The sequence below is a fragment of the Adiantum capillus-veneris genome, chromosome 28, assembly GCF_014529385.1.
Source record: "Adiantum capillus-veneris isolate H3 chromosome 28, ASM1452938v2, whole genome shotgun sequence".
Lineage (NCBI taxonomy): Eukaryota > Viridiplantae > Streptophyta > Polypodiopsida > Polypodiales > Pteridaceae > Adiantum > Adiantum capillus-veneris.
In genome coordinates this window covers 36,997,333-37,069,421 of record NC_140958.1, presented here as the reverse complement: position 1 = coordinate 37,069,421, position 72,089 = coordinate 36,997,333, and the positions used below count along the sequence as shown (strand labels likewise).

At 41.0% G+C, this 72,089-nt stretch overlaps 3 protein-coding genes across 3 annotated transcripts; 1 reads left to right on the top strand and 2 right to left on the bottom strand.

Moving 5' to 3' along the window:
- Positions 1-33,821: 33,821 nt before the first annotated feature.
- On the bottom strand, positions 33,822-35,263 carry LOC147420292 (tubulin beta-6 chain-like). Its single transcript, XM_086505063.1, has 3 exons — positions 35,054-35,263; positions 34,659-34,755; positions 33,822-33,949 (listed from the first exon to the last, which is right to left on the bottom strand). The coding sequence occupies exons 1-3, from the start codon at positions 35,261-35,263 to the stop codon at positions 33,822-33,824; spliced, it is 435 nt and encodes a 144-aa protein (XP_086361189.1).
- Positions 35,264-35,478: 215 nt separating this feature from the next.
- LOC147420291 (uncharacterized) lies at positions 35,479-37,496 on the bottom strand. Its single transcript, XM_086505064.1, has 4 exons — positions 37,467-37,496; positions 36,745-36,762; positions 35,899-36,166; positions 35,479-35,576 (listed from the first exon to the last, which is right to left on the bottom strand). The coding sequence occupies exons 1-4, from the start codon at positions 37,494-37,496 to the stop codon at positions 35,479-35,481; spliced, it is 414 nt and encodes a 137-aa protein (XP_086361190.1).
- A 3,710-nt stretch (positions 37,497-41,206) lies between these two features.
- LOC147420290 (uncharacterized) lies at positions 41,207-43,276 on the top strand. Its single transcript, XM_086504365.1, has one exon. The coding sequence runs from the start codon at positions 41,279-41,281 to the stop codon at positions 42,776-42,778; it is 1,500 nt and encodes a 499-aa protein (XP_086360491.1). The 5' UTR covers positions 41,207-41,278; the 3' UTR covers positions 42,779-43,276.
- Positions 43,277-72,089: the final 28,813 nt, after the last annotated feature.

Genomic DNA, 72,089 nt, shown 5'->3' with positions numbered 1-72,089 from the left:
TAGCATGCGTTCCCACTATGTGCGTGTCACAGCACGACAACGGCTTAAAAACAACCAAACCTAAGAAGGTGGACAAAATATCCATATGCGGAACTAGAAAAGCACATGCTTGGAATGTGCCAAAAAAATGATTCAAAAGGCCCAAGCTTTGTTAGAACCACTAGTTGGACAACCTAAGGGTGTGATCCTTGTCCCACCTACACCAATAATCCCACCAAACCATGAATGAAAAGAGCTAGATTCCACTCACGAGCACGGACCAAAGCTCAAGGACCCAACATCACGACCAAGGATAGCGTTAAATACCATGAATAACTCTTTCGAGGGATTTCACCTAGCTATACCTCAAGGTTGTAAAGAAATATATGGTCTTGAAGAATTGTGGAAACAAATCAAAGAGGCCAATAAAGCGAGTGAGCTAAGCAAACGAGTAAACCAGACGGGTGATGGGATAGGAATGTCTCTTCCACCAATAGAGGAAATTGAAACTGGATCTCAAATGAATATAAAAGTGCAATCATATTGGGGAGACAAAGGATTTGTACAGTCTATGGACAGTCAATCCCATTCACTAAGAACATTACCATCCTATACAGGAGTGTACGAGGACTAGTCAGATGTTATTGCAGTCCCATCACAGAGGCTGTCTTCTAACAAGGTCATCAATTCAAAAGGGCCAATAGACATTTTGTCAACACCAGTCACATATACGATAAAATTAGCCGAGTTGCTCAGAATAAGACCAAACATGTGGACTATTGTGGGTAAATGTCTAGAGAAATTTGGCATTAAAAACCCAATGACTCAAATCGAGCAAGGGATCAAAGATCTTGAAATGCCTCAAATAAACACTAGGCCAGTGCCATTAAACAAGGTCAAAGAGTATTATGAGGAAGAATATGGGAACATCACTCTTCCTATGGTATTTCAAGGTTTAAAAACCATGGCAATTCTTGATAGTGGAGCCGGTGTTGCCATCGCAACAAAAGAGACCTAGAAAAAAGGGAAAAACCAACAGTGAGGGCTACCAGGATGAAATTGCAGCTTGTAGATGGCCACATGAAAAGGACCAAAGGACTGCTAGAAAAAGAAGTTGTTACTTCTAGTGGCATTGAATATAAGAAAACCTTTGCTATTGTTAACTTTGTCAAGAAGAACAACTATGCCATCATTCTAGGAAGACCATTCATGCGACAATTGAAAATGGTCCAAGATTGGGGTTATGACCATATTTACCTGAGACACATGGAAACAACAACGAGAATAACTCTTTAGGACCATAGTTACAAGGATGTGATGTGAACCCATGTAGAAGAGTTTGATTCCTTTACGTAGAAGGAGCAAAAATTCTAGCATGGTTGTGTAAGCCTAAAGAACTGTGGATGTGTGGAGCTTCACAATGCAGAAGCCTGAAACGAGTGGAGTGTATTTTAGAAAGGGCAATTGAAAATAAGGTCTATATCTTAGAACCATTTCTTGAAGAAGCATTAGAGCCACTACATCTTGGCTACTGTGGACGCGTGCACTATTCAAGACGGTCCAACAACAAAGTTTTGTGATAAAGATGGATATGATGTTGTTCCTTAATTTGTAGTGAGTGTGATTCAAAAATTCAAAGACAAAGAAGAAGACGAGTTCTATGACTCCGTAGAACATTTGGAGCTTCAAGACAACCCCTTATTTTAAGATTTTTTTCCAAAATTGAATATAGCAATCCCTTATTTTAATGTATCTCTGCTAAATTGCCTAAATCTTTTGCATTTTGAAACCCCTCCTTTTGAATTCACGTTATACATTAACATGATTACATATTGTAATTTTTTTTCCCAAAAATGAATATAGAAACCCCTTATTTTGATGTATCTCTGCTAAATTGCCTAAATTTTTTGCATTTTAAAACCCCTCCTTTCGAATTCACGTTATACATTAACATGATTACATAGTGCACCCCTCGAGGTTCTACATGTGTTTGGTAGCCAAAGGTGCTAGAGATGCCCATCAGCCGTTCTCGAAACTGAAATCCAAAAAGTTATCTTGTAAAGCCAAATGCAAATCCAAATCAAGCTAAACTTTGTCAGGAGGCTACGCATAGAGAATACAAGCTAAGGGTTAAGAAAAAAGAAAAAAAAACTAACTAGCCAAAGATACAATAATTTCAAAGCTGAAGCGATGATAGCCACCTACATACCCTGTACATCATGTATATGATCTTTGGGGACAAATGGACAATGATAGCTAATAGATGATCATCTATCGAGAATGATGTCAGATAAGGCCCTTTTGAAGCAAGTTACTAAATTGGAGAATAATTAATTGGGGTTTGTCAGGCTTTAATTAATTAAGTCATGTATCAAGTAGAAGCAGTATAGTGATTTACACAGCACACAAATGCTAGCAATGGCAAATGCGACTTTGATCATCTTGATGCCGGAACAAAGGAGTCACCAACAAAGAAGAGTAGACACAAATGGAGACAAACCAACCTTCACAGGGCTACATATCTTGTCCTTGATGAGGTGGATCAAATGTTGGACATGGGTTTTGAACCTCAAGTCAGAAAAAATATCTCCCAAATTTGTCCTGACAGATAGACTTTGTATTGGAGTGCAACATGGCTTAAAGAAGTTGAAGGTTCAGCCATACAATTTCTACAGAATCCTTACAAAGTTGTCATTGGATCACAAGATCTGAAAGCCAATCATTCAATTCTACAAATTGTAGAAGTTGTGCATGAGAACCAGAAATACTCAACATTGACAGATTTACTGGAGCGAGTGATGGATGGAGCTTTATCTATCCATGATGATAAGAGTCAAGTTGAACAAGATTGGGTTCTTTTTGAATTTAGATCTAGCAATAATGACAACAGTGGATGTTGCAACTCGGGGCTTGACAGTGAAGGACATAAAGTTCGTCATCAATTATGATCTTCATGGATCATAGTTCTTGTTATGGTTTGACAAAAGAGCGCAAAAGGAAAAATGACAATAGAGACCGCACTGACATTGCCAACCAGGTCATGTCAGGGATTACATGAATTTGCGAGGGGGCATTGTTGACCCGTAGGTCAACAACACGGCATAACTCAACAAAGCCTTATCTTCTGAGAATTATGAAGTACTATGGATTATGGTAAAAACATCATTTGTAATGAGTAATTAGTCTAGTTGTAGAAACTGCGGTGCAATGGCACTTCCAGATTGTACATACAAAGCCATTTTACCCCTTGAACTCTATTTTAGGTTTAACCTACGGTAGCCTTAGTATATAAGGTACCTAGGTCATTTTGTAAAGAAAACCTTTATCATAATCAAAGTTTTAAGCTATTGAATGTGTGTGAAGGAGCAAGAGAGAGAGCATGAGCTTCTTCCTGACAAAAATCCTTGCTCGCTCTTTGCATTGGAGAACCGACTATGCCATCACGATAATCTCAGTGAGAGCTATGCGACAACGCTAAGCATTCCACGCGGAACGAAGCACACACGCTCACACATCTAGAGCTATTTTCGGCTGTAAGTATATCAAATGATGTCCATTTTCTGCATGCATGTAGTCATTAGAATCATGGCAACGTAAGCTACACGTAGGTACTCATAGACTTCCATTTCATGCACTTTCAAAATTTTGCTCTGTCCTCATACGCGTTTCTGCAAATGGGTATAGAGTGAGGGTTTTGAGTCTAGAGGCTTTGGGACAGGTGTACCCTAGTGAAGGGATGGTGTTCCTTAAGTTTCATATGCTTTTGGCATGGTTTGGTGAGTTTTCTTTAGTTTGTGTCTATGTGGGTTGGGTGGTGTAGTTAAGAGAGCAGTGAGACTCTTGATTGTGGTTTAGTTGGCCTTCCAAAGTGCTGTATGTGTGGGATGGTCTCACCCTGACAAGCTAAAGAGATTTCCTCCGTGAATTCATCGTGTCATGTGTGTCCTTGATTGACATTATGTTGATCTAGATAGTATTTCATGCACTTTACAGGTGTTGTGATTCGCTCCCGCAACAAATGCTTCGTTAAAAACTATACTCATACTGTTTTTGTGATAATGGACCAACTAAAAGCCAAGGGAAAAACCTTTCAATGGGGCAAAGCTCAACAACAAAGTTTTGATGCTCTCAAGGATGCATTAACTACAGCTCCTATTTTGGTTATTGTGGATCCTTTGAAACGATTCGTTTTAGAAATGGATGCTAGTATTAGTGCTATTGGAGTAGTCCTTCTGTAGAGAAGGGAAGGCTAATTGCATTTGAAAGCAATAATCTTGATTCAGAACGACATAATTATTCTGCTTTACGAAAGAGAACTTTATGCAATAGTGTTTTCTTTGAAGACATGGTGGCATTATTTGTGTGGAGTTCAATTTAAGATTGTGTTTGACCATGAAAGCATAAAATGGTTTGCACAAAAAAAAATATTTGAAGAATTGAAAGTCCAAGTGGACTGAGATTCTTGAGGAGAATGATGCAAGCTTCGGTATCGTAAAACTTCAAGGTGTGGACCCATGTGAAAATGAGGGATCCTTCTCACTCCAATACTGGTAGTGTGTCTTTAACCTCCACACCCAGTTCTCCTCTTTCGAGTGATGAGCTGCAAAGATGGAAGAATTTTTCTATAGATGATGGGTATCTACTTCACAAGGGGACAGTTTATGCATCAATAATGTGGACATTCGGAGCCAAATTCTTTATGAATGTCACAAAAATCCAAGTGCAGGGCACCCATGCATAAGAAAACTTATGCTCTCGTAAGACGATAATTTTATTGGCTAGGTTTACATGGCTATGCTCAAGACTATACCTTGCATTTCCAACAATGTCAAGTAAATAAAGCAGAGTGCCTCAAGGCAGGAGGCCTCTTGCATCCATTGGAGATTCCCAATGGTAAATGGAAAAGCATCTCTATGGACTTTATTTCTGGGTTTACCAACTGCTGTACAAGGTCATGGCTTGGTATGGGTGGTCATAGACCGGTTGACTAAACTTTGCAACTTTATTCCAACCAAATCCCTCATTAAGACTCCAAAGTCAGCTAAGTTATTTGTAAACAATTTGTACAGGTTGTATGGATTTCCAAGTAACATTGTGAGTGATCATGATCCCAAGTTTTAACAATCATTTTTGGAGGGTTGTGTTTAAAAATTGGGTACACAACTCAACATCAGTACTACAGATCATCCTAAAACAGATGGTTAATTTGAACGATTCAACCAAGTGCTAGAGGATATTCTACGGGCATACTTGAGAAAAACGCAATTGGATTGGGAAGATTATCTCCCTATTCTCAAGTTTGCTTGCAATAGTTCTAAGCATCTGATGATTGGTTGTAGTCCTTTCATGCCTATGTATGGTTTTCAACCTAGGCCACCAATTTTGGTAAGGTTGGAAATTGAAAGGGTAGAAGCATGTTAATCTGTCACTGAATATGTTGTCCCGGACATTGCTAGTTACTTGTGCTTGTTGGCATATACTGAAAACGGATGGGCAAGTCCTTTGAATTTCAAATGTTCCATAAAAAATTTATTTTCCCTCCTCATGTGCTTATGTTTTCAGTTATTGAAGACAACATGGACTCTCTCTCTCTCTCTCTCTCTCTCTCTCTCTCTCTCTCTCTCTCTCTCTCTCTCTCTCTCTCTCTCTCTCTCTCTCTCTTTCGTTCTTTCGTTCCTTACGTTGGGAATCTGGCCTGTGAGATTATTTGTCAAAGCTAAGCTCTTTCTCTCGTTCTGACACAGACCTACAGAAATGGAGAACCAGCAGCCAACATTATTGCCACTAGCTCTAATGCTAGAAATGGAGTCGTACCGTAATCTGATGGTAAGAAAATCTTATGTGTAGCCCACCCACTCCAAATGAAGTCATTGGTTTTGTTGGTCACATCTATAGTTTTGTGAGGGCATTTGTTCATAGTATGTGTGTATTACAACATCAAGTGTTGACAGCTATACATTCAAGTGATTTTAAGTAAGTAACATATTATGCACGTCTACAGTTCTCAAGAAAAAGCAGAAGAGAGCCACTACAGGCAATGCATTACAACTCCCAAGATCTAGCTCTTTTTGTAATCAGAGAATATGAGATAGTAAGAAAGAGGAAACAACGGGAGCAAAAACAAATGAAATTTGAGCGACAACATCATGCCCTCAACGATGAGGAGAAAAAGAAAATCTCCTCCGAGATTGTGAGAGCTTTCAAGAGTAAGAGTGAAGGTTTTAGTACAGAAGGAAAGTGGGAAATCTGGAATCTTGTTGCTCAACATCCGCATGTTTAGGTGATCCATGATGAGTCTTTCAAGGAGGAGGCTACTGTACATACTGCAATTGTCTCCAATGTCCGCAGCACACTGGCTACCGTCAAGCATCCAGGTTCCAATGACGAGTTGTTTTTGAAGAATGCAGCATTGCAGATGATGTTGAATTCAAAGGAAAACATGCCTATTGCAAAAATTTCCAAGGTCCTAAATTTCAATCAGATCATGACAGGCGAAGCCCGACATTGATGGTCGATTGTTTTCATTGGTTGCATGTCACAAGCAACACCGTCATAGCCCTATCACATATGAAATTAAGGAATTGGTCTACACATTTTTGGAGGATGTTTGTCGAAAGAGGATGGGGAGGAAAAGGTACATAGAACACCCAGTGCACCTCCTAGACGAGCCTCATGTGATCAATAAAATACTTGTGCCATAACTTATGCATTGCATCTCTAGTGCTTAGTAACTTGTATAGCTGATCAATACATACTGATCTGTAGACTTTTGCTAGTTAGCATATGGACTGTGTTGGTTAGAATATTGACTATGCTAGTTAGCATATAGAGTATGCTAGTTAGCATGTCTTGGGTTCCAAATAGCATACAGAGCTAGTTGTTTAACACAATATGTATGCTAATTAACATACCTGGTATCATGCTAGTTAACAAACCTAGTATGCTAGTTACACACCTAGTATGCTCAATTGCATGATAAGTACATTGTCTAATAGAAAGTTATTATGCTAGTTAGCATATGGAGTTTGCTAGGTAGCATACGGCGTATGCTAGTTAACAGGCCTTCAGTTCTAAATAGCATACAAAGTTAGTTCGTTAACACAAAAGGTATGCAAGTTAACACCACTTATGCTAGTTAACACCTAGTATCCTCACTAGCATGATGGGTATGCTATTTAAGACAAGGGTTATGCTAGTTAGAACTAGCAGTTGGGCTGGGTATGATAATAAGCATATGGAGTATGTTGGTTGGCATAAGGAGTATGCTAGTTAGCATGCCTTGTGTTCTACCTAGCATATAAAGTTAGCTAGTCAGCACAAGATGTATGCTAATTAACATCATTTATGCTAGTTAGCACCTAGTATGCTCAATAGCATGATGGGTGCCCTAATGTGTATACTAGTTACCATCGTGAGTATGATAGTTAGCATATAGACTGTGCTAGTTAGCATATGGATTCTACTAGTTACCATATGGATTGTGCTAGTTAGCATATGGAGTATGCTAGTTAGCATGCCTTGGGTCCTAAATAGCATACAGAGCTAGTTGGTTAACACAATATGTATGCTAATTAACATACCTGGTATGCTAGTTAACATACCTAGTATGCTAGTTACACACCTAGTATGCTCAACTGCATGATAAGTACACTATCTAACAGAAAGTGAATATTCTAGTTAGCACATGGAGTTTGCTAGGTAGCATATGGAGTATGCTAGTTACTAGGCCTTGAGTTGTAAATAGCATACATAGTTAGTAGGTCAACACAAAAAGTATGCAAGTTAACACCACTTATGCTAGTTAACAACTAGTATGCTCACTAGCATGATAGGTATGATATTTAAGACAAGGGTTATGCTAGTTAGCATGCCTTGTGCTCTACCTAGCATACAGAGTTAGTTGTTCAATGCAAAAAGTATGCAAGTTAACACCACTTATGCTAGTTAACAACTAGTATGCTCACTAGCATGATGGGTATTCTATTTAAGACAAGGGTTATGCTAGTTAGAACTAGCAGCTCAGTTGGGTATGCTAGTTAGCATATGGAGTATGCTAGTTAGCATGCCTTGTGTTCTACCTAGCATATAGAGCTAGCTAGTCAGCACAAGATGTATGCTAATGAACATAATTTCTGCTAGTTAACACCTAGTATGCTCAACAGCATGATGAGTGTCCTAATGAGTATGCTAGTTAGCATATGGTCTGTGCTAGTTAGCATGCCTTGTGCTCTACCTAGCATACAAAGTTACCTGGTAAACACAAGATATATGCTAGCTAACACTCTTTATGCTAGTTAACATACGTTGTTGCATGCACATTAGGATGTTGATTGTCACTATGATTTGTTTTCATGAAATTGCTGGATGTCCTAGTTAGCAACCTGAATATTGATCATCATTTGGATGTTGCAGGTTAAGTTCTTTCGTAGATTCAAGGAAAAATATCCAGATTTCAAGATTGGCATGAGAATGTTTGAGATGTTGAAGCCATTCTTTTATAGGCAGCTGAAGGATAGATACACATGCTGTTGCAAATACCATGTGCAAACATCTTGGACACACTGAACCACATGCGCTCTCATGCTTTTGGGCTGCATAGAGCTTGTTGTGACCGTATATGCAGTATCTGTGCCCCAGGTGAGAACATTAGCAAGTGTTGCTTGGCTTCACATCACACGTTGAAAGGTGTCACACATATGTGGGAGTCGGTTCTCTGTCCAAAGCCCGTAGATGCAACTTTCCATAGAAGGGAATGCTTGAATGGAGAGTGTTTGGCATGTGGAGTGAATACGTTGGAATTTTGTGGCTTGGAGATAGCAAAGCTAGGTAATAGTATTAATGTGAAAGTATTTACAGATGTACAAGCTCAAGACAAGCATGGAAATAGTAACAAAAGAAAAGATTTTTTGCACAAAGAAATGTAGTGCTGAGAGTTTCTTCAACTCTTGAAGACCAAGTTGGAGGTCTTTATCACTCATAATCATGTGGCTCGATGGCAAGGACAACAATTCAAGGATTTCCTTCTTCGGTTTTTGGATGATGTCGTCGTGTCAGTTGTTGATTTTGCAGAGAATTATGCCTTCAAGGAACAAAATGAGATTCAGTCAATGCATTGGCACTCTAGTCAAGTAACCATTTTTGTACACATAACATACTACTGTAGGGTAGGGGAGGTAGTCAAAACCATCCACTTCTTCATATCAGATGATAAGGTGCATGACACGTTGTTCGTGCAACACTGCTTCATGCTACACCGTGACTAGTTACAACAAGAGGGTGTCACTCCTAAGCAACATTGGGTGTGGTTTGATGGTGCGGCCTCACAGTTCAAGGGAGCCAAGCCTTTTTACTTCGTTGCAAGATATGATGGACTCACAGAGATGGGGATGAGCTGGTTCTTCTTTGGATCAGGGCACGGCAAGGGAGAGCATGATGGTGCAGGAGCAGTTGTGAAAAGAACCTTGACCCATGAACAACTAAAACCTAATGGATCTATTTTGCGGTGTGCAACTGATGTGGTTGCTTATTGCCAAGCCAACCTGTCACTCGCAGGGAGCACCTTCACACTATCCTTCAAAAGAAATGGAATGTGTCCGTGTGTTCTGGGAGGTTAAAGAGGGGGAAGTGAAGTGGAATTCTGCCACTATGGCCAAAACTCACTCTCTGCATGCTTTTCGTGGCCACAACCCTGGGGATCCAACTGCCCTTGCAACAAGAGCCTTGGCATGCTTCTGTGATGCATGCATGCACAGAAGATGTAATCGCTCTGTCAATAAATCTCACGTGCAGCCTTGGGATTATCATACTCTACTGCCATTACCTGATGAGGCTGTGTCAGATTTGGAAGATGAAGCAGCCGCCTACAATGACTTCACATACGAAGGTCATCATCATGTGTTGAGTAGCACTCTATGTGCTGGCGACACATTTGTTGTAAATCCAGATGCTTCGACCAACGTCAAGGATGTGGATTTGTACCTGGTCAAGTGTGTTGCAGCAAAGGAGAGGTGGAGAAGGGGTACCTCGATGAGTGGGGCAATGCAATTGATAGAGGCTCATATGTTGTGCAAGTTCTGTATTACGAGCAATTGGATGCATACACCTTCAAGCTAGACCACAAGCAGCCGATGCATCATCCACGTACTTTCACATTTGGTACAATGTATCAAAATACCCATGGAGCACATCCCAAGGAGACGGCAGGTGTACACAATCAACCCAAAAAGCTATGAAGCAATCTATAATAGCATTCCCTTCAGCTTTTAAGTTGTAATCACTGCATCTTCAATATACTTCTTGCTCGAAGATTATGTAGTTTTATCAAAAACTTGGGTATCTTTTGTCTCTTGTGTCTCTTGTGTGCTTTGTGTATACATGGCTTTGGTGTCTATCACAGAGGGGTCTCAGTTTAAGAGAGATCATTTGTACAACCTTTCTCATTGTGTTCTAATTGTGTTCTATGGGAATGCTAATTAGCATAAATGGTATGCTAATTAGCATATTGTTAATGCTAGTTAGCATACAAAATGTTCTAATTAGCATACCTTTTGCTGGTTTTTAAGGAGAAGAGATGGCAACTTCTTGTATAATGTGTATGCTAATGCTAATTAGCATACTGTTTATGCTGATTAGCATAAAATTATATATGCTAGTTAGCATGAACAGTATGCTAATTAGCATAACTTTGTTGGTTTTCAAGGAGAAGAGATGGAAGCTTTCTATATACTGTATATGCTAATTAGTATACTATGTTGTGAGTGGAATGCTAATTAGCATACTATTTATGCCAGTTGGCATACCCTTGCTGGTTTAGGGAAGAAGAGATGGCAACTTTCTGTGTATTGTGTATGCATATTAGCATACCTTTGCTGCTTTCAAGGAGAAGAGATGGCAACTTTCAGTTCTCTATGTATTCTAATTAGCATATGTTTATGCCAGTTGGCATAAACAATATGCTAATTGGCATACCTTTGATGGTTTTAAGGAGACGAGATGACAGCTTTCTATATACTGTGTGGTCTAATTAGCATACTATGCTGTGAGCGAAAGTTAGCACAAACAAAAATGCACAGTATGCTAATTGAAGGTATGCTAATTACCATACTATGTATGCTAATAAGCATACTATTTTTGCGAGTTGGCATAAACAATATGCTAATAAGCATATCTTTGTTGGTTTTAAGGAAAAGAGATGACAGGTCTCTACATCCTGTGTATGCTAATTAGCATACTGTTTATGCAAATTCGCATTCTATGGGTATGCTAATTAGCATAGTTAAGTGGCATAAACCGTATGCTAATTAGCATATGTTTGCTGGTTTCAAGGAGAAGAGATAACAACCTCTGTATACTGTGTATGCCAATAAGCATATCATGTATGCTAATTAGCATATTGTATACTGGTTTCAAGAAGGGATGGAAGCTTTCTATATAGTGTATATGCTAATTAGCATACTATGCTGTGAGTGGAAGTTAGCAAAAACAAAAATCCACAATATGCTAATTGAAGGAATGCTAATTAGCATATTGTTTATGCCAGTTGGCATAGACAAGATGTTGATTAGCATACCATTGCTGGTTTCAAGGAGAAAACATGGCAGCTTCCTGTATACTGTATATACTAATTAGCATACTATGGTATGCTGTGAGTGGAAGTTAGCATAAACAAAAATGCTCAGTATGCTAATTAGAATGTATTCTAATTAGCTACTATGAGTATGCTAATTAGCATACTGTTTTGGCTATGTTAGCATAAATAGTATGCTAACTAGCATAAACATTATACTAATTAGCATACCTTTGCTGATTTCCAACAAGAATGTATACAAATTCAATGTTTACAAGACGCCAATAGTACACATAGTATTTTCTTTAAAACAAGAATAGTACAGGATCTGATCATTACTATCTGAAAAGAATGTCGGAATAGTTACAAACATTGGAAAGGCAATTTACAATTTCCCTCATAATGTTACAAAACTGCAGAGAGCCTCCTACTCTGGATAAGATCGTGGTTTAGCGCGCTTGTACACTCACTTTTGCCCAGTGTCCGTTTGCTTCTCTGTTTGCTAAGCTTTTGGGTCTTTCTCTCTTTCTTCTTCTTGCTGAGCTTTTGGTTCTTGAAACTCTCTTTCTTCTTCTTCTTGCTGCTACTTCTCTAATTTGTCCCTCTGTAGCCTCTCTCTCTCTCTCTCTCTTATCCCTTTCAGCTTCTTCATCAGCCTCCCTTTGTCTCCTACCCATGGCCTCATTACGTTGGGCCACATTGCACCGGTGCATTTTTTATTCCAGCTTCCTGATCACTTGATGTGAAAAAAAATCCGGGACAGTATCAAACGCATTTTCAGTTGTATACGTTGCACGATCCTCTGATTGCATCCATAGGAACAACCAGCTACTCAAAGTATCTTTCAAGAAGTTTTGCAGTTGTTCTTTGGTTTGGTCCTCTATCTTAGGAATAACAAGCCAACTTCCTTCACGATTCTGGCACACTTTGTACATACTATCCTCAATAATTAGACTGTTTTGGGGCCCAAAGTTGCAGTTCTTCCAAAACAATCTCAAATCCTTCAAGAATACAGGCTTATTATTTATCTGCCAAGGCTGGCCACTACAATGACTGTGTAAAAAAACCTCTCAGCTTATCCCGCTGCTCTTTGAATACTATTTCTAATATTGCATTCACTTTAGGTGCCATGCTGGCGCTCCATATATATACACATGGAAAAAACGGAGGCACCAATCCAAAAATTTCTGGCTGTCTTTGCGACAAAATACCAACCAACCTTTTATCTTGTACATTGTACTTTATCATTTCCTCTGCATGTTTAGGGAGAATGTCACCGTGCATTGGCTCTACAACTTGAACAAGCAGGCCAGTTAAATCAAGAACCAAAGTGCGCTCCTGATCTGGCAATGGCTCTGGCATGCATATTGGGTATGGTAGTGCATACCACTTAGAAAAAATAACTTCCCCCGAGGGATGAACATAACTGAAGTATTCATTTATTTTTGTTAAGCGTTTAAGATAGCTATCCAGATGCTTCTCAATCTCGGCTTTTTCTTTTTGTAGCTATCTAGCCTTGGCAATACGCCGCTTTTGTATGGTTTTGCATGCAATGGCATAATTCAAATCATGCAGGGCAACTAGCTGCAAATTCTCTTGCCCTGTGACACAAAAATGGTATCAAATAAAGACATCATAAAGGACAAGAAAAAACTACTGAATTGTTGTACAGTAAAATAATATTGAAAAGAGTATTTCCATTATAAATATCTAGAGAGATACATGCCACAAGGTGTGGAGCTTGCTAACACTACATAACTTGGACACAATAGGGAACACATTCATCATAATTTCTTGCAAGCACGTGAGTGAATGGCTTTCTTTTCACCTTTGCTGCGTTTGTTTATGTCATCTAGGGTGATCGGAGGGGCAGCACATTTCTCGTCCCCCTAGGTTCTTCCAGAATCTGTTCCAGGTCACTTTTCTCTTTAATTTCACTTTGTTTACAAAACCCTATAGGGGGCTGTCATCACCGGCGTCTTGTGCAGTCAGCCCACTATCAGTCCTGAAACCTTCCTCTTGAGCACTCCTACCTTCCTCTTGCACACTCCTAATTGTTTCCTCTAAGCCGCTTGTTTGATCATTTGTAGGGGGCTTGGGTTTGTGATGAGTAATCATGATAAAATCATCATCATCATCATCATCATCTATTTCTTTACCATCTACAACAGCCTCGTGTGCTGTCGCATGCTGTGGCATTACATCTGCCCTTTCATGTTGTCTATCGAGCTCATCAGATTCATCATAACAGAGCTTCTCTTCTTTCCTTTCATTGACAAGTGTCTTGTCAGGTTCACATCCTGCATCATTGATACCTGTGTATTCCATTCACCCATTAATTTTCATCGATACCATTATGATTGCTTGTATGTATAGTGTGACAAGTAGCATTCCATGTATGGTAGGCATCCATATCCTGTAGACATTCATATTTGTCTATGCTAACTAGCATACAAAGTGTGCTAACCACCATGATCAATATGCTAACTAGCATGCAAAATATGATAACAAGGAAGCGTGAATATAGTGTGTATGCTAACTAGCAGAGAATGTATGCGAATTAGCATATATAAAATGTTAATAGGCAAAATTGTGTGTATGTTAATGGTATGCTTATTATTGATGGTGTGCTAATTAGCATACATGCTATGCTAATTAGCATAAATGGTATGCTAATTAGCATACACAATTGTATGCTAATTAGCATACAATTTATGCTAGCATAGATGGTATTCTAACTAAAGGATACGTTATAACATAACTTCTCTGGTAATTAGCATACCATTTTTTCTAGTTAGCATATTGTGCATGCTAACTAAAATACACATTACAATAACTAGCAAAGAGGTATGCTAACTAGCATACAAATTATGCTAGCTAGCTCAAAATGTATGCTAACTAGCATAGAGGTATGCTAACAAGCACACACATTATGATAGCTAGAAAAGAAGGTATGCTAACTAAACTTTGAATGCCTGTTAGCATGCACCAAATGCTAGCTAGCATACTGAGTATGCTAATTATCATACCTTTTTTTATAGTTATCATACTTGCATGCTAGCCATCATACACAATGTTCTAATTAGCATAGAAAGTATGCTAATTAGCATACGTTGTTAGCTAGTTCGCACACATGACTAAGTCATGTGTGCTAACTAGCTAACAAGGTATGCTAATTAGCATATTATATAGCTAGTTAGCACACATGACTAAGTCATGTGTGCTAACTAGCTATATAATATGCTAATTAGCATACCTTGTTAGCTAGTTAGCACACATGACTTAGTCATGTGTGCGAACTAGCTAACAAGGTATGCTAATTAGCATACTTTTTATGCTAATTAGAACATTGTGTATGATGGCTAGCATGCAAGTATGATAACTATAAGAAAAGGTATGCTTATGCATGCTAATTAGCATACCTTTTTCCTAATTATCATACTTGCATGCTAACCATCACACAGTGTTATAATTAGCACAAAAAGTATGCTAGTTAACATATTAAATATGCTAATTAGCATACCCTGTATGTTACTTAGCACACTGTATGTGCTAACTAACATAAAGGGTATGATAATTAGCATACCTGGTTTGCTAGTTAGCACATTGTGCACTAATTGGCTTATTTAACATGCTGATTAGTATACTTTGTGTCTAGCTGGGAAACTCCTATGCTAGTTAGTGAGGCGGTCCGGGGCGGGCAACAAGAAGAGCGGCCTCTAAACACCCTTCGAGGCTCCCGTGCTGCTCAATTCGAGCTGGGGCAAGCACAATCAGAGACAACAACAACCCACAGCCAGAAACCAAACAAGAAAAGGGGCACCACCTAGTTGTAGATGTGAACTAGGACGCACGTGATATCTCCTTGTACTCAAACGCACAAAGAGAGGGGAATGCAAGATAGCCACACACACCAAACACAAACATTCACTACGCCAGAGAGAGGTAAAGAGCACAAATCAACTTGAGCAACTCAGTCTTAGCCTTAAAGACTAGATGCACACAAAGCTTGTGAGAAATAGAGAGACAACACAAAACTTGACCTTGTTACCAATACACAAATTGTCTTAGGGTCACGGGAGCCCTCTCATCGAGCACCCTCTTACAATTGACTTTTTAGGAAAACAATTCAACAAGCCCTCAAACCAACAAGCATGAAATAGCACAACACACTTCAAGGACAATATACCTTCAACCACCTGATAAGCCAACTTATCCTGTCAAGTTGGAGAGAAGAGTCGTAGTTGCAGCATACAATTGCACCCAAAACTATAAATCTTATTTATGGACAAGAGTAGGCTACAAGTGTGATGTAGAGTATGGTATCACTCCACTCCTCTAGATAGCATAACTAACTTCAAGCTTCTCCATGCACCTATGTGTAGTAATGGAATAGAGCATTCACAATGCACACACTCTACACAACTAAGCTTGAAGAGTGGTGTGTTATATGTTGAGAATGGTGTGGTGTGGTGTGATCATGTGATAATTTACAAGGGAGAGAAGGGCTTTATTTATAGGTTTTAGAAGCCCCGATTAGGATTAGACCTAATCAAGTTTATTTGAAGAAATCAAAGATTTATGCCTTGCAGCACCTAATAAAGCTTGAAGTGGGCCACTATTTGATTCTTTTTCTTTTGTAGTCTGAGCCCCCCATACATCAACCATGACCTAATATTGCCAAGGAGCTTTCACACATGTATGGTATAGGATAAGTATCAAATATAATATATACTTGTGGGGTAAGAAGATAGGCTAGCTAGTCATGAAAAATGGACACATGGGATGCATGGTGGCAAAAAATATATAAAATAAAAGGAGGAAAATCATGAGGGAAGGGACCCTCAGTTATTCTCTCTTTTGAGTAATTCATGGAATTTATTTGAAGATAAAATCTATGTACTTGTGAATATTTAACTGGGAGGGATGGAAAAAATATGACGGAGCCGATAAGGTTATTGGTGAATTTTTACAATGAAGTCACATAAAGGTTTTTCAAGGCTTGTGTGAGTTTAGCTTAAGGGATAGAATGATAGTAAAAATATGTATAAGAAATGACACGCGATGGAAGCTAGCATACTTAGGCCTGATAACGCACACCTAGGAATATATATTTATATAAATACAAAAAATTTAAAAAAAAACCCTTTATACTTAGGTCCTTTATTTGATAGAAAATATTTACATATAAAGAGGACCGTAATATTATAAATTTATTTTTTTGTCTCCTAGCCCAATGACTCGCTTAACGATTTAATTAAAAAATGTGATAAAAACCCTAAACACACGCACACTATTTACAATGAAAAAGCGAGCCTAGTCATTGTACTAGGGTGTTTTTGTGGGGTGAAGTGGCTTCTTAAAATTATTTTATGAGAGCCGAAAAACGGCTCTCATTAGCATGCATAGTTTGTTAACTAGCATAGAAGGTATGCTTATTAGCATACACAATATGCTAACTAGCATACAAAAAATGCCAAGTAGTATTCACAATATGTTAGCTAGGATAACTATCTATGCTAACTAGCATACACAGTATTCTTATCACCATGACAATGTATGCTAGCTATATCTCATAGTATACTAACTAGCATAACTAGGTTTGACAACTACCATACACAATATGCTGGACACCATACCCACTAAGCTAACTAGCATACCTTCTATGCTAACTAGCATAACTAGGTTTGACGACTACCATACACAATATGCTAGACACCATACCCACTAAGCTAACTAGCATACACAGGGCTAATGTAGGAATCAGGGCTGGATAACTGTTCCTTAACATTATCTTACCAGAACTCTATGTGATTGGAGGTCCTTGCCTTGTGACCTTGCCACACCATTCAACTGATATCATGTGCTGGTAGGTGGAAGCTCTACATTTGGTCCCCAGGGAGCATCCCGGGAGCACGCAACAACAAAACTCATTAGGTGATAGGTATGCTCACATAGCATTTTAACCATTGCACTGATTTCATGTACTTCTAGTGGTAGACCGCAACCAGTACACATGTTGCTTGTTGTCCCATCGTGTACCCCTCCTATACACTTTGTAAAAGTGTCCATAGTTATCTTGCATAGGGTAGTGGGGATGAAGGAGCCTTGTATCATCCTACTTATCTGCATGAGCAGATGCAATTGGCTATCGCAGGCATGCACTTTCGCTTCCTGCACCTCCATATAATCTACAAACCAATCAACATAGAGGCATGGCAAGTACAAAGGATAGTTGTGCACATATTCAAAACATAAGGTTCAATCACAAAAACCATCAGCACTTACATGAAGACAGGTTATGTCAATATCAATAGCAGTGGGGGTGTCCTCACTAAGAGGAAACCCCAAACCATCTAGTGTCTCCTTCAGTGTCTCGATCTTTACCTTGAGATCTATTTCTCTCTTCGCATCTACACTGTCAATGAGGCCTAAACAGTGCAATTCATTCTCAGCATCATGAAGCTTTTGTCTCATAACAAGTACTACAGGGCTGACCATATCATGGCTTGATTTCAGAACCCTCGCAGCTTCAAGCTCCTGACCTGCATTCTTGAGCTGCTGTTTAGCATCCTGCAGTCGATTTCTGAGATGGTCATTTGTACTCATAATGTGCTGCAAATCAAAGAGCCCGAAATATGACAGGCTTGCTGTTGAGGCGGTCCAGGGCGGGCAACAAGAAGAGCGGCCTCTAAACACCCTTCGAGGCTCCCGTGCTGCTCAATTGGGGCTCGGGCAAGCACAATCAGAGACAACAACAACCCACAGCCAGAAACCAAACAAGAAAAGGGGCACCACCTAGTTGTAGATGCGAACTAGGACGCACGTGATATCTCCTTGTACTCAAACGCACAAAGAGAGGGGAATGCAAGATAGCCACACACACCAAACACAAACATTCACCATGCCAGAGAGAGGTAAAGCGCACAAATCAACTTGAGCAACTCATTCTTAGCCTTAAAGACTAGATGCACACAAAGCTTGATGAGAAATAGAGAGACAACACAAAACTTGACCTTGTTGCCAATACACAAATTGTCTTAGGGTCACGGGAGCCCTCTCACCGAGCACCCTCTTACAATTGAAAGTTTTGGCAAACAATTCAACAAACCCTCAAACCACCAAGCATGAAATGGCACAACAAACTTCAAGGAAAATATACCTTCAACCACCTGATGAGCCAACTTATCAAGTCGATTTGGAGAGAAGAGTCGTAGTTGCAGCATACAATTGCACCCAAAACTATGAATCTTATTTATGGACAAGAGTAGGCTACAAGTGTGATTGCAGAGTATAGTATCACTCCACTCCTCTAGATGGCATAACTAACTTCAAGCTTCTCCATGCACCTATGTGTAGTGATGGAATAGAGCACTCACAATGCACACACTCTACACAACTAGGCTTGAAGAGTGGTGTGTTATGTGTTGAGAATGGCGTGGTGTAGTGTGATCATGGGATAATTTACAAGGGAGAGAAGGGCTCTATTTATAGGTTTTAGAAGCCCCGATTAGGATTAGGCCTAATCAAGTTTATTTGAAGGAATAAAAGATTATGCATATTTTTAAATTTTTTTTATGAGGGTGGGTCTCTCTTGTCCTTTGAGTCACATTGATGTGGGCTCAAGGGAAGAGAATTATTGAGGATGATAGGAGAGAGGATTGAGTGAATAATTTGGGAGTGCCTACTCTAGTAGAGGGTGCATTTTACAATAAGGTTAGTGGTTAGTAGTTAGTAATTATCACTAAAAAATATTTACAAAATCATTCACCAAATGGTGAGATATATGATGAGAAAAGTTAGAGAAGGGATGAGTTTGTAAAGAGAGGTTGAAGCTTTGGAGAAGTTGACATTCACCTCTTTATATCACCGGAGGAAGAAGCAGTTAGCATGGCGAAGCAATGCGTGTCGATGAAGCTATGTTATTTCAAACCTTAGAAAATTCATGATAAAAGCCTTCATTTGCAGAGGTTATCCTGGGAGTTTTGCTGATTTTTTGAAGTTCTTTACAAAGGTGAAGAGTGTATGGTAATATGGACATATATGTAGAGAGAAAGGCGGACACATAGGGTGTAGAAATGGAGGATGAAGTCTATGGAGGTGTGAGAGATGTGGCAATGGTGAAGAGGGTGAATTAGGACATGGGAGTTGCAGGTTTGGGAGTGGGAAGGAGAGGGAGGAGTGTGTGTGAAAGAGGAAAATGATAAAGTGGAAGAGGGAGTGTGGCTGCATAGCATGGGCAAATTGGGGTCCACCAATAAAATCATATCTCACAGCTCGTAGCTCAAAAAAATATGAAAAAATTTGAGGTGAAAGTTAAGCTCACGAGCTACAACTTTTGTTTGTATCACCTTTTCAAATTCGAGGAGCATGTGATCTTTAAAAATTCAGCAAAACCGACTGTTTTTTCCACTGCACAAGGTCCTTGTGAGGTCCTTCTTTGGATGATTCTTTTGAATACCTCCAAGAGTAAGCTCCCCATGGTGCATGCATGCATGCTACATACCCTTGACCTTATTTGGTAGGTCTATAATTGAAGATATTGTTGAGATCATGATATAAGTGAATAATACAACTAAGAAAATCAAATATTGAGGGGTCTAAAAATATATATACATGTCAAATATAAATAATATAGGTGGAAAAAATATAAAGGGGTCAAAATAAATCTCTCTCTTTATAAGTCTACCATAAAAAGATGAATATTTTTGGTGTTCTAATTTATGAGAGTAAAAGAGAATAGATGTAGGAAGGAAAAATCACAATAGTGAAAAAATATACACATAAATAAAACTAGTTTTTTTGGATTTTTGTTGGGATGGAGTTACACGAAAAATAAGAGAAGCTTGCATGAAATTATTTTTATATGGAATAAAGAGTATGCAAAATGGTAAGAAAAAATATGGTAATGGTGAGTCAATGTACATAGCATAAATAACACACCATAGGTAGAAATATTTAAATAAATACCAAAATAATTATGAAAAATCCTTTTATTTAGGCCCTATATACAATGAAATATTTACACACAAATGGGCCTTAATATACTTATATTTTTTTGGCTCAACTAGCCCAATGACTAGCTAATTAAGGGTTTTTAAGAAGATATGGGAAAAGTCCCCTAACTCACACACGCTTATGTATAGTGCAATGGTAGGGATAACCAAAATGTTTGAGTGATTTGATAGGGTGAGGTAGCTTACTATGGCAATTATGGAAAGCCAAAAAACGGTTATCATTAGCCCTCCCCCAAGATTATGGTATATTCATGTACCATCATAGAGCATCTTTTCCAAAGAGAGTGCTTCAGAGTCTTTGACGAGGTCTTCATTGTTTGGCCCCTCAGAATTTTGGTTTGAGTTACACTCATGCTTCACGGAACAATACCTACATGAGATAGCTGCCTTTTGACAGATCTTTGGTAGATCCTTTGGTAGAAGGTGACTCAAATAAGGCTTCAAGCGATACCCGTTTACCTTCCTGGAGTGATGTTTCCCATTCAAGTCCATAAGTTGATAGTAACTTGAATTGAAAGCCTTCTTAACTATGTATGGCCCTTGCCATCTAGTTTCAAATTTGGCATCAAAACGATTGTCGAGTCGATTGTCATACCTTAGCACAAGATCTCCTTCATTGATGCCTTTGTCCTTTAGTTTCTTGTCAAGCTTCTCCTTCGCCTGCGTAGCTTTCCTTTTGTAGCACTCGTATGCTACTTCTCTTTTCCACTCAAGCTCAGCTAAGGTAAGAAGTCGATCCATCCATGCTTCTTGATCATCTTGTGCTGCTTTGCCATGAAGACATATTGTTGGGATGTTGAGCTCAATTGGTTGTAAAGCCTCTTGACCATAGACCAAGTGAAATGGTGTAAACTCCGTGGCTTCGCTATATGTGGTTCGATACGCCCACAAGGCACCATCAAAGAAGTCATCTCACAACTTTGTCTTGTTTCTCACCATCTTTCTAATGATGCCTGCAATGACACCATTAGCTTTTTCTACCAGACCATTGGATTGGGGATAGTAGGGTGTACTATGACGATGTAGAATGTGAAGTTCTTCACAGACCTCTGTGAGCAAGCCCTTTCTAAACCCTGGACCATTATCAAAAACAATCTCCAAAGGTGTGCCAAATCTACAGCAAATGTGAGTGTAGAAAAATTTGCTCACTGTCCTCTCATTTACCTTTGCCACACTTTGTGCTTCTACCCATCTCGTCATGTAGTCTATGGCCACCAAGATATACGATTTCCCATTTTTAGTCCTAGGCAATGGACCCATAGCATCAATGCCCCATTTTTCAAATGGACCATTTGCAAGGACTAACTGACGTGGACCATGTAACAGACGCTTGTTTTCATTAATCTGACAATTGTGACAGCTTTTACACCAATGTTGAACATCAATGTGCAAGCTTGGCCAAACATATCCGGCAAGCAAAATCTTTTTTGCAGTGAGTTCTTGTGCAAAATGACCACCACACGCTTCCTCATGCAAACCTTTTAGAATGGCTAGAATTTCCTCAATAGTTGGTACTCTTCTGCACACTTGATCCTTACCTCTTTGGTAGAGGGATCCTTCTAGGAAGAGATATGTGCTTGCCTTCTTCATGAGTCTCCTCTTCTGAGCCTTCGTGAAGTCTTGTGGAAACTCACCCTCCAAAATGTAGCTAATAATGGGAGTCAATGACTCCAATCCCTGGTATCTCGGTTGCTTGACAGTTGCTGCCACCATGATGACCTGCACTTTTTTCTCAACACATGTAACTGCTTGTTGTGCAAGTAAATCGGCATCTTCATTCTGTTTCCTAGGAATATGATATAGTTGTACTTCTTCAAATTGATTAAAAAATCTACGAATGGCATGAACTTTTGTCCTTAGGCTTTCATTCTTCCATGCCCAAATGCCTAAAATTTGCTTCACAATGAGAAGTGCATCCCCTTTTACCATGAGACGTTGTATATCTTGGCCAATGCATATCTTTAAACCATGAAGTAGTGTGTCATATTCTGCTTCATTGTTGCTAGTTGAACCTGGTAGATTGACCTTCTCTTGCATGACCACCTCCCCACTTGGGTTGAGCAATACTAGCCCTCCCCCTGCTTTTCTTGTGGCTCGTCGAAAAGCTCCATCAAAGAACAAGGTAAAAGCATTAGGAATACTTTTAGGTGGTGGCAATGATAGGGTCTTTACTTCAGGCACCTTAATCTCCTTCTCATGTACCCTATAAGTAAGGATCCCTGCCAATTGTGCACGCACACTATCTTCTACCTTGAAAGAGTATTGGAACTCTTGCAATTCCATAATCCACTTTGAGATCCTAGTGCTACGATTCATTTGAGATGACACCCAAGGAAACAAATTTTATGCAGTGAGAATTACAAAAGGTTTTGGTAGCAAGTAGGATCTAAACTTTCTCACCGCAAACATGAGAGAAAGCATCATGAGTTCTGCCTCCGTGTAGCCTCTCTCCAAAGCATTCATGACCCTACTAGCAAAGTAGATGGGTCGCATCCGGGTACTATGGGGATCTTGTTGTAGCAAAACCGCTCCAATTGTTTCTTTCCCAACACTAGAGCTAACAAAGAATGCGTACTCCCAACAAGGACGCATGAGTGTTGGTAGCTCTGACAAAATGACTTTAATGTTACAAAAGTGCTCTTCAAGCTCATCAGACCATGTAAATTCTACTTGTTGTGTCAACTTTTGCAAAGGATGAAGCAACTCCGAAGCTAAGTGAATAAAGCGTGACATATACTTTACCTTTTGAATGAATGAGATTACCTCTTTGAGATTCTTGGGTGATGGGAGCTCAATAAGAGCCTTTGCCTTTGAAGGATCCACCTCAATGCCTTTATAGGAAACCTTGTGACCAAGCAAGATCACTTCATCCTCACCTATGTGACATTTGTAAGGGTTGAGTTGACCTCCCATGTCATAGAGCTTCTTTAAACCTTCTTCTACCCTTTGTAGATGCAATGATTTTGAGCTATAAATGCAGAAATCATCAATGAACACCCTAATTGACTTTCCAAAGAATGCTTGAAACACCATGTTCATGAAGCGTTGGAAAGTTGCAGGAGCATTTGTCAGTCCAAGTGGCATGACTCTAAAAGCATAACAACCCCAAGGAGTGATGAAGGTTGTTTTCAACTGATCTTCCAATGCGATACCTATTTGAAAGTGACCCGAGTAGCCATCACACACAGTGTACTTCTCATGACCAGCTTGAAATGGGAGGGGAAAGTGATCTCTTTTTGTTGCCTCATTGAGTGGACGGTAATCCACACACACCCTCCACTTGCCATTTTTCTTAGGAGTGACAACAACGGGAGAGACCCACTCTGAATTCTCCAATGGATAAATGAAACTTGCTGCTAGAATCTTTCTTACCTCCTTGAGTAAAGCTTGCTCCTTGATAACTCCTATCCTTCGTAGCTTCTGAGCCTTAGGTGTGGCCTCTGGCTTCAATTCAATTTTGTGTTGAACAGCATCTACTCCACGCACATCGGTGTAGTCTTTAGCAAAAAGCCTAGGAAATTTCCTTAACGCACCTTTGAGCTCCTCTCTTTCATCCTTTGTAAGTGTTGTAGATAACATACCTTCTAGCATTCTTCCATCTTCCACTTTTTGGTTTTCTTGGGAACCTACCTCTTCCAAACCTGGGCAAGAGGTCTCTTGGTTGTTTGGCTTAAACCTTACCCCCATGACTTCGATGGAAGACTCCTCTTCAGTAATGCTGCCGCTACTTTCTCCTTCTGAAGTGCTATCGGTCCAGCCTTCCTCCCTCTCACTTTGAGATGATTCTTCATGGAGCTCCTCTCGGCATTGCTCCTTCATGTCAAAGAAAACCTTTTTATGATTGTCATTCTTTCAAATTAGCTTTCCACTCTCCCAATCCTGCAAAGCTCGCATTTTCATTAGCCATGGTCTCCCTAGGATAAATGGATAACCATTTCCTTTGGTAGACATGACATAGAAATCCACTGCCTTCTTAATGCCAAAGGCCTCCATAGAGACATTTTTACAAATGCCTACACACCTAGCTTTGCTATTGTTTGCCATCTTGACTTTAATTTCAGGTGTCTCATGGATGTGCATGCCTAGTTTTTGCATGAGTCCCTCTGTCATGATGCAAATTTGTGCACCCCCATCCACTAGACCTTACCTAACCAATCTTCCTTTGATGTAACAATCTAGCACAGGTGTAATATCCTCATTCATTTCAGCATGTGCAATTTTTACAACAAGCACACTCTCTTTTACCTTTCTCCTAGTGCTAACTGCCTTTGTTAAATCCCTCCTAACTTGTGGGCATAATGCAAGAAACTGAGGCCATGAGATATCAGGACCCTTACCTCTCATGTCTTCCAATAGGTTGTATGGAGCCATACCATGTCAAAGAGGGAAGTCTTGGAGATTGATACGACGTCGAGTCCTCTTAGCTTCCTTGGTATCCTTTGCTTTCTTTTCTCGTCCATGGTCACTTTCTGATGTGACACCTTCTTTCTCTTTACCTTTTCCTCGGCCACACTTAATGCCATTTGCTTCCATGTCAACCTCATTTGAGTTTGTCACCTCTACTACATGCACATTTGGGTCTGGCAAAGGTGGAACTCCTTCCACTCCTTGTGGAGGTGGTCTTGCTCCATTTGGCCTTTGTAGAAGCCGTGGTTGCTGACTAGTTCCTTCTCCTGCATTCATCACTGGGTAATTCAAGTTAGGTCTCCCTGGCTCCCCACGGGGCCAAGGACAATTATACATCCCATGTCCAGACTCTCCGCAATTCCAACATTGCAAGACTCTCCTAGGTCGTGGATCTCGCTCTTCAGACTTCTTTGCTTGTCCCTTTGGACCTACAGCTTGTGCAAGGTGAATTGACAAGCTGCTTAAAGATTCATTTAACTTCTCAATCACTTTCGCCGTTACCTCAGGAAGCTCCCTAGATGTTGATGCTTGTGACTTACCTTTGGTTCTAAGACCTTCTATTAGAACCTCTCCCCTTAGGAACTTGAGTTTTCTATATTTCTCAGCAGTCCTAGTTTCAGTTGCATCAAAGGTAGCAGGTGCACCCGCCTCAACTTTTATATTAAGGTCAGGAAAGAGTCCGGCTATGAACCTCTCCTTCTTTAGAAATTCTGCACCATCACCAGGGTTAGCAACATTTCGTATCCATAGAGCCCAAAGACGTAGAAACTCTTGCTTGTACAAGTAGTAGTCATCTAAGTCTTTTTGCTTATGAGAAACAATGTCTTGCCATAGTTTTTGAGTGTTTTGGGGATCAAAGAAGTATCTCTTGAAATGATTCACAACTTTCGTGTAATTCCCTTTAACTTCCTCAGGCAACGAGTCAAACCAAGTGCTAGCATCTTTCCTAAGGACCACTTCAAACATCTCTACGTGTTCTTGATCAGTTACTATCCTCTTGATACGACAAGACATCTTGAAATTTGCTAAAAATAATTCTGCATCCTCTCCAGGCTCTCCAAAGAAAAGAGGATATCCGGACATTTGGCGTTGGGCCTCCATTGAATCGGTTTCAAAGTGACAACACGTTTTTGTTTTTATTTCTTAAAAAATTTTACACAATAATGTTTTCTAAATTGCAATCTATTCTACAACAAAATAAAAATATTCACATCAAATGACCTATGATAATCAATAAGAGGCAGGATGACAGGGTTAGGTGATGCGACAATTTCTCCTACTCTGTGGGCACCAAACATGAACACCATACGTTGTTGAAAATGGATTTTTCTACTAATTGCAATGTTTATTCTAATGTGTGGAGTGAAATGAAAGGGGAAAACCTCTATTCTTGGGTCATTATCCATTGTCTATGCATGACCTTATGCTTAAAACAAAACAAAAATATAGAGGTCCAAACTAAGGTCGTACCTAATGAGAGGCAAAATAAAATGATTTACTGATGCGTTTATCTATGCCAACCTAAGAGGAACTAAAATTCTATGAATTACACATTGAAATTGCAACTTAGTACTAACAATTATGTGTACCTTTTGCCTTGCAATGGGAATGAAGGGATCATACAAATTCTCGTGATTCATGCAAGCTACTTGATTATGCTAAAGGTTAGGCCTACACAAAACATACAGAAGCCGTCCTCAATGGGGCCACCAATTTGAGGCGGTCCGGGGCGGGCAACAAGAAGAGCGGCCTCTAAACACCCTTCGAGGCTCCCGTGCTGCTCAATTGGGGCTCGGGCAAGCACAATCAGAGACAACAACAACCCACAGCCAGAAACCAAACAAGAAAAGGAGCACCACCTAGTTGTAGAAGCGAACTAGGACGCACGTGATATCTCCTTGTACTCAAACGCACAAAGAGAGGGGAATGCAAGATAGCCACACACACCAAACACAAACATTCACCATGCCAGAGAGAGGTAAAGCGCACAAATCAACTTGAGCAACTCATTCTTAGCCTTAAAGACTAGATGCACACAAAGCTTGATGAGAAATAGAGAGACAACACAAAACTTGACCTTGTTGCCAATACACAAATTGTCTTAGGGTCACGGGAGCCCTCTCACCGAGCACCCTCTTACAATTGAAAGTTTTGGCAAACAATTCAACAAGCCCTCAAACCACCAAGCATGAAATGGCACAACAAACTTCAAGGACAATATACCTTCAACCACCTGAGGAGCCAACTTATCAAGTCGATTTGGAGAGAAGAGTCGTAGTTGCAGCATACAATTGCACCCAAAACTATGAATCTTATTTATGGACAAGAGTAGGCTACAAGTGTGATTGCAGAGTATAGTATCACTCCACTCCTCTAGATGGCATAACTAACTTCAAGCTTCTCCATGCACCTATGTGTAGTGATGGAATAGAGCACTCACAATGCACACACTCTACACAACTAGGCTTGAAGAGTGGTGTGTTATGTGTTGAGAATGGTGTGGTGTAGTGTGATCATGGGATAATTTACAAGGGAGAGAAGGGCTCTATTTATAGGTTTTAGAAGCCCCGATTAAGATTAGGCCTAATCAAGTTTATTTGAAGGAATAAAAGATTATGCATATTTTTAAATTTTTTTTATGAGGGTGGGTCTCTCTTGTCCTTTGAGTCACATTGATGTGGGCTCAAGGGAAGAGAATTATTGAGGATGATAGGAGAGAGGATTGAGTGAATAATTTGGGAGTGCCTACTCTAGTAGAGGGTGCATTTTACAATAAGGTTAGTGGTTAGTAGTTAGTAATTATCACTAAAAAATATTTACAAAATCATTCACCAAATGGTGAGATATATGATGAGAAAAGTTAGAGAAGGGATGAGCTTGTAAAGAGAGGTTGAAGCTTTGGAGAAGTTGACATTCACCTCTTTATATCACCGGAGGAAGAAGCAGTTAGCATGGCGAAGCAATGCGTGTCGATGAAGCTATGTTATTTCAAACCTTAGAAAATTCATGATAAAAGCCTTCATTTGCAGAGGTTATCCTGGGAGTTTTGCTGATTTTTTGAAGTTCTTTACAAAGGTGAAGAGTGTATGGTAATATGGACATATATGTAGAGAGAAAGGCGGACACATAGGGTGTAGAAATGGAGGATGAAGTCTATGGAGGTGTGAGAGATGTGGCAATGGTGAAGAGGGTGAATTAGGACATGAGAGTTGCAGGTTTGGGAGTGGGAAGGAGAGGGAGGAGTGTGTGTGAAAGAGGAAAATGATAAAGTGGAAGAGGGAGTGTGGCTGCATAGCATGGGCAAATTGGGGTCCACCAATAAAATCATATCTCACAGCTCGTAGCTCAAAAAAATATGAAAAAATTTGAGGTGAAAGTTAAGCTCACGAGCTACAACTTTTGTTTGTATCACCTTTTCAAATTCGAGGAGCATGTGATCTTTAAAAATTCAGCAAAACCGACTGTTTTTTCCACTGCACAAGGTCCTTGTGAGGTCCTTCTTTGGATGATTCTTTTGAATACCTCCAAAAGTAAGCTCCCCATGGTGCATGCATGCATGCATGCCACATACCCTTGACCTTATTTGGTAGGTCTATAATTGAAGATATTGTTGAGATCATGATATAAGTGAATAATACAACTAAGAAAATCAAATATTGAGGGGTCTAAAAATATATATACATGTCAAATATAAATAATATAGGTGGAAAAAATATAAAGGGGTCAAAATAAATCTCTCTCTTTATAAGTCTACCATAAAAAGATGAATATTTTTGGTGTTCTAATTTATGAGAGTAAAAGAGAATAGATGTAGGAAGGAAAAATCACAATAGTGAAAAAATATACACATAAATAAAACTAGTTTTTTTGGATTTTTGTTGGGATGGAGTTACACGAAAAATAAGAGAAGCTTGCATGAAATTATTTTTATATGGAATAAAGAGTATGCAAAATGGTAAGAAAAAATATGGTAATGGTGAGTCAATGTACATAGCATAAATAACACACCATAGGTAGAAATATTTAAATAAATACCAAAATAATTATGAAAAATCCTTTTATTTAGGCCCTATATACAATGAAATATTTACACACAAATGGGCCTTAATATACTTATATTTTTTTGGCTCAACTAGCCCAATGACTAGCTAATTAAGGGTTTTTAAGAAGATATGGGAAAAGTCCCCTAACTCACACACTCCTATGTATAGTGAAATGGTAGGGATAACCAAAATGTTTGAGTGATTTGATAGGGTGAGGTAGCTTACTATGGCAATTATGGAAAGCCGAAAAACGGCTAGCACTATCACTTTGTGAGAGCTGTTAATAGAGAGGGGTGTTGCCCTGGCAGTAGAAACAACGTTCGGAGCTACTTGGCCAACGCAATCGTGCTTTGTTTTCGTGGAGCCCTCCTCTGTTTTTTGACTTGAGGGGTGGGTATTACGCACCCTCCACTTTTCAACATGGACATTGTAGTATCCTTTTTCTTGAAGGTCCTGTAAATGCTGGACAACAAACTCAGCCCAATTGAACTGCATGATTGAGCCACTTGCAATTGCCACTAGACTGAATTGTTTTACAAAACCCTTCGCAAAAGCCAAATTAATTTCCATGTTGGTGGGGGGCTTCTGGTACACCCTGTAGTGCAGCTGAAGTACTTGGCCGTACATGTCGCTACGAATGCTACTGCATTTGAAGCAATATTTGTTGCGATCCTTCGCCTCTCTGAATACACTGAACCACTCCAAATCTGTAATCTGCTCCCACTTCACCAATTTGGGCTCGTCACCGTCCATGGAGAGACCATGGACAACACTAAACTCTTCTGCTGTTACACAAAACTTTTCCCGCAGTGGGATGTTCAGCTTGGGAGCTTTGCATCGGCCTGCACACCACACGGGATTATAAGATTAAACCTTACAAAACCCCACTAGAATAGGGCTGTCAAGTAATTTCTACACAGGCAATTGCACGGGCTCTCCTTAGATGCAATCATCTAAGAATGCACCTTGAATGCCTAAGGCAATGCACAAGCACCTGATCAGTGTGAGAGAATCCACAACTAGATTACAGCTAAGGGCTACTGCAAAAACAAACATATAAGTTGAATGCATATTCCTCTGTGTTGATTGCAGCATATGCTTAGCAGCACAATTTTCTCATGGGTGAGAGGATTCACTAACATATTAGTAGTCGGGGCATGCTGGAGAAATGCCGGGGGGATTCACTATTAGTAATGGGGGGATGTCACCTGCGTGCATCAATACTAGAGAAACCCCCCTATGTACGGTATCTTACTTGCTAACCTACCCCCCTACATACAAACAAGATATGTACGTTCTCGCAATTAGTCATCCCCCCTCATATAGAATTCGTACAGAATGTAATGACACACTATTTTATGTATACTAGTAACATAACAATTTTAGAAGCACATGCTTTCACAAAAATACATGTTGAACTGCAAATGAACAAAAGTACATTGTAGTATGTTTTCATTTACAATAGATGTTAAGAGGACAAACCATGAAAAACAACAAATATAATGAATACTAAATTAAAATAAACCAATCATTTCAATGTAATTTGTCAAAAAACAAATTACATTTACTTTGTAATCTGATACAAATCTCAATCTCAAAACATATGATACTAGCCACCTACTTAGTAGGCTGCCCACATGAGATTTAAGACACATATAAAATGGATTGTTCTCTAAATAACAAATAATGCACTCTTAAACAACCATGAAAAACTTCACTCATCAAATCAAAACACATTATAAAACAACCCATTAAAAAATTAATCTTTTTGAACAAAAACAAGTATATGTGATATGAATGCACATCTATGCTTAAGCAAAATGTAACTTTTAAAAAAGCACCATCTGTATTTAATTTTAAGTTTGTACATAAAATATAAATCTAAAAAAATTCGCCAGAGTCTCCTTTGTACAGAGACCTCTTTCTAAAAAATATATATATACCCTCTTCTTGGGCTCCCACATGGGATTTTCATCACATAATTTCTTTTTCCAAAAAAAAAGTCCACCTCATCTTGGGCTTCCACATGGGATTTAAGGATTATCTTACACATTAAAATCAAACACATTTTCAATAGAGTCAAAGTAATCTAAATTCAAAGTGGTGGTATGACCTGCATATCATTGGACATAGAAAACCTCCAATCACATAGTCTAGTCACACGATTACCAAAAGGCCATGTCCACATCGATAGGCGATCATGTACAAAACAAACACTTAGCTTGATAGAGTTGGATTTCTATTTAGCTGACTCACAAACGTACTCTCACACATTTTCTTGCCATCTATCACTACAAAAGAACAGAACTGGCTCTGAACTTTCTCTTCATCAACTATCTCATCAAACACATGAACACATCAACCATTTTCTTGCCATCTATCTCTACAAAATAACAAAACTGGCTCTGAACTTTCTCTTCATCAACTATCTCATCTGCACTTTCTCTTCATCAACTATGAGTAGGCACCGATGAGGTTCTTGGGTTCTTGAGGTTCTTGAGCAGGCACCGATGAAAGAGATTCCGGGAAAGGAGACCCTCTCAGTCTCTTCTTCTCCAAAGCATGATACACAGGATTTGCATGATTGTGTGAAGCATGATGATGATTTGGATGATAACGATAAGCATGATGATTTTCATGATCAAGATGTGATTTCTCACAAGCATGATGATTGGCATGATCAAGATGTGATTTCTCACAAGCATGATGATTGGCATGATCAAGATGTGATTTCTCACAAGCATGATGAGTTGCTGAAGATGATGTGATTGTTCACAAGGATGATGTGTTAGTGGATGCTTTTTCTAGCGAAGCTAACCTCGTTGTAGATTCGATAAATCACAAAGAGCCGATCTTGGCTTTGGAATCGAGGTCCAAAGAACCCCCACAGGACGATTCGATCATTCAGGAAGAAGCGATCTTGGCTCTCGAGCCTAGGTCCAAAGAACCCTCAAAGGAAGTACTATGTGTTCGCATGATTGATACGCACACATTGTTCGAGTGTTTCGTTCGTGATCGTTTCCTGTATTTTAATCGACATATTTATGTGATCCCTTTTCCTAGGCATGAAATATTGTATCTTGAGCACGTTTCACTCATGGATCAGCACGAATGTATGCGGATTTTTCATGAAAAGCTGAAAAGTATGCATTCAAGGAAGTCACATTCCATGTCTCTTCCTTGGCATGACACAGTTGTAGACAGAGCACATGAACTGAATATCCTCCGGTTGCACACAGCATGATCATCAGAATTCCCATCAGAATCCATTAGAATCAGTTAGGGGAATTTTCCAGTGCATTTAGCCTATTTTCCTATTTTTGGTTATTTTCACTTATTATTTTTAAGTGACTTTCCAACAAAAGTAGGTAGGGCAATTTTGCTAAGTTAATATATAAGCAAACCCAAGTTAGCACTTTCTTGCAAAAGAGGCAGCAAGAGCTTCCCGCTCAACAGGCAACTTCTCAGCAGTACCCCTCCCTCAGCACTTAGCCTCGCCATACCTCCCACCTTCCATTGGCGTTTTTCCCAGATCCAGCCCATCGCCATCCCAGCACATTGGCCTGGCATTTTCCCCTTCAAGCAACCCATAGCCCAGCGTTTTCTGGAGCGCTAACCATCAGTAGATCACAGTGTTTTGCCTCAGCTTTTCAGGCCATTAAAACACATCTTTTGATGGCGTTTTACAGCCTGGAACCCTCAGCCTTGGCAGCGTTTTTTAGCAAGCACAATAGCAGCGTTTTTCACCATTGAGGAAGCTATAGATCTCAACGTTTTCAGCAGGTATAAACAACCTAAAAATGCAGCTTTATGGTGCAAGCACATCAGTGTTTTCACCTTCAACAGGAACCCCGACAAAGCCATTATTTTCAGCCCTTAAGACAACAGTAAAGCAATCCATTTCAGTCCCGAATCAGTCCACGAAAATCAGCAGTTAGAAGACCACAGATTTCAGCCTTCGTCATCATCGACGTCGTCATCGGCATAGTCCCATTGCATCAATTCTTTGCATACGCATTGTACACCTTGTGCAATCAAAGTAGACCACTCTCGCCGACGAGAGTGGGGCCTTCGGAGGAGGGTTTTACAAACCCTCGGGTGTCATATCTCTTCTCTCTCCTTCTCTCAGTCTCATTCACTTGCACGCACAATATCCGCTCACTCTAATCGTGATCATAGCACTCTCCATAAGACGGAAAGCTCTCTCTTTCCCTAAAAACTAAAAGGAACCTTGAGTAATAAAGATCACTAATCTTGAGAAAATACAACATTCATTTCGCTGCACCTTACAAAAAGGTACTTTTCGGTCTCACATTTCGTTGTGCTCTAATTTTGGATTGAAATGTTTCGTAGTGAAACAACGCGTTTCAGGGTGAAATGTTTCAGCCTTCAAACTTTTTGCGGTTATGCTGTTCAAGCTATGATCTAAAAGCCGATTTAGTGCATTGGACAGGCAACGAGAGGCTTAGGGAGTCAACGTTGGCGGCTGTAGTGGAAGAAGTCGGGACTCGGACGCCAGCTCCAGCAGGTCGGTACGTCAGGACTAAGGGTCACTGATCAGCAGGTCATGACTCGGATGCCATAGCTAAAGCCTAAGAGCATTGAGCAGGCAAAAATGAGTCACGACTAAAAGAAGGTCGGGACGTCAGGACTAAGCGTCACTGATCAGCAGGTCAAGACTCGGATGTCATAGCTAAAGCCTAAGAGCATTGAGCAGGCGAAAATGAGTCACGACTAAAGTGAACTAAGAACTCACCCTACATCTGGCAATCGCTTTGCTTGCAAGGTGCTGGCCTCCCATCATGAGTGTCAGCACAAACTCCTCCTCGCATCGTCATCATCCTTGCCGAAGAAGTCTGAAAAGAGGAAGCTTAATAAGATGAGGCCCAAGGAAGCCATTGAGATCGCGAACTTGCTGCGAGATGCAGAGCTCAAAACTACAAAACAAAGGTCTCAAAGCAAACAGTCACAAATTTAACTGATCAGTAGAGAAAAGTAGCTTTTTTATGAGATGTAGCTATAGCAGAAAGAAAAAACCGCCATTCTAGGTATACAAGACACCATCAACCAGCTCGGTAGGATAAATGACACAATGCTGAAGACATTGAAGCTTCTACAACTACAGAAACTTGCATCATAGTGCATAGAAAAACACCTCAAGCATAGAAACAGTATACAGTTTACAAATCAACATTAATTTGAAGAAAGATTTTGTGGCAAAGCCTTGATAACTTGAAACAGATTTGGAATCCAGCACTGGCTGGGAGTGGTGAGCGTAGATCTAAAGCCAATGTCTACCAAGTGAGGGGGGATACTAAGAAGCTAGAGAAGTTAGAACAACAGCGGTGAAAATTTCACTTAAAGAAATCTGACAACCTTCACTGATGACAAATCTGAACATTGTTTTCAAACCTTCACTGAGGACAGATCTAAACATTGTTTTCAAACAAGATAATTGCACAGGCTAGCTACATTGTCAAATATAAACAAAACTGACAATAGAATCATTATACCAGACATAAATGAAACTATACCATACATAAATGGAACTGTAACATCGGAGAAATGGCAAAGAAGGCATCATGCATGACGAAACAGCATTTCACAGGGTAAAAAACGATAGAATGAGATCTTAAAGGCACTCACCTTGAAGGCAGTTGCAGTTTTCAGCCTCTTTGCGAACAACGTCAAGGCCAAAATCAATGAGCTTCGCGCCTTTGGTGTACTTGGATTGAAGCCACCCCTGCGGGATGGGGTGTGTTTACAGAAGATGCCTTAGTCTCTGATTATTTCTTCATGTTACGCACCTCTGTTAAAGCCAGCCAAGTAGAAGCTGCATTTAACTTTTTAGTCTCCGATAATTTCTTCATGTTACGGGCCTTTGTTAAAGCCGGCCAAGTAGTAGCTCCCATGACTAGTTGAGTCTTAACGTTAGTGACCCTTGGCCCAGTTGTTGTCAGCTCCGGACTGCTGGCCAAAGACGAAGTTATCAAGGCAGAAGATCTGCCCATAGGGGCCTGTTCGAACATTGTCCATAGTACCTGGCTCCAGATCCATGAGCATGGATGAGGCACACAACACACGTAGCTTGCCTTGTTGTAGTACACATTCACTCTCTCGAGTTGCACGTCAGCGTTGCCGTTGTATGACCCCGTGGGATCAATGCCGTGCTCTGTGCATACCACCTCCCAGAACTTGGCGCCGATTTGGTTGCCACATTGGCCCCCCCGCACGTGAAATATCTCACGCATCTTGGCGAGGCAGTAAATAAGAATCTTCACGATACCAAGTTCACCTCTAAAACACACACGAATTTGCATCAAATCTTGGCAAGACCAAACATTCATTTTTTGTACCTAACACCTCCTCCTGAGGCGTGGACAAACTTTTAAAAGACAAATCCTTTTCTCGCTCTTCATCCTCTTTGCTAATATGAGTAGCTGCTACATGCTCCTTTTGCAAACAATCATGCACCTGCTGCTCCCCAGCTATGGTGACCTAGAGCTCTCCTGCTGTAGAGGTTAGCCTGGACCTGAAAACTGACCGATTCCCCGTTGAGCCGCTCTATTAAGGATGTGTGCAAGTAGGGGGTCTGTCACATGTAGGGCAGGTCGGCTGTCACCCTTTTGGCACATGAAAGGCTGGTTGGTGCCTTTCTTCAATCGATGTAAAGCACACTTTTGAGCAAGGTAGAGGTCTCCAAAGATGAAGAAAAATTAGAGAGAGAGAGAGAGAGAGAGAGAGAGAGAGAGAGAGAGAGAGAGAGAGAGAGAGAGAGAGAGAGAGAGAGAGAGAGAGACCACCAACAACTGATGAAAAAGACTTCCTGATTTTCCACTTGCCTGCTTTTCTTTCCCATCCATGTGTGTCTGATCCTCCGACTCACCAGAATAGCTGCCATTATTAGACATGCATTCAAGCTCTCCGGCCCCACCGTTGGAGCTTGCATTATCTTCCTCATCATAAATAGATTTGAACCTCCCATTCAAATAACCTGCTTCAGTATCTGCCGCAATGGACTCAAGAGCATGGAAAGTGCGGGAAATTGGATTGTAAGCATTGGCACTGGTACCCTCGCTGGAAACTTCCCAAGCTGAAGGCTTTTGATCCATTGCAGCTTGCCTCTCATTGGACTTTTGCTTTGAAGAAGATATCTGTAAATGCCATAGACAGATGTCAACGCATGCCTCTAACACAATCATTGTTAAAATAAAAAGAGTTTTCACTAGCAGAACACCAGACATGTTGAATCATGTCTTGGCACCCTTCAACTAAAATCCACACAGGCCGAATGGTGAGGGTTTGAATGATATTGTACGCTTTTCCCTAACAGTGAACAAAACCACACACTCTGCCTCACCTCTTCATATGTGCAGAACCACACACACAAAATCTTGAGTGCATAAGGGAAATTATTTCACAAAGAGCACAATGAAGGTCTGATGATGCAACAGAAGAATGTTTTCTCTCTTGATGCCATACATGAGAGTCCTCTTAGCGAGTTGAGACCAGATCAATGGCCGTCAATGCTGTCATGCAAGATCTACTACGAGCAGAAGATTTGGCGCAGAAATTGCAAAACACCAACCCTACCTTTTCACGAAACCCTAGAAAACTATATCTTTTGAAGCTTGAAGCTCAGAAAATCTAAGAAATAACGCATGATTGGTGAAGAAGCTGCCACAGAAGCATAACTATGAGAAGGTAAAGGAGCACGGGATGCTTGACTTACCTTAGGATTGAGGCCGTCTGCGTTTCCAAGAGCCCTCACAAATGGTAAATCTCACGTGCTGCGTTAGGGAAAAAGGTCGTCTGTCGTGTGCCTGTGTAGGTGGAGGGGAGGGAGGCGGGAGACGGGTGTCTTGCAATGCTCAAAAATAACTTTTTCCAAACACCAAATTACACTAATTTTTTAAAAGTTTGTAGGTTTTCTCACCTTCAAATTTAGAATTTAGAGGTAAATTTTAAAATTTGTAGGTGGGATTACACTAAACCTAGGTTTTTTTTAGCATTGTGTTGAAATGTGGACGTGCATGCAACAACCTAGGTGCAAGAGTGGATCCAAACTGCAGATCCCTACAGGCGGGCTTCACACGCAGGGTGGGTTGAGGAATACTCTCATCGCCCGCCAGCTATTGCCCATCTGCCTGCGCAATCCCATGCCCATCTCTTGCCAATGTTCTCGACCTGCCTGGGCACTTTGTCTCTGCCTTATACGTGCTCTTCCCTCTTACCAAAAGTTTGCCACCCAAAATATGAGAGGGAATAAGAGAGCTCAGCCGACGAGTTTTGATCTCAAGACTTACTACTCAAGATGAACACTTATATAGTTCCTACAAAAAAAATTCATTCCTTTAAAAATCACCCCCCCCCCCCCCAAAAAAAATAAAAAAATAAAAAAAATCGGCCTCACATGTCCTGCGCTTTCTACCAGGGCGCGATTTAAGCTCTATCGTCCTGCTTCTCGTTTGCAGAGGGCAGCATCAAAAAATGTAAGCACTGCAACAAGCCAATGACATGCGAGGCAAGCCCATTGATCTATTAAGGGGTGTCAGGCCTTCCTTGCTACACACACCTCGACTTCGTATAGATCCTCAATAACTAGAGGGCGAGGCACATGAAGGAAGCTTCAGGAGGAAGGGATGCTGTCAGCGTGAGTAAGATGGTGTATTGGGTAGTGGTAGAGATATGGAAGAAGACTTTCTTTCTCTCTCAGAACTCGCCAGGGACCGAACATTTGGGACAAGGAAGACGCAACAACTGTTAGCTAAGAGAGAGGACATGGAGGTACCATATCTTCTCATTGGTATAGCTATCTTAGTTTGCTAGTGGAGTAAATTAACTCTTTGAAATACCAAGAACAACACCCTCGTGTGAAAGTTTCTTTAATTGGCTCCTTAGGGCATGTGTCTTATGGCATAAGCACTTAATATACTCCTCCCCCCCCCGGGTAGGTCCCCCCCTCCCTTATGCATACGGTACGAGCATGAAATAATGGGGGGCTACCTCTATTGTATACGCTTATGTTTGACCTCTAAAAACCTCCCACTTGTACACTCACGTGATACCATACGAAAATACATAGTGAATCCCCCGGGGAGAAATGTGTCATGCTTTGCTTGCTTTACAACTTCCAAATGTGGCCCCCTCATTGAAGAGAGAGAGAGAGAGAGAGAGAGAGAGAGAGAGAGAGAGAGAGAGAGAGAGAGAGAGAGTACCCGAGTCCTACTTCCCCTTCCCTGCATGCATGTACTTTGACATTGGGGATCCTTGGGAATCAGAAGCATTCAATCTTTTGCAGGGCGGACGAGAAGCAACAGAAACGAATTCCTTCTCGGTGGAGTACTGTCAAGATTGATGTCGGAGGTGGCTGGCTCCAGTGGTGAGCTATCGTCGACTTGGGTTGACTGTTGGTCTCTGACTGCAGACTTGCTTACAGCTCGCAATCGCTTTCCTCCCTCTCTCTGACCTGTGGCCCCTACGCTGTGCTTCCCTCCATGCTTCATGACTACATCACTACCTCAACGTAACGACTGAGCTTAACTGTTAGAGATTCTATAAATACTACGATTCATTTTTTTGAAGTCCAAGTATTACACTTTGTATAATTCATGATGGTGGCCCACACACTTGAAAAAACATGACTGTCCTATCCATGTGTTATGCTTACAAGATGTGCTTGTTGGCATATGTTAACTAGCACAAAAAGCGTGACACGTTAACATGCTTTCACCCGAAAATCTTTGGCAAGTCAAGGATTTCCTCCAAGACCATATGGAAATACTGAGACTGGCTCATCAAAATGTTCAACAAGCACATGATTGGTATAAAAAGTATGTTGATGAGAAACATCGACAAGTTATCTTCACGGAAGGGGAAGAGGTGTTTTTGCGTGTGTCGGAGCATTCAGAAAGTTTGAAGACTGGGTCAACACCTAAACTATCTCTAAGGTATTATGGACATTTTAAGATACTTAGCAAGTTGGTGATATAGCCTACAAACTCTTAGTACCTGTGCCCTCTCGCGTTCGTTCGGTATTCCATGTAAGTCGTTTTTACGTAAACTTTTACATAAGGATGACAATGTTATTGATCGACAGATTCTGGTTGATTTCATTGAACCTCCAACTTAGTCGCATGAACTTGAGCGCATTCTCGATTATCATGATTTACATACATCATGTGCATCAACATGCATTAGTCAAGTGGAAAGACATAGCCAAGAAAGTTTCCACTTGGGAAAACATTAATTTTCTTAAGAAGAAGTTTCCTACTTTTGTTTTTGAGGACGAAAACACTTCTCCAAGGGGAGAGTAATGTCAAGCCAAGGGCCAGGCCGGTCTCAATGCGGCTAGGAGAAGCCTATAAGAGGCTACGACTGGGTGGAGAGTTGCATTCAGATCTCTTGTGGTCTCATACTTGGGACACGAGAAGTCCAGATAATTTCAATCGTTAAAACAATTGCATCTTGAACTTCTAGTAGCGCTCCTCTATAGCAATAATCGTAAAAGAACGGCTTCCGTGTGACAACAATGTGAAGAGAAGATTTCATAACATTCAACAACTTTTGAAATTCACACTATCTTGTGTTGAATCTCAAACGAAAACTTCTCAATGGAGGTATGCATTGTGTTAATTGTAGGTATATATAGTTAATGCTATATATATTTCTTGATGATTTCCATAATAAACTTCATTGATATAATTCTCGAGAATATCTAAACGAGTGGAGTTGACAATTCCACATTGCCCATTTGTTTGTGTGGGTGATAGGCACAACACAAATTCAACTTAGTATCAGCTTTGAATAACTCTCTCTAAAAGAGACTTGACCTTTGGGGATGTCTATAAGAGAAAACTGGCATTGGTAAGCCATGTGTTAAGATAAGAAGAGAAAAAGTATATATCTTGAGCTCTTGCAAGAGCGCACGTGCACACGTACGCACGTGCACACATACGCACACATATACACACATAGATGGAGGCAAAAGCTTTCTTCTTCTTCTTCACAAACTAAAGATAAGAAATCTATAATGCATAAAAGAGAAAATACAACATAAGGGGAAACTAGTACAACGGTTTAGTGTGAACCACTAGTGAGTAAGTTGAATGGATAAGTGTGCCATCACTTTCGTAGATAGACTAAGTCAGTGTAGTCTAGTTGTAGTATCGTTGGCGAAGATATGTGTATCCTAGGTACCCAAGACATGCTAGTAATGACGATTGCAGGTGATAGTCATCCTGTAGTAGTTTAGGTTGAACTTGATATCTCAACACCATGACACATGAATAACTTAGAGATAAAGAGATTAGCCAAATTATGAGGTTTACTAGTCTTCAAATATGTATAAAATGTGACTGTTGGAAAAACTCATCTACTATTGTCCAAATACCATTGTCACATAGAGAGACTTAGGTACTCAAAATTGCTTAGTTTGAGATCTATGGTGCTCATTCATGTGATCGTAGATCCCACTCGCCCATGTCCATCAGCATTGATTTTTGTCAGGCACTCTTGTCCTTCAAATTTTTCAAAATGCCTAGCTTCTTTTGGTAAGCTAGTGTTTATTTTGGTAGGAAAAATGCAGTTTCACCCATTAAAGGCAAACGAAACACGAAACAAGCGATGCCCGCTAAAAAGCAACATTGATGCTCGTGGAAGATAAGTGTGGAGGCTCACATAGCCCTTCGATAGCTCTAGCTAGAGCCTAGAAGGTGTCCAAGTTGCTTTCAAAATTTTCAACATCAATTTGAAACTTGTGCTGTTTTAAACTAAATTTGGTTGATGAAGCCCATAAAGGACGGTTTCTGGTGAGCCTGGAGCAATTGCCGGCCCATAACTAACAGAAATGTGAGCTATTGATTTTCTATAATAGAGAAGACTCGGGGACCAAATTTTGAAAATGCCCAAGAGTCGAAAGAGGAGTGGGGAGTCCGGCAAGCTGATGAGTGAGGAGGAGAGGGGCATGTACCAGAATGCGTGCAGCACCGCACACACGCACACAGGCTTTGTAAGACGTAACGATTCTCTCTCTCTCTCTCTCTCTCTCTCTCTCTGCTTCTCGCTTAAAATCTGTGTGCATGGGCGATGCAGAGCTAATTGAGTGAGGGGTACCCACACGCGCGCTACACACATACATAAGCACTCTGATTCCCCCCCCCCCCCCCCCCCCCGCCCCCCCCCCCCCCGTTCCCAAAACAAACACACACACCCCCACCCACACACACCAAAATCTCACGCAGACCCACAATCCCCATGGCAGCAAAATGAGCTCCCACTCTCGTCGCTGCATCATACACCCACAGCACAACCAAGTGGGTGTGTGTGCATTGTGCTTGCGGGAGCGCCTCGTTGCGCTCTCGGAGAGCGAGTCCAGCAATGTGTTGAGCTGCGCCAGTAGCACCGCCTCCGACGGCGCCTTCCACTCTTTCTCTTCGTCGTCGGCTCGGGAGCCTCACTACAGCCAGGTCTCCCCTCCGCCTCCCTCAGATCATCCCAAGGGGCAGGCCCCTGCTTCTGCCTCCTTCCTCCACAAGCTCAAATTGAAAGCCCTCATTTCGATCCCGCCTTCCCCCGAGCACATCATTTCGCAGAAGAACTCCGCCGGCCTTCTCTACTCTCCATTTGCAAAGAGCAAGCCCATCCATGGTCAGAAACCCAGCACATCGGAGCTTGTTGCCAATGCGCCCTTCTCCCCTCTGCATGTTGCCCCCAACGATCGAATCCTCACTCGCAGCAACCTTCCTCTGGGCCCCCATCTACAGAGCAAGGCATCTTTAAGATCCCTTTTTAACCAGCATGAGCCAACAGCCACAACAGAACATCCCCATACTGGCTTTGTTGAAAAGCCCCATGAAAGCCCTTCAGATCATGAGCGAACGCGCCGCATCGAGCACTTTTGTGCGGACATGGGCTCGCCTGGTTTCACTCCTTCATTGTCGAAAGCTGACTTTGTCCGGGAGAGTAAGCAGGGCCATGACAGTGGAGCACAGTTTGGTTCTCAGCCGCAGTCTTCCTGGATTGCTTCATTGTTTCAGCGCAAAAAGCAGAAGGGAACTGCAAAGATGAAGAAAAATGGGATAGCTAGTGATGCAAATGCGGTGGGAAATGGCGCATTCGAGACCTCTGCAAGAACCTCAGTAGATTTTGCAAGACTCTCTATGGACTCCACTAACACAGCTCTCAACTTGAGGCAAATTATAAGATCAAGGCTCCAGCAAAGGGAAGCCAATGCCGTGAAAAACGCGGCAGTGGACGCAAAGCACTTGCGAGGTCGGCCTCCTCTTCCAAGTGAGCATCACAAAGTGCAGCAACCACAGCCAACAGGCAACATCAACTCTTGTAGCTATGATTTTCCTGCAAGGAGCAGCATTAGCATTGGCAGCACAATCAATGTCTCGGGCACAAGGATAAGTTCGACTGCCCGGCTGGGCGTAGAAGGGGAAAAGGGCTCTGAGGATCACCAAGAGGCCCATGTGTCGGAGCAAGTGCGTCGCTTTCCGCGGTCTCGCAGCTGCGGCCGCACGTGGAATAGGGGCCAATCGCCATATTTCTCCATAGCTAGCCCTCAGCATTCACTTTGGGGTCCATCCAAGCAACACCTGAATAACACTACTCATACTAGCAGTATAAAGCTCTCCTCTATTCAACAACACTACCTCACATCCACACCTAAGCACCCGACGATGGACAATGCAGCCCCTAGAGACTCAAGGGTTGGCTTCGGGTTCTACTTCAGCCCCTTCCGTCGGAGCAAGCGGCAATGAGACCGACAGACAATGTCGAGCTCTGTTGTTCTTTGCTCAATAGGGACAGCTTCGAGCTCATGATGTGTATATATAATTCATGGATGTGCCAAGCTATATTGGCCTTCAGCTACAGTTGTGTGTTTGTAGCTGTCCAAGGTGAAATGTAGGCTACCTTTCTAACACAATGGGGAGTCTACATTAATTAACAATGGGGTAGCTCCCTTACCAGGATTGATTGTAACAAAAGGAAATCTCTCAGCAAGCATGTGTCCTCCAATTCTCTACCTGTCCTTTATGCCTGATTAAGTCATTAGACAAGAGTAGTCATAGTTTCTATTCTTGTATATTGCTTTTGTTTCCTTTTTGGAAGGGGGATTGGATTTGGTTTTATATTTGCCATAACTTAACTATATGTATATCTTGTATGTTAGCCATGTGGGGAGCATATTGTATTGCAAAGCAAATAGTGAAGTGATTACAACATAAGGGCTTGTTATAAAAAGCAACATTTTTCCTTAGGCTAATTCTACTTGAGGCCTTTCTTATGCGGGACATCTTCCTCTTCGCGAGAGGAGATTGACCTCTTGCTCTCTTGTTGTGTCTCCATAGGGGTCGGCCATGTGAGCTAAGGAGCTTCTATTTGGAAGCTTGGTGGATTGGAACAATCAACATGAGCTGTGACGTGAACTTCAAGGCAAGTATTCTATGTCTTCATCTACATCTCTACCAATGTAGCTAGAAGAGAGAACATGTTCCCTTTCTTCTTTGAATTGATTGTGGTGGGGCTGGGATAATTTGTCTTATTTGGAGATTTTGAGGAGGGGAAGGGCATGGCTTCAATGAGGGAGAAAGGTTTTTGTTGCTCTCTCTGAATGAGAATGTGCAGACAAAGGTCCTTCGAGAGATTGAGCTTCCTTAGTACTTCGGCTAGCCCGAAGGGATTGAGAGGAGATAGTATAGATCGTAGGTCTTCAACTTTGTGCCATAAGCATCTGGTTGGGTGTAGAGTTAGTTTAAGCACGTTTGGTTTCATAGAATGATAAAGCCAAGTCAAGCAATTTCATTCTTAGGGTGCCATCTAGGATTGAACATTTGATAAGGCACCATCCCTAAAAAAGGTGATAAGCGTAGGGAAATATTGTGTAGCTCACAAGAAATTTTGGACAAATTCTCACAATAATTCCCACATTGTGACTTACCTCAACATCATGAGCTTCTGTGAAGGAGGCACCGCATACCTAGCTAGGTATGTGGTGCCTCTCGAGCAGAAGCTCATGATGTTATGCATTGTATGAAAAACATTGAAAAAGACTCCGTTTTCCTTCATGAGAATATTTCTAAATCTTCTTGTATAGGTAACAATGTATAGTCTACTCTACTCTACTCTACATACATATGCTTAGAGATGAGTACCTATAATGCATAGGCAAACATGCATGCTTTGGCTACACTAGCAACAAACACATATCGTTAGTTAGTTAGAAAAATGAGGAGTGAGGAAAAAGAACAAGAACTCTGTAGCTAGAGCTCTCTCCAGGATCCAAAGAGTTCTCTTCTCCATTGCCTCTAAAAAGTGATGTTCACACTCACAAGTTGCCATTTGCTCTTAGGGTTTGATTTGACAATGCATGGGCATCCAATGTTTCTAGATAACACTATTTCTAATTAAAAAAAGAATTATAAGGCGCATAATCTGGCATTGCAATTATAAATTGAAATTCATAAAGAGCTCACTTGACATTTCAAGGTGCCACATTGTGAAAAATACACAGGAAACATTTTTTGGGGGACACTGACAATCGTCTTGGCAAGGTAGTCTATCCACTTCAACTTTCAATTTGGCAATGCCATCCAAGATTTTGTGATGTGCCAAAATTGCTGCACAATTATTGGGCATGAAAATTCTTCCAATTCTTGCCATAATCATACTTAACCATCTCCACAAGCTTCATAAGTATGCATGCAATTGGATTAACTTGCTTCTTTTGCACCGGTATTGTAAATATGTTTTTTTTAGCAAGAAAATTGAGTGTCATTCAACTTTTCACTTTTAGAATTTTCATTCTACAAACCTTGAACCACAAGGATGTATAGATTGCACAAGTAGAAGACTACGTGATTTGTCAAAACACAAGAAGTTTATTGTGCAAAAAATTGATATAATTCTTAGAAAACCCTTAACATTGTTTACCCGAGAAAAACGTTATGTCATTACCCCCATTGGCATGCAAATCAAAACAAAAAATCCATATATAGACAAGAAGTTGTCATCGTGTAACTGGTTATAAAGTGCAAAATAATTGACGCAAAACACTTTGTATCAACGTGAGCCGTCGACTCACCTAAACATACCTAGTCCTCCTTATAACTCTGTCATCCCATATCAATAAAGGGTATGTGAGGGCTCTAGCAAGGCTCATTGGCAAGCTTCACACCTAATCCACCTCATGAGGGTACCAAAAGTTTCAACATGAGGCTTCACAAACCTTCCATGTCTCTCAGCAAATGTTGCAATCCCATCAAGATGTCCGATTTCATCCATTGAGGCGATAGCTCTTCAACAATTCAAAAATTTTCAAGGTGACATGAAGGCATTGGATGTATTCCCTCCTTATGGCTCCCCTACTTAGTGTGTCATGAATAATGATCTCCACATGGCAATACAGGATTCAAATTAGTGCAATTCAATCTAACCATTAATATGAGCAGGCCCAATTCGAGAACCCCCCCCTCCCCCCCCCCCTCTCTCTCTCTCTCTCTCTCTCTCTCTCTCTCTCTCTCTCTCTCTCTCTCTCTCTCTCTCTGCACGCTCATGTTGTCCCACATAAGGTGTAGGTAGCGCCAATCGATTACCGAGATCATTTGACTTTGACCCTTTGTACAAAGCTACAACATACAATGTGCACATTCTCGGGGCTAGAAGGAAAATTATACATGAAGGTGCCAAATGCGAGATTTTATCTCAACATTATACAATGCATGAAATCTTTGAAAGTTCTACATTTTTTGAAGCTCAAGTATAAATTTCAAGGCTAGAAAGGAAACGGGAGTTCTTTATGTCCGCACAATCTAGCTCGTGCACATCCCAATGGGATCGACATTGGGAGTCATTCAGACCGTTGAATTTGGATTGTCGAGTAAATTCAAGGCGAAAAAGTAAATTTGGGCCAGTAAGTCAATTTGAGCTAGTCAAAATTGTCTCGCACCTTGCACGTCAAAACCACGACCTGCCCTATTCAAGGTATGGGCTCTAACCACCATGCTTACATGCTTTCATTGAAGATCATGGTACTCCTTTTTTTTGTTGCAAAACTCACAATTGTGAGTGGATAGTATTAATAAGATCAGAAATATACACCAACCTCAAGCTCAGACCGAGCCTTGAGGGTCGAAGGATTACAAGTTTTCTGCTTGACAGAGAAACCACACCTACTCCTAGGCTTTACTTATTACACGATGTCATCATGCCATGTAATGTTCTAGACCAGTCCTCTGAGGCTTGTTTGCCTCCGATCATGTGGATTGTCACTCTGCTCTCTTGTATGATTTCACAAAAGCTTGCCACAGCCAGAGATCCCCCTCAAACACGTGGAGGTTCCTTGCTTGCCAAATATGGTGAAAGAAGTAGTACCTGATTACTTGAGTGCAGACAAGAAGAACAGGACTTCCCAACGTGTTACTACCAAAGAATAGATTAGTCTTGAAGAACTTAATTTTCCATGTCCTTTGAATCCACTTGCATATTTTTCCAGCCATGTCACTGATTGCGTGGCATCCCATGAAGAGATGGGCTAGGTCTTCACTAGCTATTCTGCACCCCGAGCAACGATAGGACCCGATTCCTCTTTCTTGTATCTTTACGCCCCTGGGCAGAGCACCCCACATCACTTTCCACAGAAATATCTTCATAAACTGAGGCCACCTTGGCTTCCAGATGTTCTCCATGACTCTCTCCCACCGTTTTGTCGTCCAGTGCCTCTTCCATAATTTGTTGAGGGGAATACACCAATTAGCCTCGTGCATTAAAACATGGTAAATGCCTTTAGAATGTGGTTTCCAAAAGAGGCTACTCCCGGGCCATCTCCAAGCGTCCCATTCAAAATTGGATTCACAAATTGGCATCACCACCTTATCAAGCTCTTCCATCACCCTGTAGACTAGTAAGATCTCAAAGCCATTCAGTTGAAATTGGATGGCTAAAGAGTCAACAGTTTTCCAGCACTCACTGTTGCCATCCCAGGATTGCTCTAGTCGAACGAGCCTCTTATTATTCACCTTCCTGGACATTTCTATCCAATAGGGGCTTTGCGGCAGCCCCAATATTTTAGATAGCCAAGGGGACCATTGCAAAATGGAGTTCTTAAAGTATCTAGTTGCTTCCCCCCATTCCAAAACCTCAGCTTCTCTTTTGCACTTCCTCATCAATTCCCCTGAGAGTCCACCAAATCTAAGATAAGACAACTTTGGGGCAAGAAGTTTGTCGTACATTACAACCCCCTTCCACTTTCCCCCTTTCGATCCCAGTTTTACTGCATCAAGCATTTCCTTGGTCATGATAGCTCAAGCTTGGTCCTGTTTAGCCAATGAGACCATAAATTTGGCACAAAGGGCCTCAGCATGGGATATAGGGTTAAGAATGCCGAGCCTCCTTGGTCTACCGGGCGAGCAACTACCTCCCATCTAGCCCACTTCCGCCGCGATGTTTTTGTATTGTTCTTCCAAAGAAACCTTTTCACTGGTTTTAAGAATTCTTTCCAGTTACATTTAGCCATCTTGAGCACGGGGCTGAGGAAAGCAATATACGGGATCATAAAAGCATTGATCACTCTAATCCGGTTTTGGAAGGGGAGGAGAACAAACTCCCATCTTCTCATTTTTGAGCTTATTTTTTCGGACCCATTGCCTTTGCCTGTGGGTTACGTCCACCCCTACGAGGGCTCCCAGGTGTCTGAATACACTCCCTTTTGAGATAATCTCTCCTGTCCAGATTGCAGGGTCAAAAGAGTCGTTCTCCGACAGGGAGATAAGTCTTGACTTCTCTATATTGCACTTGGATCCCGAGGCCACGGAAAATGTTTGCACAATCTCTAGAGCTCTCATGACAACTTGAGGGCACACCTTCAAGAATAGGAGCAAATCATCTGCAAACATTTTGGCCAGTAGCTGGTCATTGCCCGGTAATGCCAGACCTTGAATCTCTCCCCGCGCAGCACTGGCTTCGAGCATCGTAATGAGAGGATGCGACCCGATGGCGAAAAGCAAGGGGGCCAAAGGACATCCTTGCTTAATAGACCTTTTAACCTCAAAAGAGCCCACAATTCTATCATTAAACAGAAGCTCTGATTGGCTGCCATCTTCTAGTGTGCGTATGAGGCGACAAAGGCGAGGCCCAAAGCCCAGAGCTCCCATGACTTCTTCTATATAGGACCATTCTATTCTATCATAGGCTTTGTCGAGGTCCAGCTACAACAAGATGCACTCTTGCTTGGAGAAGGATGCATACTCTATTCCTACCATTGATGTCAAGATATTGTCATATATAGATCTCCCTTTAATGAACCCATGTTGATGGGGAGAAATGATCCGACTCAAGAGGGGGGCAAGTCTGAGAGCTATCACCTTGGCAATAATTTTGTATGCTACTGACATCATTGTAATGGGGCGCCAATGTTTAAGTTGAGAGCAACATATTTTTTTGGGTATGGGCTTGATAAGCCCTCTCTTAATACTTGCATCCAGTGACTCTTCGGCAACAGCTTGATTGGCCATCCGTGTGACTAGACCCTTGAGATCATCCCAAAATTCCCTAAAGAATTCAGCCGCCAGTCCATCCCAACCGGGGGACTTTTCATTGCCAAGAGCTTTTAGTGTCGCTAAGCATTCCTCCTCAGAGAAGGCCTTTTCCATGCGGTTAGCTTCCTCCTGGGGAACCTTCTTTTCAACACTCCCAAGTAAAGACGCTCGGGCTTCTTGCAGTCCCGAGATTGGGTCTCTGGTTGGTCGATAATCTGGCTGAGATAATTGAGCATAAGTCCAACCATCTCATCTTGGTTTTGAATTGTATTCCCTTTTCATCATCGAGCACTTGTACGCGGTCTCGACTCTTCCTCACTTTTAGAGCCCTAAAAAAATGTGCTTGGTTAGAAGGCTCTGGTTGAAGGAAAGTTTCCCTAGACAGCAATCTCGCCTTCTTGATTTCCTCCAGTTGTCCGTTGGCCAGGTGAGATTTAGCTTCAAGCCATCGCTTGTGCTCATCCTCGGAGCCACTCCGACAGCCTTCCTAGAGGCTAGTTGCGCTACCTCCTTTGTGGGATGTTTGATATGTGCCTCATGGTACTCCTATGCATTACATTGTAAGTGCAGACTGATTTGTAAATTTGGGTGCTGATTGCATGGTCTATGATGCATGCATTTCATGATGTGTCATCTCCACCCTTGATCCCATTTAACCATGGCCTTCAAAATGCGAAGTAGAGCCACCCTTTACAAAAACAAAAGTAATCACCCTTCAAAATTGAATGCTAGAGTGAAACTCCATGGCCTTGCTAAAAAGTTTAAATAATATAAATATAAATATAGTACTAAGTATTGTGACTTTTTGACAAAATTCAAAGTCAAAACTAAGTCTTTTTATATTCTACCAATTGAGTACTTTCTACAATACCCTTCTCTTTTACATTTCAAACCAAATGTTCCTTAAGGTTTTTGAAATGAAGGAGAGAGTGACACATGGATGTCCTCTCTTTCCTTGAAAATTTTAAGCTCAATTATAAATAGTATAGATATAGAAGTCATATGAGAGAACAAGAAGTACTCATGATGTAAACTTTGATAGCAACATGTGAGTAGGCATCCCCCTCAAAAAAACTCCTAGATTCTGCTTTTAAAAAAAGCTTCAACTATGGTGACTACATACGTGAGTTGATTTATGTAAAAGGGATCTAGATCTTGTAATGTCAAGTATTAACTTCCAATTGACATGATAAAGAACTTACAAAAATTGTGCCGGCAGTATTGACATCTAATATATTCACCAAACTCTCTATCTAAATATGTCAATGAAAATGTATGCTACTATACAATTCATAGACAAAATATATATTCTTCTTCTTCTTCTAATACATCTCTATCACTTCTCTTTTCAGTTTGCCCCTCCTCCTTGAGTGAGACTTATATCCCACCCCCTACTTATAAGTTTAGAAGTAGAAATTATTAGAGCTTATCTCTACCCTATACACTAATTTAGCCTTTTGAAAATCTCCCTCCATTGCACTTGGTGGTATAGAAATTTCCCATGGTCGATCCCCCAAAGTCTTGTTGAAGGCTTACCTCCACTACTATTTCAATGAGCAAGAATATCCATGCCCACTATCTTGCTTGTTTAAAAAGTAACCAAGTTCAATCAGAATACCTAAACAAAGGCTGCCATTGGAGACTATACACAAACCTATGGGGCCCAAGTTAATCTACATCACTTTGTTGCATGATTTTGTGTAGGGAAAATACTAAATAGATGTATGGGATCCTCTAAAGCTGTTTTGCAACCAAAGCAAGTACCGGTGCCAATCCCTCTAGCACAAATTTTATTCCCAATAGGGATGGCTCCCCAAAGTACCTTCCAGATAAACATCTCCATGTAATTAGGCATTCGGTCTCCCAAATGGAAATAACACTCTGCCGCCATTGCTCTTTTGACCAATTTTTCTTCCATATTTTGGCAAGTGTGAGCGAATCAGTCTGCTTCTAACTCTGCCTTGTATGTCTATCAAGAAGCTCTACTCTTGCTTCACCCTTGGAAACACATTCCCCATAGGATGGCCTAATGACACTATTATCTTGTTTTTTTTCAATTTGATGCTTTGTGCCCACACACCTAGCTTGCATGTTGTACGGGTTGAAGCATATTGGGAATGCTTAAATCCCCTTCCATTTATTGCTAGGTCAACTCCCCTTGATAGTAGCTCCTCATAAGAGAGCTTCTAATACTTAGGAGCCTCTAGCAGATCAGTGTCATAGTTGAAAATGAAAATAAGTTCATGGGCCTCCAATATTTCCTCCATAAGCACTTGCCAATTCTAGTAATTGGTGGCATTAACTTTTCAATATCCCCTTTTTTTTTTTGCCAAAATCACAATTATGAGTGGATGTATTGTATTATCTAGTAATATACAAAGCAACCTAAAGCTAGTGTTGAGCCTTGAGGGATTACACTAATAAGCTACTTGGACTTAACAAAAGGCAAAAAAGTACCCATATTTAGGATGGCATTATTTGGTCAATACAGTGTTGATGACCCTATACCACTCACCCGAGTCCTTTCTTTTACCAATGGAAACAATCAATAGTCTCCATAAAGCCTGCTATTGATAGATCATTCTCAAACATTCGACATCTCTTAGCCTTCAAGATGAGCTTAAAGTAACCAAATTCAACAATTTGGGTGCATATAAGTAGTACTTTGATAGGTCGTTCTTGAAGAACCCTATTTTCTAGGTCTTTTGTACCCATTTGCAAAGTTTTCTTGCTAGGCCACTAATAGTCGAGCACTCTGTTGGAATTAGGGTTGCAGAGAAACACACACAGCTTGGAGAAGACGAAGGAAGCTCAAGGCACACAATAGAGAGTGTATTCCTTAGTGTGCAATGGAAAGATAGATAGCCCTAGAGTGATGGGCGTATATACAATGCACGGGGGAAAAAACCTCCTAAAGAGGGAAAAAATGCCCCGGCGGTCCTAGTGTGTTCACACACATCACTACCACATGTATATGGTAACAAATCCCCCCTGGAGTGATGCGATGAACGAGAGCTGGCACATGAGTAAAGGGAAGTGCCATGCCCTGAGGACAGGATCAGTCCACAAAGGGGAGTAAGCCCAAAGCTTTGCGGAAAGCTTCAAGCTTCTCACGAGACAATGCCTTTGTGAAAAGATCTGCAAGGTTGTCCTGTGTTGGCACATAAGCCAAGCTGATCTCTCCTGCTGAGAGCCTCTCCCTGACATAGTGGTAATGCACCTCAATGTGCTTTGTGCGAGCATGAAAAACTGGGTTCCTCGCAACTGCCAATGCGCTCTGACTGTCAGTGTAGATAGTGTTGGCAGTGTCCTGTCCAACACCCAAGTCAGCCATAAGGCGTCTGAGCCATACACACTCAACCGTAGCTGTGAAGACTGCCCTGTACTCAGCCTCACAACTCGAAGTGGCCACAGTAGGTTGCTTCTTGCTCAACCATGATATACATGAACTGCCAAGCATGAAACAAAAACCACTTGTGGACACTCGCGTGTCAAAACAACCAGCCCAATCTGAGTCCGAAAAAGCATGTAAGTCTGGCGGCAATGATCCCCCCTTGGGATAAAACAAGCCAAGATGTAAAGTGCCACTAAGGTAGCGGAAAATCCTCTTGACAGCCTGCCAATGCTTAGACCCTGGGCTATGCATAAATCTGCTGACCTGCGAGACTGCAAACTGAATATCTGGCCTCGTGTTGCATACATAAATGAGGCAGCCAATAGCAGTTTGGTAAAGAGTGACATCAGTAGGATCGCCAGCATCATGTAGACTCAACTTCAAACCTGTTTCCATGGGAGTGGCAATAGGTTTGCAATCCTCAAGTCCAAACTTACATAGCAATGTCTCTATGTAACTTTTCTGACACAAGGCAATACCACCATCACACTGCTTAAACTGTATACCCAAGTAATGATGCAACAGCCCCAAATCTTTCATCTTGAAAGTAGCATTCAAATCAGCCTTAAATTCAGCAATATGTCTCTCATTTGGTCCAGTGATCAGCAAATCATCAACATAAAGAACCACAATGAGAAATACATCATCCTCACGCTTTACATACAATGTGCTTTCTGTTGGACTGTTACGAAAGCCTCGTTTAACCAAATGAGTGTCAGCTTTCTCATACCAAGCACGAGGAGATTGCTTCAACCCATACAAAGCCTTCTTACATTTGCACACTTTGTCCTCTTGTCCTTTTATGACAAAACCGCGAGGCTGCGTTACATAAACTTCCTCAAATATGTCACCATTCAAGAAAGCAGTAACAATGTCTGATTGATGTACATCCCAACCAAAATGAGCTGCCAATGCACATAGAAAACGTACAGTAGTCATACGACAAGTGGGAGCAAAAGTCTCTTCATAATCTATGCCTTTTTGTTGTGCATAACCCTTTGCAACAAGTCGAGCCTTATGGCGATCGATCTCACCATCCGGCTTGCGTTTCAACTTGTAAACCCACTTCGTACCAATGGCCTTTTTGCCAGGAGGCAAATCACATAAAGTCCATGTGTCATTCTCTATAAGTGCATCATATTCTGATTTCATGGCAGCAATCCAATTTTCTGAATTCTGTGCTTCATCAAAAGACAGAGGCTCCTCAACATCATGTAAACTAGACACAGCCAAAGCATAACAATCTGATGCATAAGATGCATGGCGAGAGCCTGAACGAGTACGACTAGATAAAGGTGCATCCAATTTACGGTCACGCAAAGTGTGCACCAGCCATTTTGGCATACCTCTAGCCTGCTCATTTTCAGCCCTTTCCTCATCAAGTACATCATGTACATCTGCATCAGTAATAGGCTGTTCTAAAACATTTTCAGAAACCCCCATAGGCTGTACATTTGCCTCATTGGAACTTACATTCGTATTTCCACCACTGAAAAGAGGCAACAAAGTGTCATAAATGTCCTGTGAGCTTACATTACTGTCTCTAGTACATGACAGCAAGGGTTGAACAGAATCTTCCACAAACACTACATCCCGTGAAACCAAAATACGTTTTGTTTGCGGATGATACAACCTGTAACCTTTGCTTTCAACACTATAACCAACAAAAATACATTTGACAGCCTTATCATCCAATTTTCTGCGCTGCACTTGTGGCACCAAAGCATATGCCAAACAGCCAAAAACACGCATGTGCTCAATAGAAGGTTTTCTATCATGCCATGCTTCATATGGAGTAATAGACTGCAAAGCTTTCGTAGGACACCTGTTAAGTACATAAGTGGCACACATGATGGCCTCAAGCCAAAAAGAATGCGGCAAAGCTTGACTTTTGACCATACATCGTGCCATTTCCGTTAGTGACCTGTTTTTCCTCTCAGCAACACCATTTTGCTGAGGTGTATAAGGCACTGTACATTGGTGTTTTATCCCACGACTAGCCAGAAATGCATTAAATTCATGAGACATATACTCCCCCCCTCGATCGGAACGGAGGGTGCCCATAGTACATTTTGAGACATTTTCAGCCATAGCCAAAAATTGTTTGAAGCACATAAAAACTTCGGACTTCGCTTTAAGCGGAAATACCCACGCATGCCTGGAGTAATCATCAATGAAAGTCACGAAGTACAGGTAATTGCCCAAGGACGGAGTTTGCATGGGCCCACAAACGTCACTATGCACAAGCTGCAACCTGCATGTGGCCCTAACTGAACCATCCTTTGGAAACTTAGAACGCTGCATTTTACCCAGAATACAGCCTTCACAAACATGTTTGATAGGTGCTTCAAGAGGCGGCAAAGAAGCAACCATATCAGATTTCTGCAAACGCAGCAAACTGGCAAAATTCAGATGACCAAAACGTGCATGCCAAAGTTTTGCATCTGAAATAGCCCTTGAATCTACAACAGCATTTGCAAAATTTTGTCCACACTTGTCATACAAAGTGAGCTTATACAGCCCACGGCACAAAAGCCCAGATGCAACAATTTCATCACCAAAACTGAGATCATGAACTGTACATCTGTCATCCACAAATTTGACTACAAGTCCAAGTCTAGCAAGTGCGGATACAGACAAGAGATTCTTCTTGATCCCAGGTATATAAAGTGCATCAACAAGTGTGAAGGAACTGCCATTAGCAGCAGTGAGCACAATCTTTCCAACTCCCTGAACTGGATAAGAGGCGTTGTTGGCACAAGTGACTGAATTCCCATGAGGGACAGACTCGAGAGAGGTAAACAATTCACGATGTGAGGTAATGTGCTTTGTAGCACCACTGTCGAAATACCACACATGTGAATCTGCAGCAACTGACAAGCATGCATCATGGACAGCAGGATTGTAAGTGCACTCTGCGCTAAAAGCCCATTCTGCATCAACATCAGCATCACAATCTCCTTTCACAGAAGACTCAACAATGGCTGCATTTGTAGTGGAACCAGCATTTGCAGTGGAACCACCCTCTTTCTTCTTAGCCTCTTTGGCCTTCAACTTAGGACACGACTTGATCAAGTGATCATTGGCTTTACAATAATGGCAACGCATCTTCTTTTTGCCCTTATCACCAGAATTGCCAGACGAAGTGCTGCCAGCAGAAGCATTAGGAACAGAATTTTTGCCACTCGCAGCAGAACCATAAGAAGTGGCTGCATTACTGTTACCACCCTTTCTTTGAGAAGCAATAAAAGCCTGTTCAACTGCACGCTGCCTAGTCCTGTTTTTTCTAGAAAGTGACTCTTGCAACAGCAATGTGCATAATGCATCAAACTTGACAACTTCAGGATTTCCTTGGGTCATCAGTCTCCAAGTACTAGCAAAAGTCTGGTAGGAATCTGGTAAGGCATCAAGAACAGTCTGCACAAGGGAACTGTCAGAAATGACTTCACCTGCAGAAATGAGTTGCTCATTGATATCCTTGACACTAGCAAGGAAAGTGTCCATATCATCTTCCTCATGCATAATCTTCGACTCTAGCTCTTTACGCAACAAAGCAATTTTAGCCTCATTGCGGCTTGCATAAAGACCTGCTAGAATATCCCAAGCCTGTTTTGCAGATTTTGCTGAACGGATGTGAGGAATAATGGTGCGCTTCACAGACAACGCAATCAATGCATGAGCCTGCGCATCCTTAACATCCCAACGAGCTTGTTCTGCTGTAGGCAAAACAACTCTAACAGCTGCAATCCTTGCAGCAAGACCTGCAACATCCTCAATATCGCCTACATCTTCAGAACCAGGACGTACATCAATGCCCTGCACAATGTTCCAGACACCTTTTGACACAAGAACGTGTTGCATCATATAAGCCCACATAGGGTAGTTGTCCCCATCCAACCTGTCCTCAGCAGCAAACATCTTGAACACATCTGTGTTGTTGTTGTCAGCCATGGTAAATGCTGCACCTGATGTGAAAACTGCCCGAAAATAGGAGAAATGGAGCGGGAACAACTTGTGCTATATAGCACAAACCGTAGAAGACTATAAGGCACCTGTTATGCAGAAAACGGCACTGACAGAAAATCTGCACAAAATGACGAAATAACCTGTGCAGTACTGCCCGTAGTGGAAACGGAGGCCGAAATGAGCCCAAATCAAAATTCTGAGCAGACCAGGCTCTTCGAGCTCTCCCAAAATATTTGTCGACCTGCGAACGCTTGCCAAAGCTCACTGAAATCGGAGAAAGTGAGCAGGCGTGTGCTGGAGCAGCTGGCGACTAAGCCCGGGAGGACGTGACCTGCTCTGATACCAATTGTTGGAATTAGGGTTGCAGAGAAACACACACAGCTTGGAGAAGACGAAGGAAGCTCAAGGCACACAATAGAGAGTGTATTCCTTAGTGTGCAATGGAAAGATAGATAGCCCTAGAGTGATGGGCGTATATACAATGCACGGGGGAAAAAACCTCCTAAAGAGGGAAAAAATGCCCCGGCGGTCCTAGTGTGTTCACACACATCACTACCACATGTATATGGTAACACACTCCTCAAAGAAGTGAGGGAGGTCCTCACAAGCCATTTTGCATCCCGAACATCTATCAGAGCCAATACCTCTGGGTAGAATCTTACTCCTATCAAAAACTCCGCCCATAAGACCTTCCACAAGAAGATCTCCATCGCCAGTGGCCATTATGGATTTCAAATTTTGTTTGCTATTGCAACCCACCTTGTCGCTGGCCATTATTTTCCCCATTGCTTGCTAAGGGGGGGAAATCAGTGAGTCGTGCTCATTTGATTGTTGTAGACATCCTTAGTTTTTGGTTTGGAGGAGTGATTGCTCTTGGGCCACTGTCAGGCTTTCCACTCGAACTTGGACTCGCACATGGGCGTATAGTAGTTATCAAGCCCTTCAAAAAATCTATTGACCAGTAGTCTTTTAGTCTTTTTGAGGTGGAACTGGGTAGCCAATTGTTTTGTTCCTTTCCAACTCCTATTGTTGATGTCCCAAAATTGGGTCAGGTGTCTGAGCCCTTTATTGTTGATCTTTCTCAAGTAAGGGTTCAGAGGGAAGCTTCTTGCTTTAGAAAGCCAATGAGACCATCGAGTTGTGGAGTTTTGAAAATGAATTTTTATCTCTCCCCACTCCAATGCCTTCAAAGCTCTAGTGCACTTTTGTATTAGTTCACCCGTCGTGCCTCCAAGTCTTAGGCTAGTCCACCAAGGGGCAACTAGTCTTTCATGCACCTCTAGGCCTTTCCACCGGCCACCTTGAGAGAAGAGTTTTGCCTTGTCAATCATGTCCTTTATCATAATAGCCCATGCTTGGTCCTACTTTAGTGATTTCCGTTCGGCATTTGGCACATTGGGATTCTGCATGGATAGCAAGATTTACAATCCCAATGCCACCTTGCTCCAATGGTCTCGTAACAGACTCCCGTTTGGCCCATTGCCATGGTGCCGAGTCTTTGGTGTTATTTTTCCAAAAACAATCTTCTCATCGGTTTCAAGGAATCCTTCCATTTGCACTTGGCTATCTTGAGGAGTGGACTAGTTAGGCGAGCACTAGGCATGGATTGGAATAATGAAAAAAAGCAAGAAAATTCACATAATATCAAGTTTAGGTGATTAAATCGCCTCTTCCCATGCCAAAATAGAGAATCAATTCCCTTGATTGTGCATCTAGACCAAGTGTGACCCAAGAGTGATCTAAAAAAGGAGTGTGGAGAGTGATATTAACTAAGGGTTTTTTGGAAAGGTCTTACTGATGACGATGAAGGGCCTCACTAAATTCTAATGCACATATCTTCTCTTCTCTATTCAGGGATTGATTAAGTAAGGAGGGTATTGACTCATTGGATGCACAAGAACATGCCCACACTTCATTGATCAAGCAAGGCTCAGGAGAAACTTATACTAAGGCTACAACTAATTGATAGGCTTATTAAGATTAAGAAGTGCTAATCATCTTATAGATTTGATAGCAATTGTTAAATATAGTGGTTCACAATTAAATGGATCATGAACCATACACCAAGACCACTACAATCACTGTTAAGGTAATGTACGGTGAGACTTCATTTCTACTTTAGAGAGGCCACCTCTAGGGACCATTCCCATGTGATCTTATTTTACCTCCTCCAGTGTCTCCACATGATATAGTTACCCATAGAGTAGCTATTCCTATGCTGCATTCACCTATACAACACCATGTACAATCCCTCCCTAGATTATGCAAGTTTAGATGATGCTTTTTATGATGTTGATGATTCTTGTGAGGGTACTTTTTTGGCACCCATCAAGAGAAGCACATACCTGGTTGGATATCTTAGATGGTATCCTTGTCAAGAGTGATAGAGTTACCATTGCTACTTGGGCATGGTGGGAAACATTGAAGTTCAAAATGCCTTGGATGCAAGAGGCCTATTTTTGAGGGGAATCATCGTGTGAAACTCATCCTCATGTCATAGATTCAATATCTACATGTTCAACATTCTTCGATGGAAGAAGCCCTTGAGAATGACTCTTGGATGCATGCCATCCATTTGGAGTTGGATGTGATAAAACAAAATGGAAATTGGATGTTGGTTCCTAGGCCTACAAAGTGGAAAGTCGTCGCGGGACTAGATGGATCTTCGGGACGAAGTACAATGCCAAGTTCCATTGAGAAGAACAAGGTGAGACTTGTGGCCAAGAGATGTGCAAAACACCCTCTGTGAACTTCATCACGACTTTTGCTCCCGTGCTCAAATGAATACTATCCAGAAACTGATCTTATCAGCAACTCATTGCCATTGGCCCATTTTTTAAATGGATGTGAAGAGTGTGTTTTATCAATGTCACTCTCTCACACGAGTTCCTTGTGATGCAACTGCTTGGCTTCAAAGTTGTAAGAATAAAGGATCAATTGTGTCGATTTCACAAGGTATTGTATGGACTGAAGCATTCCCCTAGTGCTTGATACTATAGGATTGCCGATTGCTTCACATGTATCAGGCTATGGCATACTCTTGGGGATTCAAAGTGCTATGTTACTTCCCATAGTACTCAAGTTACCATGATTGTCATATATGTTGATGATCTAGTCTTCACAAGCTCACGATCAAACAAGGTTTGGAGTATCATGTTGTCACTCGAGAAACTTTTGAGATGATAGAATTTGGGCTCCTACACTTCTTCCTTGGTTTTGAGATTTATCTTCTATCAATGAATATTCTTGAGACATACTTAAAGATTTGGAATGAAGACTTTCAAATATATGAGGACTCCTCTCAAGCTCGTGGAGAATCCATCTTTATGTGATCCTCACTCGTGGTTGATCAGTCACTATATTGGAATATTGTGGGCTGCCTTATATGATCAGTCACTATATTGGAATATTGTGGGCTGCCTTACACCATTGGCACACTCTCGCCTAGACATTCCCTTCACAATTTTAGTGTTGAGATCTTTTTTGACCAAGTCTTGGTAGCACATCGACCTGTTCTCTTCTTAATTTGTGGTACATGATACATCTCTACCACCTTGAAGTATGGCTTATTCTATGGTTGCTCCAAATGTTGCACATTGGGAGGTTGATATGACTTACGATGGTAACCTAGATAGACAATGCTCTATTTTAGGAGTCAACAAGTGACAGTGTATAATTGTGCTTTTGTCAATAGAGTTGAAGCACACAACACCTTGTCATGCTCCTTGTGAAGGCATGTAGCTTCGAAGATTACTTGGAAATTTGGGACTTCATCAAATTGTTGCTACACTCTTGTCGTGTGACAATCAAAGTTGCGTTGCCATCATGAAGAACCCAAAAGTTTCGTTCTTAGTCAAAACATATTAAGGTTCAATGCACAATGTTTGTGAGCAAGTTTTGGCAAGACGTCAATCATTGAAGTATTACCCTATAGTGTACAGTGCAGTAGATATCTTCAAGATGGTTGGTTCTTAGTCACACCTTTGTCTCTCATGTGTGGTCTCAACATCGGGTGCTGAGAGCAGGTCTTAGAGTTTCACCTCCTAATGCTTTACAAATTTTGGCACTTTCGTAGGGCTAGTAGTTATCGAAGTTGGCCCACTGCATTGCATGTAGGATGCATGACCAAACACTTTCACTTTGGTCACTTCAGTCATGTTTGGAACAAATGGTGATTTTCCAATTTTCCTCATTATTATGGGTTTTTAGGGTTCATCCCAATTGTTATTATTTTGTTGGGCGATTTGCCCTACCCCCTAGCACATATGTATGTGACTAGGGGGAAGCATATAGCACATTGAGTTTTTGACTCTCTCTCTGTCTCTCTTCGACGAGAGAGAGAGAGAGAGAGAGAGAGAGAGAGAGAGAGAGAGAGAGAGAGAGAGAGAGAGAAGAAGAAGAAGAAGAAGAATAAGAAACGAGAGAGGAAGAGAAAAAGAGAAGGTTTAACATAGTAGGAACACTCGCAAGAGAACTCAAAGATCTATGTGATGACTTGATGAGTCTTGAACTCAATGCTTGCTATTCAAGAGGGAAGTTGGATAAGAAGCTACTACAAAACCACATATCGCTTGTGGTTGAACTATAGCAAGCACGTGCTTTTATCACGAGGCCAACTTCGTGAGAACTATTCCCTTTTTTTTTTGGCCTTTCGAAGCTTCGCTTCGCCTAGTTTTACGGGAACTATTCCTAAGAAGCCTCATAGATCTATCCATGAACGTAAGACATGTGAAGATAGAATTGAGGTAACCAATCTACCACACGAGTGGTGAGAGAGAGTGAGAGGCATCTATCTAGTGTACTTACTAGCAAAGAATGGGGATTCGATTTTAAAAACTGAAAGTGATGCGAAGTAAATGAGACGTTTGGCCTCTCCTTTCAACTTTGGACGACAGAGAGAGATAGCTGTCGGCTCTGCTCGCGTTTCTGTGCTTTACTACCTACCTACGTATCTTTTGCATATTTAAACATGTAAGCCACGCAGCCCTTGTGACCCTCATTTTTCAACCCTTCGTAATTCGTAAACAGATTGCTCGATTTCCCATGAACTGAAGTCAGCCACGTCATGCCACATTCCCTATCAATGCTCGGCGTTGTTCAGGGAAATCATTTTTCTCTACACATCTACGGTCTACCTTTCCCTCCCAAGGTGAAAATTCAAAATTTTCACTATCTACCTAGATACCTATAGTATGGCACGAGTGCTATGTGCCACATGGTAACATATGCCAACTCCTTCTCGGAAAGATTCTTTCACGACTTTATACCTAATTCACTCCGCCTCCACCCACCCTCGTCACTATCTCATACGGGAATCGGCAGGATGGGATCGATGGTGGACGATAAACATGGGGGTGAGTCAATCGTGGACCGTCGATTTTGACAGCGCAAGGGCATCCCGATTCACAATTTTGCCCCGAATTTACAAATCCCCCCGCATTTACTGTATGACATACTCAAATCCCCTTTATTTCAATGAACGTAAGCAGGCGTAGTGGTTAGTGCACATGGCTTGCAGTTGGGAGGTCATGTAGGTTCAAGACATGGGGCGCGGCCTGCCCTAAACTTTCATGCCTACGCGAATTTACTTTTCTCCCCGAATTTTCAAACCCACACCGGATGGCCTGAATCACTCGATCCCATCTCGACGCACACGTGTGAGATAGTGTGGAGGCCCACCTAGAGAGCATTGGGTTGAGGGTTCTTCACCTTCCCACATTCATTGACCCTTCTCTCTTCCGTGAACACCTTTCTTCTTGCCGCCTCAACCTCCCATTTGCGTTTTTCAATTTGACAAGTCAAACACGTTTGTTGCTCTTTGCTCCTCCGATGACCCATCAAGGACCTGAAAAGGTTGGACATCGATGAGCAACTCGACATGGGCTCTACAATGTAAGAAAACAACAACCCTTTCCACATTCTTTGTAAAGGTGGAGAGTTAGTTGCACGCAGCAATAGAGTGCCCTGATGGACAAGAGGACACCTGTTAGAAGTGATATAGTGTCATCCCCTTTAGAGTTAGAAAGGTCGATGTAAGAGAGAGAGAGAGAGAGAGAGAGAGAGAGAGAGAGAGAGAGAGAGAGAGAGAGAGAGCGTTGCGACATCTATAGTAAATATATGCACTCAAAGCTAGAAGGTTTATCCAAGTTTGTTACAGAGATAGGTCCACCATGCACACAAATAGGTGACACCTTCACACTTATCATGAACTGGTGCCAGGCAAGGGGGGGGGGAGGAAATCTTTTATTGATTGGGGGGAGAGAGAGAGAGAGAGAGAGAGAGAGAGAGAGAGAGAGAGAGTTCACGAAAAATTACCAAAATACCCCAAAAATTTGTGGAAATACCCCCTCAGATTTCAAAAATTCCCAAAATAACTTTATAGTAGTCTTGGATGGATTGCTCCCAGTTTTTTGGCATACTTTATTTTGTTTGACAATAGAGATCTATTTTCAATCGTCCCAAACCGCTCAAAGAGAGGGATGTTTATCTGTAGATGATGAACTATTTCATCTTGAGATCCAACAATATCGTCTAAACTCCTCATTCTTACATCTTATATTGATGGACAACCAATCTTCCTATGGAACAATTAATAAAAAAATAATCTTATATTTTTCTAAAACGAACAAGGGGTATTTTGGGAATTTTGCAACATACTAAGGTTTTTTGGGAATTTTTGGCAAAATATGAGGGATATTTTGGGAATTTCCACAAATTCCAAGGCTATTTTGGTAATTTCTCAAGATTTTATTATCGTCATTGAAGGTCAAATATGATATATGGGACCAAATAGTTGTGGAACTGAACGTCAGAATAGAGAGTACACATAGTTTGCGAGAGGAGTGTGTGTTGGGAGAGCTCATGGCTAAAAATATGAGGGATGCAAGGTCTAATATGATCAAAAGTTGAGCACCCAAGTGGATGTGATGCTCAGATTCACACACTTTTATGGGGGCATAAAGTGCATCATCGATGAGACTCCTCATAGTTGCCCCAATGACCCTTCTTGCATCCTAAAGAATAAGAACCGAGCCGGATGGAGGCAATAGTGCGGATTGTACTCATGGGGATAGGCTCAAGCATGTAAGGGTGGGTGCATTTCCCTTGTTAGAGAAGAAGATGGTTTTGTAGTCGAGGGCAACATCCATGGTGTAATGTATGAAGCATGAACCCTCATATTTCTCCCAAGCCCACTTTTAAGTATACATAGTATGAAATGGTCCACCTCCAAGCCACTTTGATAGCTATCTGCCTATGAAGGATCAAGTGTATAGAGACGTCTCTTATGAATAAATATCACATGAGTATAGGGGGATTAGAAACTAGCTTTGTTACAACATTTTTGCCCATTTACCTTCAGGACTATGATGCACGAGTTGACTAGCCGAGGATAATTCCACATTAGGAAGAGAATGGGGTGTAGAAGGGAATCTTTATGCCATGGGATTAAAAATTAAATTAAGGAATGAGCCAATAGGGGACTGCCATGTGGACTAAAATTGTGGGTGTGGAAAGTCCTTAAAGTGAGTGGTCAAATTTATAGGCCTAGAGGTGGAGAGTCTTTTCTTTATTAATAAAATGAGGGGAAAAAATTGAATTTTCATAAAATTGGGGTAAAACCCACTCTTTCCCTCTCTAGAGGCTACTAGCTCCCCCCCTCCCCCCTAAAAGGGGGTAATTCAAAAAACGTGTTGACATTTTCTCTCTCTTCTTTACTCTCTCCAAGGCTACCTCAAGGCTACTACATCTATCCTCTTTCCCCTCCACATGTGAAACCTTCATCTCCTTCTTCAAGCCCACTTTTCCCTCCAAATACCTCTTGCAATAGAGGTTTGAAACTCCCCTTCTCCATCAACCTTACCTTCACACCTCTACATAAAGCTGTAGATATGGAGCACTCGCTGCTTCTAGAGTTTCATCATCAACACCTTCCTTGGTCCTTCTTCCTCATCTAGATGTGAAGGTGAGGTTGCACTCAACCTCACCTTCACAAACCTCTACATAAAGTTGTAGATCTGAAGCATTGGTTTCTTGTAGAGTATCTTTTTCAACACCTTCCTCGATCCTTCTTCCACATATATCTAGATCCAAAATGGTGTCCCCTCACTCATCGACGTCATTTTGGAGATTCAGCATAGAAGCATTGCTTGGTAAGATCATTAGGCTTCTTTCAATGTATGTGTTGGTAAGAGCAGTGAGCTTCATTCCTATCTCCAATGTTCTTGTGATCAAATCACTGTATTGGTTTTTGTTTCTATCTTGCATGTAGAGATTTGAAGCGGTGCCATTGTCTGTCTTTGTATACATCGTAGTATTTTTTGTCATGCCACACCAAGAATAACCGTGTAGATGAACTAATCTTGATTTTTCTTCAAGATTTATTGATTCAATAAGTTGAAGCAATGTGCAAGATGATAGTGGTTCTTGGCTTGGTGTTGTGACTACAAATGATTTATGTGGATGACAATGTAGCCAAGTTTAGGAGGTGTGCACAAGGTGTCAAGGAGACATATGCAAGCACATCACTAAAAGGGAAAAATCATGGATATCAAGAAAACTCAAGATGAAAAGCGTCTAGCAAAGGTACAACATGTGTATATATCTTCTCAGTTAAAGCTTGACACATCCTTGCCTCAACCTAGGTTTTTTGCAAACTGTACATATCCTACTTCTATTGAAATGTTTTGGATTGTTTTGTTTATGCTTTGACCTCTTAAGTTGCTTCAAATGTGTGCATAATTTGGTGTGTTTTTCTTTTCATATATTTTTCCATCTAACTTTGTAGAGTGGGAGCTAGTGGAATGTTTTATAGGTAGCTTTGAAGTTATCCATGCAGACACTGGCAAGTTTCTATATGTAGAGTGTTTACCTTGAGAGCTTTGATCACAAGAGATATTCTTCTACAACCATGCTTATGTCACACAAAGTGTTCTATTATTGGTAAAAATTTGGTATGCAAATACCATATTGTGAAGCAAGGCTTGTCAATGAAATTTCCATACAGATGATGGAAGCAAACGATGGGAGTATGGGAGGCACTCGACTCCGATACTGTTTTTGAGAGACAATGGACCTTCAAATATGTTCCCACAATGATATTGTGCTTGATATATGTGTCAATTATTATGACTCACATCTTAGCTATCTTTGTGTGTATCTCAATATTAGATATAAATTCCTTGAATAGTAATCCTTTTGTATGAATAACAAAATTATATGGTCTACAAAAGAGAACGGTTTTACTTGTGGACATCTCATTTTCATGATGTATCATTAAGGACATCTCATTTTCATGATGTATCATTGTGCAAGCTTGGTCACAAAACCTTATCTTAATGGGAATTTTGATTTACATCCCATCTGTGTGCATAATTATTGGTTGTAAAGTTTAAGTTAATTTCTTTTAGTTTAATACAATTTAAGTTATTCTTTTGGTAGTTCATTAGTTTTTTGAGTTGTGAATGTGTTGAGGGCCTCCTTTTGAACTCAACCCACCTCTCTCTATGGGACCCCCCTCCCCCTTTTGTCAAAAATTCTCAAGATCACTGCGTGTGAATGACCACTTGACGTTTAAAAATAAATAAATAAATAACTCTCTCGTAGAAGCTGTCACCTCATCTCCCGTGGAAATTTTGTTTTACGTCCATCTCATCCGATCGTTATGCATAACTATTGGTTGCAAAGTCTAAGTTAATTTCTTTTAGTTTTAACTCAATTTATGTAATTCTTTTGGTAGTTCATTAGTTTTTTGAGTTGTGAATGTGTGGAGGGACACCTTTTGAACTCAACCGACCTCTTTCTATGGGACCCCCCTTTTGTCAAAAATTCTTAAGAGCACTACGTGTGAACGGCCACTTGATGATTAAAAATAAATAAATAAATCTCCCGTAGAAGTTTTCACCTAAAGCAGGCAATCTTGCATGGTAAGGAGTCCTTGTCCCCAAGTATCCGTGGACCCACTGACAACCATCCCTCCCTCCTTCAATTTCTTCCCATAGGGCTCCACTTTCAAATTATTGAAAACTATATATTAGTTAAATAAAGGGCACTCAATGGTTTGTACAATCACAACCACCACCACTCTTACAAAATCACATGAGGGGCCTCCTCCGCATTACCACCCCCTCCCCACCTTGTCCTCTTCCACCCATAGAGCCCCCACCCCCCCTTTCTCTCTACTCTCTCTCCCTCTAGGACACTTTCTCGCACTCTCTCTCCTCCTCTCTCGGAGCTCCCCTTTCTCTCTCTCCTTGGCAAAACACTCTCCATGCTTGTCTCTTTTAACACACACAAGCACACACATACACACTAAGTCCTAACTGCACTCCCACACACTAAACACACATTCTGTCCCTCACTCTCCCTTTCCCTCTCTCTCCATGTAGCTCTCCCTCTTCAAGCATACATGGAATCCTCACATACACACCCACACCCACTGGCATACACAACCTACTCATCAACACACATCCCACTCTCACAATCATGCCAAACACTCTCACTATGATTTGTACTATACCTTGTAGTACATAAGGATAATCTTAACTCATGACTATAAAGAGAGACCCCTTGTATTGTATTTGATTTAGCTCAATGATCATGTTTCATTCCATTTCCAATTTCTTGTTATGTTTACCTAGGTTAAGTTAATCATGAATGCTATTTTGCTTAATTCGCATTAGCCCAATAGGGTAATCAACCACCCTTGTGAGGTTTTATGCCTCTAAGGCTAGCGGATGTACAAGAAGACCAACCCAGTAACAAATGAGTGTACACAACACCCTATTGTGCGAGTGGTTATGATGGGATACAAACGCTACATTTTTCCACTAGTCAACTCAAGTATTCAATTAATGATGGATGCCTAAACCTTAATGTTGATAGCCAAATGCAATTTTAGACCACATACCCGAAGAAGAAACAACAATCCTAGAAATACTGACAAGCCTCCAAGGCCCAATGTCTATTGTGCTGGTGATCATTGGGTTAAGGATTGTCCATTTGATGAGCATAATCATAAGAGGGTCTGAGAGGAGTTCAATACTTTGAGAAAAAGTGAGGCTCGTCAAAATGAGATACTAGATCATTATAAGAAATATACAAATCCATGAGAGACTAGTTGATCTAAAATATCAAAGAGAAAAACTCCTTATAAAAAGGTGCAATAATATAATCATATGATGGCTGAAAATTTTGTCTAGAAAGTTGTTTCTCAAGAGGATAATGGGTAGGCACCAGGCCTTTGGATGTGAAATGAGTTAAGGTAGATCAAGTAAAAGTATCAAGATGGTGATTTACATTAGTTTAACTAGCAGTAGATAATCAAAGAGAGATAGGGATGATTGGAGTAGATCTAGGAGCCAACAAATGTATAATGATTCAAATCTAACAAACCTTCAAACCAGTTAGAACTAATCAACCATATGCGCAAAGTCCAATTTTCATACATCTTAATGAGCTCATCCAAGCCAGGAACAAGATTTGACTTCCTATGTAGTTAATATGAGATTCCCAAAACTCCAATCAGTGATGGTTTTCCCTCTATAAAACTCCCACACCAACTCTATGATGAAGATGAAACTTCTGTTGATGGAGTAAAATGTTGGAAGTTCCACATAGCTATGGCATGGTCACCAAAAAACTTCCCTTTGTCTTCCTCTTCTTTTCTCCCCTTTTTATCCAAGTTCAAATGATCTCCAAGGATTCACTCTAGCGCCCCTCTACACACTTTTGGAATACATAAGTATGCGTTCCCATTTCAAATTATATAAACCCCAACTAAGCTCATAGTTTGGCATACATTCTAATCAAAATCCAGCAAACTTTAGTCACAAATATCATGACACATTCCAAGCCGCCATAAAGTAGGAACACTTGATATTTTGTTTAATGGTCACCCAATCAATTCAAATCTTATTGTAGGATTAGTGAGAACCTCACATTAAGAGGGAAATAGTTGACCTGGCTAAGGCATGGAGACAGCAAGTGGTCCCAAATCACCAAAGGCTAGTCTTAGATTGCTCGCCAATCTTTACCATCTCAATGGTCAAATTAAATCTAAATTCTACCAAAAGTGTAGGGATGATGAAAAGAACTAGGATGGCTAGACCTCCAAACAAGGCATGCATGAAGAACTATATTGGGCTCTATTTCTGCATGTCAAAAATTATCATTCAAGATACATGATAGGCTATGAATGAGGAGAGCTATCCTATGAAATTGATGACTCATCAATGTGACACCTAAATCTCAAGATTTGGTATCAAACAACTTGTAGGAACTCATAAAAAAACTTGCAAAGTAATTCTTACATAAACTTGAAGAGCCTTCACCTGAAAACATGCAAAAGAAATTGAAATTGAAATGCAACAACATATATGGGAGTAAAGAGTCAATAAAGCATGCAAATACAGAGGCATGGTTTCATACACTCAATTGCATTTTCTCATTACTCAAAGACTTATCCAAAAAGTTTGGTAAATACGACCTTCGTACTTGGGTCAAAGTTTAAGATTTTTGTCATTGGCCATAATTGACTCAACACTTAGCAAATAATCACATCAAAAGTGATAGATACAATCTAGAAGCTTGTAGACTTACTCAATGACAAATGGCTTATAATTACATTTGAAATGATTGAAAACATATAAGTCAAGTGGACAAAGTAACATCGGCTAATATAATAGAATAATGATAAAATTACAAGGGAACTTAGAAATGGCCTCTTGATATTTAATTAGGTTGCATTTGTTAGCTTTGCTATTATCATTCCCCTGATTGGACATGTCATCCCTTGACATGCATTCAAGATGCAAGGAAATGATGTGGGCTATGCAATTTGTTTTTTCTCTATGTTTGCTCCAGTTATTTGTTGGTACTTGATGTGGAGCTTCTTGTATTTTGTGTGAAATCCATGGTTATAGGATATCAAAACTCAATGGCCATGTAAGCCGCAAATCTAGCATTTAGCTTCTTGAGAACTAGCTTCAATATCCCTATCCTCAGTACGAGAAATCTTGTATAGAATGCTTCCTTGACTATCTACATGAAATAGGAGGGTACTGTTAAGTATGGAGCCTGATTTACCCTTGTAATTTTCTGTGGTAAAAGCGCACATTTGTAAGGCCCTCATTATGAGGAGAAGCCAGTGTGCGTGAAGGAAAATCACTCACCGGAAACCAAAATTTTCATGGACAAGAATCAGGGGCAACTTTAGAGGTCTCGGGGGCGAAGGCCCCCGAGACTTTTTTTCCCCGTCGGAATATTATGGCCGGACGGCGGTCGAAAAGTGATCGGCAAACAACCGGTCGGTTGACCGGTAGTCAATGGCCGATGGCCGGTGGTCGAAAGTCAATGGCCGGTGGCCAGTGGCTGAATTCAAAAGCGGACTTGTCTTCTCAAGGGCGGCCACACATGGGCGGATTGGAGGGTCCGATTTGGAGTTATTCACACAAGGGCGGCTACACATGGCTGTCTCTCATAAGAGAGGGCAGCCCTTTTGGCCTATAAAAGGAGGCCATTTCTACACACATTTCATAGTGTGAAGTTGATGCAACAAGGTGAGTGTGAGGTGGTGAGAGTGAAGCAAGGCGGGAGCTCTATCAAGGGGTTAATCCCTTTGTAAACTACTTCTTCTTTTGAAGTGCTAAAGCCATTGAGTGGCTGCTTTCCCGTGGATGTAGCCCACATTGGGTGAACCACATATATCGTGTGTACTCTCTCTCTCTACTCTATAATCTCTTGTGTGTGAAATCTATCTCTCTCCATTAAGTAATCTACTCAAAAATCTATTTAGCTACGTCTTATTTTCTAACAGGTACGAACATGACCCTGGCATAAAATCCATTTAGGATCTTTTTGGTTGGTCTCCCTAAGAGGTCATAACATAATCCCTTGCTACCTTCTAACAATGAAATCCATGATGCATTGGTCTGCTCTGCTTTGTGGAATATCTCCAAACATTAAGCATAATTTGGGTTATCTTGATTAGCATTGTACATGCAAGATTGGGATGCCTCTTTAGATTTGTATGGAACCTGTTAGGGTTTTCACCATAGAGACATCTTTTGATTTTTGTAACTTTGGGTAATTGATCCAAGTGGTCCTTGTCTTTATCCATCTTTAATGTGAAGCCCAACTACACTCTCTGGGTGGTCGACATTAGAGTGGGTCATTCCTAGTCTCTTGTGATGCATTTGTTAGATGTATATAGGTTCTTTGGGTGTTTCATGATCCATTTGATTCTTCATGTTGGCTATATCTCCTAAATCAAATCCTTTGACTTCACACTTTTTTCTTGGTGATCCTTGATCAACTTGTCCCATTTCAAATTTCATCAAAATAAATGGTAGTGAACTTTGGTGCCATGATTTTTCTACATTAGAAAGAGGATGGGTTATAGGAGGGACTCTTTATTTGCTGCATAGAATTTATCCTTGCTAGATAGGTCAGCAATTATGGGATTCTCTTAACTTTCTTGAGCATTATATCGTGTACTTCAACCTCTCTTCATCAAGCTTGAGCTGTGAGTGTTGATAGGATCGAACTATACTTTGAGTTGAGTATTGTCTTGAATTTATCTTTGCAATTTAGGCTTCACTTGATTAAGCTCTATTTGGCTGCCAGTGTCCTGCATAGCTTCCAACCATTTTTACACTCCATTGTATTTGGTTCTTGTTCTTTTGGGAGGTGTTGTAGGCTATTTTTGTTAGCCTTTTGCATGGTAAGATCCCCCTATAGTTAAAACATCTTCAGATTCTTACTTTGTAGTGTGGTCTTGAAAGTGGTCTCATAGTTCTCATCAAGATTTTCTTCTATACCATGCACTTGTGTAGATAATTTCTTTATGGAATCCTCTTTACTATAAGGAGCCCGCTTGATTTGTGTCACAAGGAATAGAATCTATTTAGAACATTATCCAAAACATATGACTTGTGGTGGGTCTATACCATGTCAAGTACGTCTTGTTTAGGTTTGGGTAATTTCACATCTTTATTTTCTTGTGTGGGTTGAGCTATCTTCCTCTTGTTTGTCTCTGACCGTATTTGGTGGTGGCAAAGATGTTTTTGCTAATGATTCTCTTGCTTTTTCTATAGCCTCTTTCTCTTTCTCTTCCTTTTTGAGTCTCCCTTTCTCCTCTTCTCAACAAGGTCTCTAAACTTATTCTTGTAAGTTTATAGCTTGTACTAAATATGGATTCTTGGTGCGAGGGTTCTATGGTACCCATTATTCTTGAAGGTATTTGTGTAGAGATTGCTCCCTTTTTTATAAAGCCTTTTCCCTCTCTAAATTGTCTTCTCTCTATAGAGGATCTTCTCTAACTACCTTGAGTACTTTCTTTGTGGAGCTTATCCTGTCTTTCCCTTGGTCTTCTTCCCAGGTGGTGGGAATAGAGATTAAAACTTTGTTTGTGGGTGGTGGTGTAGGTTTTTGGTGAGTTGTTTGAACCCCTTCATCCTCTTGTTGTGATTTTGTCCTCTCTTCTTCTTCCCTTGGAATATCCACTCTCTCTTGGTCCCTTGAAACTACCCTAGTTGCTCTTTCTTCAACTACAATTTTCAATAACTCTTCCTCATCTCTATGAATTTGTTTTAGCTGCCTTCTCTTAGCTTTCACTTTCTCTTTTTTGAGGGCAGTAGCCCTTGCTTCCTTGCCTTCATACTAGTCTAAAAATAACTTATTTTTGGTTCCAATTCCTCTTCAACAAACTTTCTTTTGGCATTGGTTCAACTTTTGATTAGTTTAGAGGAGCTGGCCACTGTGTTTCAAAATTTTGAATAGATTTAACCTTTTTACCAAGCCATGTGTTAGGCCTCAATGCTTTTTGTTGAATCTCCTCCTCAATCTTCAACCATAGATTTTGGTTGGGGATAAGGGGCAAGTTGTTGGCCAATGCATAGCAAGTGCAACGAGTGAAAACTTCGTCTCCTCCCGATGTAGACAATTTATCTTGTTTATCTCATTTGATGGTAGCTTGCAAGGTTGAACTGTTGCTTGGTGTTGGTCTTTAACTAATGATCCACAAAGTTGGCTATTTAGGGTTGGTATACCTTATGGGGCTAGAGTTGGAGATGCCCAAATGTTGTTGTTATAAATTGAGAAGGATTTCTAGCTCTCTCTTCTTGAGATAAACAAAAGTAGCTGATTGTCCAAAATTATTGAAGTTTTTGGTGGTTGTTA

Bases quoted from the DNA above. Each gene is read 5' to 3' on its own strand.
- LOC147420290 (XM_086504365.1), top strand. From the start codon at position 41,279: ATGAGCTCCCACTCTCGTCGCTGCATCATACACCCACAGCACAACCAA.
- LOC147420291 (XM_086505064.1), bottom strand. From the start codon at position 37,496: ATGCTGCCCTCTGCAAACGAGAAGCAGGAC. The intron at 35,577-35,898 runs GTGAGTCGGAGG...CATCCTTAATAG, and splicing joins TAATAATGGCAGCTATTCTG to AGCGGCTCAACGGGGAATCG.
- LOC147420292 (XM_086505063.1), bottom strand. From the start codon at position 35,263: ATGCGTGAGATATTTCACGTGCGGGGGGGCCAATGTGGCAACCAAATC. The intron at 34,756-35,053 runs GTACTATGGACA...CCCATCCCGCAG, and splicing joins GCTCATGGATCTGGAGCCAG to GGGTGGCTTCAATCCAAGTA. The intron at 33,950-34,658 runs GTGAGTGCCTTT...TTTGTTTTGTAG, and splicing joins AAACTGCAACTGCCTTCAAG to TTTTGAGCTCTGCATCTCGC.